Raw genomic sequence first — 70548 nt, 5'->3', positions numbered from 1 at the left:
GTTGTGAGTGAAATTTTTCAAAGCAACTGAACAGTTGCTTGGAGTCCAGATGACCAAGTCCCAGGTTTCATGCAGCCCAAATCACACAGGACTCCTTACAATTGTGACTCCCTGAGTAGCTGGTGTTTAAGGAAGCGTGACGGCGTGTCTGTTACTTTACCTTAGAGCTGTTGTGAAATTTGCTTTTCCAACCATACAGATATTACAAGGGAGAATGTAGGTTTCAAGCTTCAAAATATGAGTAAGAAAATCTGATTTTCAGCCTTTGAGACGATTTCTCAGTGTTTCCACTCAGCTGCAGAGTGGAGGCATGTGAATTACAACAGAAATTACAGCCTGCCTACTTTGCAAACACTGTCTGTCTGTACACAGATATATCTGATTTCCATTCTGCATCTTTGTTAGCCTTCCTTTTTTACACATAGCTATTAGCCTGACCTTATCTCTGCAGTTAACAGTATGATACATTAAATGTGTCCTTACGAAGACTCTGAAGAAGCTGCTCAGCCTAACCAGCACACAGGTTAGAGGGTATTAACTGTAACTCTCTCTTGTAAGCCTTTTTGTTTTAATTATCTTTCTTGCCTTCCCATTTTGGTTTTATGTAGAGCAACAGTGACATCCATTGGCATATTAAGTTTATCAGAAGCACTGTACAAACACCATGTATTTACTCAAGTTGGAGTGCGGGATTGGAGGCCTCCAGCACAACAGTTTCTGACGTAAATAGCAGCTGCTTGCTTTCCAAAACAGCCCCTCTCCTTCTGCAGCAATATGTTTACATTCTCCTTTCAGGTGCTGACTCTTCATCCCTGTTAGGGTGCTTTTTAAGATGTTGTTTAACACTGGTATGGTCATTTCACAAGAGAGAGGAAGAAGAGTGGAAGTTAAACTGCAGCTATCTTGGAAGCAGAAGTGTGGCAACTCAGCTGGTGCGGTCACCTTTCTGGGTGCATTTTGCATGTCAGGGATTAGAAAACTCTAAACTCTGTGGAGAACAACAACCCAGTCAGGAAAGAGTTAATGCTGCTTTCCTTCAGCTTATTCAGTAATTACAGTATGTTACATTTTAATTCCAAAAGTAAAAAACCTGGTTGCTTTTAACTGCTACATCCTTTCTTGAAGACAGGAGGTTAGAAGTCCCAAAGAAAAGAGGAATGGCAGTCATCAGGACAGGTGGGGTGTTTAAAATAAGTGAATGGAGGTATTAAAGTAAGAAATAATTAGAATTCAATGCATAAACAGAAATATTCAGCTGATGGAGATCTGGAGGATTCTGATCTAATTCCAAATAAAAGCAAAACCAATTCAATTTATTTTTAACCTTTCAAGTAAATCGGTAGATGTTTCCTGTAGGTGTTTCATTGACAAAACAAACAAACAAACCCAACACAGTATCTGCTGTACATTTTTCACCAGCTGCAGATGCAGAGCCACATCAAGGTCAAACAACCTGTGTCTGAGAAGCAGGAATAGATTTACAAGCCTGTAGGTCCATCATTTGCTGCCCTGCAGCACAGTGCCACTGTTACGGTTTTATGTCTGTGATCTGCCATAAGCCTCTGCCTTGTGCAACTCTAGTCAGCAGTGTTGGCACAGGGTTTTTCTCTTCCAGCATCATCAGAGAGAGAAGAAAAATAAAGATATCCTGATGCATGCAGGACGATTTTGAGTGTAGTTCACATCTTTTAATTAGAAGGGAAGCTCTTAAGTGCTGTAGACACTGGGAGGAGATCCATGGGAGATCCCACTGAAAGATCCCATGCTGTGGGTCTTTCTTAGGTCGTAACTGAGGGGATTTGTATGTACTGAGCATAACAACTTCCATTCATTTCAGCGGCTTTGGGTCAGTTCTTCTGTCCACTGCCCCTGAGGGATCTTGACTTTTCCAAAAGGACAGACAGTCTAGGAAATGTGTCCTGGTGATTCTGAATGCATTGGAAAACTTCAGACTTCACTTTTTGGTTGTCTGTACAGTGAGCAAGGGGAAATCTAATGAAGAAGCTTAATCTTCTGTCCCTCCAAACTGCAACCTGCTGGAAATTTGGTCATCCAGCCAGCTTATGTGACATCAGCCCTTAGAGTATCTTTCCTTCACTAGCATGTCTCCCACGTTGCCACTTTGCATATTTGCACAGCTTGCAAATCTTTCTGCTGGATGTTTGAGATGCTGTCATCTCACATAGCTCATTCCAGGCAGCTGTCTTGTCATTTATTTATTTATTTCAGCTCTGTTACTTGTTTCTCTGGCTCACTCCCTTGCTCCGCAGGTCAGCAGTGTACAGCATTTGGATTTGCAGGAGCTGATCTTCCTCAGCCATTTCCAAATGGTGGAATTTCCCTGGCTGTTGACTTCTTGATGCCTGTGGAGTTCTTTTTCTCATTCCTGCAGTATGTAGTTTCATGGGGAGTGGCAGGCTGTTGGCTCAAGTTTCTTCAGCTATACTTTGTATACATTTTCTGTGGTTAGGAACCAAGGCTGAGCTCCAGATAAAATCCTACTGTTTGCGGGTAACAATGGATAACATTGTTGTGCTAACAGACATTTGCATGAGAGATATGAAAACCACCCCATTCATACCCTCCTGGACAGGGCTGGGTGGTTACAACAGCTTTGAAATTTGAGGTGGGTTGTTGCCCGATTGCATAATGCATTTCCACAGCCCTCTGCAGGCTACAGGTGCACCAGCCTTATCTGCAGGATAAGGATACAAGAGGTTAAGGATTCCTGCCATTGCTGCAAAGCTCTGGCAATCCCAAGGAAACTGTAGGTTGCTTAGGGCTATCCCTTCTGCAGATATTAAAAGCTGGATTGGAAAATAACTGTCTTTGCACTCAGAGCAGGATTACTTACATTATCACCTGTCAAGTAGAGATGACTTAGGAAGAAAAAAAATATCCAAATGGCTTTTGGAAACAAATGAGCCAAAAGATGGTTTTCTGTCTAGAAAGTATGGTTTCATTTCACTGAAAAACAGAATAGCTCGAAAGAGCAATTGTATGTATAACACCATACACAAGTTTTTATGCCTATGAGACCTGCACTTACGCAGCCTTTCCGGTGAAGACAAATGAGGTTATCGCTCTCGAGGGTGCTTGTAGCCTGGAATGAAAGGAAACCTTTCTTTCCCAGTGCTAAGAGGAACCAAGGGTTGATGCTATCCTATCCCATTCCATCAGGACATTGTTCTATTCATTCCTAATTAATTAATCAGCCTGTGCTGCCCGCAGTGGTCATAGGTTCACTGTCAGTACTGCACATTCAGATACTTTATTTTGCTTTGCTGCTGCACCAAACAGGCAAAATGACACAGACTTGAGGCAGCAGGGAGACTTCAATGTAGAAAATGATCTCCCATGTGGGATTCACCTAGGAGATGCTGCAAGATTTGCACAGGTGTGTGGTGTGGCCCATTTCTCTGCCTGCTTGGGTACACTGTTGATTACAGTGGAGACTTTCATGGGCTTTCACGGATGTGCTGTAGCAAAAGGGAACTAGATGTTCCCATTTGCTGAGCTCGCAGTGCTTCTGGTTCCCCCCCACACTAGGGCTGTTTGCATGTTTTCAGCAAACAATGCTTTATTACTGTCTTGCTGAAAGGAGGAAGGCAAAATTAAAAGAGAGCGAGAGAACATCTTGTGAACCTACCGTTCTCAGATCTCTCTGATAAGGACAGTTCCAAGTGTGTGAGAAGTTTCCTAGTCTGAGATTTATTTACTTCTGAAAGAAAAGCCATCTTCATCCCATTATTTTATTTTCAATACAGGTTTTAATTTGGTGAGAAAATATCTTCCCTATAAAGAACCTATTCTGCCTCATTAACTCCTGCAAAAAGCACCCTCCCCAAACTTGAAATGTTAAAAGAAGCATAAATTAAGGCTAAGTTTGTTGTTTGCTGCTTTGATCAATAAACAACCTTAATAGGGACCTACAAAAGGTTCTGTAAACTAAATTTATTAGTGAGCAGGAAAACAGGCTTCAGCTGCCTCCCCTTCCCAGCCCCATGCATTTGGAGGGGGTGGGCTCTTGGAGGGATGCCTTTTCTTTGCAAGGCCTTCCTCTCTTAGACAGGTTGTTGAGGTCCCATGGATCTCTGTCAGACTTTTGTGTTGCAGCTAAGCTGAAGCAACTTAGGACAGAGTCTGTTAATTAGGTCTTTAAAAGCAGTCTCCTTTTTATTCTTTGGCTTACAAACGTCCTTTTTTCCCCTCTTCTTTTCCCTGAATCTGCTTGTCAGTAGCTCCAAAGGAGGGAAGAACTTTTTCACATCAAGAGAAAGCTACCATCCTGGCATTCCTTTCACATCTCCAGGAAGCTGGAGAAAAAGTTTGCTATACATCTGTTTCTCCGCTTTTCCTGATACGTTTAGGAAGCTTTTCTTTATTTCCTCTTACCATGTTAGTCATCATTTGTGTCTTAGTAGTATCTCCCCTCACACAGAGCAGTACTCATAATCACTGCTGTACCGTGATCCTAGTTAAAGGTTGAGGATATAATCTAGAAAGTTCTGGTGCTGAGGGGAGGATGGTTGGATCAGAACGTTAAGAATTGTCTTCCCTGAGCCAGCACACTTGAAAATACAATTTCTTCCTAAATTCCTCTTCAGATAACAGTAAGCTTCCTTACAAACCCCTTGCAGTCAATTAATTTCAATCTTAAACTGATTTTTCACTGTATTTTTTTGAGAGCAGTGCTTGTAAGAAAATTCAATGATAGATTTTGTTTCAGTGCTGTGGAGTTTGGACCTCCTCACTTCCTCAGTTACTTTCTCAGCTATCTTAAATGCGTGCTGAGATATGCAGTGCTAGGATAGATCCAAGAAAAATTGCTTTTGTACACGGGAGAAAATTGCAACAACCCAGCAAAGAACAATTTCTGAGTTTTATCTAAACCTCTCCTCACCTTGCAGGAGTTCATTTGAATTGGATATGAGCCAAGCTGGAGCGTTTCTCTAAAATTCCCCATGCTTTATGGGCTTGGCTTGAAACGGTCCTGGCACCAGACGACTTCTGGTTCAGGTTTGCAGAATCCAAAGGTGACTCTTCTGTGAAACCTGAAACTCTCCGGCAGTTTTGCTCTTTTCTGATCCCTGCTGCTGGCTCCAGCCTCTGTTGTCTCTTCCTCTTCATGGTCTGTGGATAGGTCAGTACTACACACAGCTCCTTAAAGGAAATTGTCCTTTTAAAATGCAATTTATGCCTTATTTCAAACACTAATTTCCTCTACCCATCCCACGCCCTTCCTTCCCCCAGCAGCAAATGTGACACAGGTCTTGTGTTTTGCACTAGCTGCCTGAGCAAATGCGTGGCCTGGTACTCATTTACTGTAGCCTGGCATCTTCATTGCCTAGAAAGTCAGTGACATAAATTGCAAGCACGAGATGGTTTCCTTTTGGGGAAATTGTCTTTTTGTCCTGCAAATGCAATCTTTTTTTTTTCCATTTCTGTGAAGCAGCTGGAGCCCAGTCTTTATCCAGCAGCTTGTGTTGTTTCTGACATGAGGACAGGCAGACAGGGAACATGGGAGGGGGGGGGGGAAGCACAGGGCTCCAGAGCTTACTGCCATTGCAATGCTACTGCAATCCCGGTGTTATTACCTCCCTCACAGAAGACATCTCTGCTTTATTGCAATGGGAACAAGGAATTTTTCTCAGCTCCCTTGGAGCACATGACAGGACCTGGGCAGCCCTGCTTCCTGTTGCTGGATCTTGCTGAGTTGCAGGGCTCAGGAACAGGATGAATACAGCATCCTAAGAATGCACTAGGTTTCACGTTCTCTGTGACACCTGGGTTTTCTTAAGGTAGCATATATTTTCCTTCAATTTGTTATTAAACCTCTTAACCCTCTTAATACTAATTTATCTCCTTTGGTTTCAATTTATTTATTGCTGACCTGGGGATTTGAAGGGCTTTTTTTTTAATTTGTGGTAACAAGAAGAATGCAAGAGGGGAAAAAAAAAACTCCCAGACAAATGTCTTAGTCTTTTGTCTCCCCACAGCAGTTATTTCTGTCATCTCCAGTGAAATTTATAGGGAAGGGGGGGCAGTATTTGGAGTTATTCATGGCATTAAATTGAAAAATGTACTTGAGTGCTTTGTAGATGTAGAGCAACTGTACCCACTACCCCATACATTCATTGATCCTGCTACTACGCTGTGGCGTGAGCTTGAGGATACTTGCTGTGTTTATTCTTCCATCTCTGTTACCAAGATCCATCAGAAATATGAACTGAAGCAGCTAGTGGCTTGAAAGCTTCCATGACCCTCAGAAAAGCTCCATGTCTACATTTGATATGGTACACAGCTAATGTTGTGTGGTTGGCTGACCAAAATGCTAGATTTTATTTCCAAACAGCTGGTGACAGTGAACAAATAGATGGGATGGGAAGTGGCCTTCTGCAACCTGACCCTTAAATCATCACGGTCCCGGTTTGACTCTCTTCTTACCACCTAGAGCTCTGGTTGTGATTCCTCTTGCAACCGGTTCCCAACAGTTATTTGCAGGAATGGTGCTAATGCAGCCTCTGTGTGTCTTCATCTACTGCCAAAGACAAACAGAGCAAATGCATGTCAAGGTGGTGCGTACACAGATTGTTTTCTTAGGCTATCCACTCCAGCTCCAGGGCTGATGACAGCAGTGTACGCTTTGGCTGTTGGCTGTGATGTGAGATCTGAAGTGAAATTGCCTGCCAGCTTCTGATCTGATTTCCATTGTTATTGGGTGAGAAGAGGCACAGAGGCAGGTGAGGTCTTCCTGGTGAAAGTCGTTACTCTCATGTGTCTGCTGTATTTTTCTCAGCTTCTAATTCACCTTGAAACAGCTGGGAGAAGCACATAGGAAAACCGTAAGAGTGCTGGAGAATCCAGCTGTAATTTCTTTTTTTTTTCCTTTAAATCAAAGCACATCAAATTATCAAAGGTAGTGAAAACTTAAACGGGACAGAGGAAAATCCTCTATACCATTAATTGCAGTTCATTGAGAGGGAGCTTTTAAATAGGATTAAAGTGCCTTTGGAAGCAGACACCAAGCAGGAAACCAAAACTCTGAAAAAATGTTTAAAACAGCCCTTTGAGTTCTCCCCTGACTCTTTCTCTTTGCAAAATGAGTCATTTATTACTAGTGGTACTAGAATTGTCATGCTTTGCTATACTCCATTTTCTCATTTGTATGGAAAGCCATTTCTTTCCAGGATGAGCACTGAGGGGCTTGCATTCATCCTGGTGCCTGCTAGATGAAGGTACAGAAGTAGTTGAGTTTGAGCGTAGCATTATCAGAGATATGGCCCCGCTTGGTGCGCGAGGCAGCTGACACACTGCCCCGTACACAGACTGCTCTACAATGCAGAGTTAACCTCTGCACGTACAGGACAGCATCCCACCTAGGGCTGCTCCAAATGAATGGTGAAAAGACACTTTTCTGTTGAATTACCCAAAAGAAAAAGTACTGCTTTCCAAGCTGATGCTCAGAAGAAAGAGCAGGTATCATCCAGAAAGGCGGGAACATGGCTTTATATAAGCAGAATGACTTCTGCTTTGTAAGGCCAATGAGAAATCCTAGTTAGGACACCACCACCACTCTGCAGTGCATTGGTCCAGTGATAATGCAGGATTATGTACAGGTTGGCAAGAGTATGGTCCATGCATTTTAGAGCTAACTGTCGTGTAACACAAAATTGAAATTCTGTCCCTGATACTGGAGAGACACAAGGTGAGCTCTGAACACTGGGCACCTCCTGGCTGGGGCTGTCATCACCTAGAGCTCTGCTCCCCAGCGTGGATATTGCTTTGACCCACGCCTGTTTTATCTGGAAGGAAAGCTGTGGTCATCTCTCCAGGGTGACGTGGCTGGAAGTTGTGTTGAAGGTTTCCTTTTGTCAGCACTATGAGGTTGCTGTGATCACCTGTAGTCAATTCCCACTTGTCCTGGCTTCCTGTCATCTGCCTCAGAGTGAGTACCTGGCTCAAATAAATAACTCCTAGGTTAAGGGAGGCCTCGGGTTTATGCTATGGGTGTTCGTTTGTTCTATTATTGTTATTATTTTAATCACAGAGAGACAAACGTACATGAGCTTTTATGATTACATCCCTGAAAAGGACTTTGCTTCATTGCCTGGTAACTTCTGGGAAGCTGTTTACCACTTGGTATCTCTCAGAGTTGCTGGCCAGGATGCAAAGTACACTTAAACTCTTTCAAATCTCAATAAAACTGCTTGGAATCATTTTATGGAGGAAATTATTGTGAGCCCATCTGGCGCCTGATGAAGTGTACCTGACTAGGTGACATACACTGCATATGCTGGTGTAGAAAACATTCTGTGCCACATAGCTTTCCGGAAAGAGAAACATTGTGCTGGAGAGGTGGTAGCAAGTAGTCATGCCTGCTTCTGGATAAAAGTGGTTTTTGATGTCAGGTGCTGCAAGTCATTGCAGATGGAGGCCATGCCCAGGTACGCAACAGCATGCCAGGTTTGTCAGGGGAAATTATTTTTCACAAATGGAGAGATTATGTGCTGTGGAGGTACCACTTCAGACAGTGGGTTTCGTCATTAGGACTTACTTTGTAATGTCACCTGCTTTCTTTCTTTCACATCCCCAGTTCCGATTCACCACAGGATCTTTGATTAGTGTATCATGTTAAATGTTAAGCATTGTGTTTATATTGGGAGTTAGCAGGTAGAAGGAGAGATGGCAATGAAAGAGCTAGCACCGCTGAATAGATTGTCTCCTGGTATGTACAGATGCACTGGAGCAAAAGGCATTGTACCACTTCTATTTATACCTTTACAGCAGAATGTATTTGCTCAAGTAAGACCAACAGGAATCATTTTAAGCTAAACCAAAATAAGTTACTTATGAAATGAAATAAGGCTATGCATGTGGCATTTTATGATCACTTAATGGGAGATGAGGTGAAGCCAGTACCTCTCTCTTACGAAAAATGCTTAGAAAATGGAATCCCTTCCCTGTACTCGCAGGCTCAACTGAAGGGCACATCTCATGTCTTCCCTCTGTAAAATACAGATTTCTGCCTTTAAAAAATCTGGGGTACTTGTGGAGGGCTCTTGAGCATTCCTGGAAAAATGATTTATAGGTGCCAGATACACTGCAATGCGATGACAGCCACCTGCTTGGGATTGACCAGGGCGTTTCTCCCTATCCAGCTTAGTGTGGCTTGTGAGGGAGCTGAGTCCAGCTCTGGGCTGTGTAACTGCCCTGAAGCCAGCAGAGCTGGTGGTGGTCAAGGGCAGGGTGAGTGCAGGGCTGGGCAGCTGGGGGACTGGGAGGTCTGGGACTGACAAAGGGTGGCCTGCCTGCTTCACCCTTTCATGTGAGCTGCTCCTGTGGGGTTTGTGGAGCCTTTTTGTGCAAGGGAGGGGGTGTAGGGTCAGAGTGTCCCTTGCTGGGCTTTGCTCTTTACCTGCATTTTTCTCCAGTTATGTGCACACTGCTAGAACCATGGCACTTGGCTGGCTCTGCAGGGCTGCAGCATCCATTACAGCACTTTGTCCGGAGAAGATAGTGATGCATCCTAGCAGCAGGTTTCCTGCTTGCATGCTCTGTGTGGCTGTTGCATGTTTCTGTAAGCAGTGCTCTTGGAATTAGCTTGCCCGGTGGATGCCTTGCAATGAGAGATATTTAATCACTTGCTTGGAGAGATCTTTAAAATAGCTAACATTACCAGCTAGCATCTTTCTTTGAATGCTTGGGAGAAATGTGACCCACAGACCTCCTCTGACCATTTGCCTTCACTCCAATTTTCTCCTCTGTTTCTCCTGCCCAGGGATCAAAAGGTCCCTCTTTCTCATTCTTTGCTGTAATAATTCCTTTTTAAGACTGCTGTCTGCATGTTCCCCTGCCTACACCCAGCCTCCTGTTTCCTGTTCACTCAGCTCACTCTGCCCACTCAGTGACACCAGCAGCACCCGCTCAGGTGTATTTTTTCTCCAGTCCTCAGTCATGTTTTGCCTTCTGCTCAGCAAGTGGTGGAGTGAGTTGTGACACTCCTGCTATCAGTGCTCAAACACTGGGAAGAAAACCTGTTAGCAACATGGAAATGGAATGAGGGCAATTGCTGCTTGCTGCAGACCTTGCCCCAGATCTGTGACAGGTCAGGCATTTGAAATTAAGTGCTAATTGCCCGTTAAAATGCTTATTCATGAAAGTATCTAAGTGGAAGCTTATTTATGCTCCAGATTCTTGTAAGGGTGCAGTGAGGGGTCTTGAGCTTCCCCACACAAAGCCTACCTTTTTATGACCAGGAGTACAAGTACACTGCACAGCAGGGTTAAAGCATATTGATGCAAATGAATAATAACCTGCAGCTCCTGTAAACCAGGGCAGACACAACGACAGTGTATCCCTAGTTCTTGTACCAGCCCTTAGGGCAGGCCTCACTCTGCTCCAAAAGCAGGATATCACAGACTTCCACTATCTCAGCTTTCCTATTTGACAGCCTCCAGGGTGACACCAGCCCTCCTTCTGACAGTGGCAATTGCCACTGGTCTGCCCCTTACCCCATTATCTAATATTCCCTTATGGCCCCCATCTCCCCTCTCCTGTGGACGTGATAGGGATGTGAAGGAGACCCAGAGGGATGCAAATGGAGGATTTGCATGCCTGTCTTTGCAGTCATTTCCTTTCTCTTGGCAAGTGCTGTGCTGAAAATAGAATTCTGTCCAAATAACCCAAAGTGTCAAGAGAATATAAATATCTAAAGCCGGGTGATACCCAAGCAGAAAGAAGAGACGCATGAGAAGACATTGTGCGTGTTTAAAAGCCATGATTTAGGAGGATTGTTACCAAGTTTAACTCAAGTGAAAAGCTTGGCTAACCCGTGATGTGATGCATGCTTGCCTGTATTCAGATGAGAGCCACTTCTCTCATCCTTTGTATTCTTGCTGCACCAGTGCTTGAATTAGCAACACTGTCCTTTGGGTAGAGAGAAACACAAAGAATTTCAATCATCAGTTGTTCTTGATGAGAAGAGGGTTGTGAGGTTTTTGATGTGGCGGGAGCTGCTGCATTAGCTCTGTTCTAGTGGTAAGGAGGAAGATCAGAAGGGCAAATTTATGCCTTTGAAAGAGGAATCTGATGCAAATGAAACCAGCCTACTTCACCCTGATTAGATTTCATCATGTTGTGGCAACAGGGGCAGAGATTTGAGAAATGTCCAGAAGTTAAAAGGACACAGTTCCTATGGATTATCAGTGTATCCATTAAAAAAAAAAATCTCATCTTTACTGTTCTTTCAGCAACTCGAAGCAGGCGTCAAAGAAAAGTATTCCGGCAGACAATAAAAATAGCTGGGCCAAGTGCTCTCCAGCAGTGACCTGATCCTGTCTCGTGTGCTATGGAGGGCACAGATTCCTTTGCAGTTACAAACAGGCTCCAGACTGGAGACAGACTCCATTTCAGGCTAATTCAAGTAAAGTACGTGTTGATAACTGATGGCCAGTGCACAGCAGAGTTGTAATGGGGAGAGGGGCCACTGTGCAACATTGCTGCATCCCAGTTGTGCTGTGACAGCTTACATTTCCCTGGATAGATGGAATCAAATCTGTGCTGTAAGGCATCACTCTAAAAGCTATGCTACAGCCCTTACGGAGTGTGTAGTGTATCTGTCTTCATAGTGTTGGCCCAGCAAGACAGGGAGAAAAAAACCATACAGCTCACATCTACTTCATAAGTGGATTTCCCAATGTTTTGTGCTTAAGTATGTTAAGGTTATGTTGTTCCTGGCTGTTACAGGCAGGTTATCAAATACCACATGCAGAGGATGAGGGGTACGGTAGCAATCATTAAAGAACAGCAAGAAAACACATGAGTGAAAGTAGAACAGCACATCTACAAAATCAGAGTCTTGCCTGTATCTTATATTTCTCAAGCGAAGGGCAAGAATGAATTTGGATTGCTTCATTGAACTACAGCACTGAAAAGGTCTGTCATTGCTTTGTGTTTTGCACAATGTGAGCTCCTTTTTGTGAGAGTGAAGCAGAGGAAGGCTGGGTCTGCTTTTAGGCTCTGATACAGGCATCTTCAGGCATCACTTAGAGATGTAGTTCCCTTCTCTGGTTTGTTGCTGCACATTTGGTGCTGCTAACATATTTGACACAATGGGGCTGGAGTAATCCATGGGGAGAAGAAACCACAATATTTGCAGTGGTATTTGCAGGTGAGAAGTTTGTCTTCTAGTTTGCCTTCTTTTATTTCTGTGTCTTCCCTTGAGTTTGCTTGATGCACTGGAGCCCAGACCTTGCAAAGAGAGAGTAGTAATGCCAGCAATGCATCTTTGGATCAGAGGAGTGTGTGTTGAAGAGGTAGTTTGGAAAACAAACATTTTATGGGGCCTGGTAGCTTTGTTGTGAAGGATGGCAAACCTTCAGGCTGGGACCTGAGGGCTATCACTGCACAAAATACAAAAGGAGCTTAGTTTCTAAGTGGCTAATGAGTTTACTACCTTGTTTCTGTCAAGGGTTTTGCAGGGGTGATGCTGATTAATGTGTCATGCCCTTTCCCCAAGCCTATCCCCTTCCTCTTCCATCTCACCAGGCTCTGTCTGACACCATTTATTAGGCTTCTTGTCCCTGACTTGTAAGGAATAAATATTGACACTGATGGCTGCTTAATAGGATTTGGTTTTCCTTTTCACTCTGTGAAGGAGTTTGGCACTTCTAACTCAAATGACGCTGTTTGGGACTGACTCCACCCAGACTTAATTTTGAAAGGTGTTTTGTTTTGTTTTTGTTTTTTTTTTTCTTAAATGAGGATGGTCACAGCATGTCCTGAGTATGAGGAGAGGCTCAGATTGGATATATACATTGCTCTCCTTTTTCCTATTGACATGCAGAGCAGAGATGTCCAGACTGAGACTACAGCTCGCCTCATGCCTCTAGCAAAGATGTGGCTCCCTTTAGGAGAATGATGTCCACACTGGAAATAACAATTTGAATATGTTGTGGAATAGGGTTTGTAAATGGCCTTCTTCTATTTAGCTGTAGAGTGGTGCATCTGATGACGGTTGGTGGCCTGAAGACCTCAGACCAGCCTACCAGTTGGCACTGAGTGGGTGGTCACCCTCTTCAGTGCTTTGTTAGTGCATTTGGAGCTGCTTTAAGGAAAAGCATTTCAAACTGTTTCAAACACAGTGGTTGTGAGTGGGGTTTTTTAATGCATCTTAAGGGACTTGTGAAGAAAGTCCCATTAACATCCCACAGCTGTCCAGAGTAAGTGGGGTTCTGGGGGCTGTGGAAAATTATCTACCTAGTAGTGGCTTTAACCAGGGACTTGGTTTCCTCAGAAAAGCCTGGCAGGGTTTGATATCTGCCTGGAAATCACAGCCTTATGGTGATTTTTAATACCATTTTTCCAAGTGGTCCTGGAGGCCGTTTGCTCCATTGGTACTTGAGGACAGGATCTCTGAGGAAGACCCTGAGCTCATCTAGGTGAGGTTCTCGTTCCACTCTATTCAGTGGTGTCAACTTGGAACCTACTGGCCTTTCCCACTGTTAGAGCATTTCCCCAGCCCCCTGAAACTGGAGTAATTGCTTCAATGTTGCTTACAGTCCCTTCTATTCTTTACATCCCTGTCACTCTCCTTTATAAAAGCAGCTGCTTTGTGCGCATCTGGGCAGCAAGCCCCTCACTGCCAGAGCAAGAATGTGCAGTATGGCAGCTTTCCCTGCACCGCAAGCTCCAGGCTGGTTTTAAGGGGCAGGGCAGGTGGCCACCTCTCACCTTTGTTTCAGGAGCCGTAGGTGCTGGTTCCTCTTTTGGGCTGGTTTGTGTAAGCCAGGGAGGGGTGTGTTGGGGTGCAGCGGTGTGTGAGAGAGGCCAGAGATTGCTCTCATCCAGCATGTCTTGTCCTGGCTGCAGTCCTTGTCCATCTCCATGCCGTCGAAGGAACCAGCACAGCTGGGTTCTGTACTATCTGTATTTATTTATTTATTTTGCTCTTCTGCACTGCAGTCCTTGAGAGCTACAGCTCTCTGAATTCTGTGCACAGTAAAGCTGCAAGTCCTGCAGAGATTCTGCATTCTCTAAAGCAGCTGGCTGAATCCTCATCTCCTTGCTCAATCCCTGCTCATTTATCACTCACACAAATCTGCTAAAGCCCTGCGGAACTGAATGCGTGTCACATTGAGTAAGAGATTCAGAAATTTGTCTGGGAAGACCTGAGCGAGTGGGATGGTGAAGCAGTTCATAAGAGGTAGTTCTTAATATGGGGATTAGGTATTGCTACACCCATGAAGGTGATCTAGCTCTGTAAAATGCACTCCACCCCTCAACGTTACTGCAATTAAAATCTGGCATACCAGAAAACACTGCAAAGCATTAAGGTTAGAGAGCAGAAAGGAAAACTCAGCAGCAGACTAGAGTTGGTGCTTGACACTGGATGCACACCACACCTGCGACTAATGTGAATAGGGGGCTTTCTTCTGCCTCATCAGAATAGATGCCCAGATTGCCACCAAAAGTTTTTTCAAAGAGCATCTCAGCTCCTAGTCTAGCATCTTGGTAATTCACCTATAATTTCAAAGAAGAGGTGCCAGGGTAAAATTTATGCCAGATTCCTTGAAGTGCAGTGCGTATGCAAGCCAGGAAGAGTGAGATCCAGCTGTGCAGATGGAAGATTAATGCCCTCTCTTACTCATCAGAGCCAGAGATCTCATCCATCTGCCACTGGAACTGTTTATATAAAGCACTTCCTTAATCTTTAGCTTTAAACCATTTAAATTGCTGGTCTGAACTGACCTAGTTTGCTTTGCCTTCAGCATATTAGGAAACCCTCTTGCGAATCATGGGACCAGCAGTTTGAATGCAAAAAAGTAATTCTTGAAGAGATTTTCCTGGTTAGTGAATTTCTGAATATGAACAGACTTTCTTCAACATGGAGTGCTTGTTTTGTTTTTCCCAGAGAATGTGTTGCCTGCAATAATTCTAAAATAGAAATGAGTTCTTACAGTATGTGAGTACAACACTTGCTTCCTTCTCATGACTGCTTTTCTTTATAGGCAATGCAATTTATTTCTTTATAGTTGTCCTTTACAGTCAGCTTGTGCTTTACTTCATGTTGTGTTATAAAAGTTACAAGTTGTGATTTAAATTAAATGATTGGAGATCAGCATGATTCAGCACTGGGATGTCCTAGGTCACGTGCAGATAATGTTATTGTGTTACGTGTGCACTTATCCTTAAAGGGATGACTGTGAGTGATCCTTCTCCCCAGGTGAGCTCTGCAGCACATCATTCTCATTTGAGGCACCTCTGTGCACTTTTGCTCCCCACTCTTTTATGGCCAGGTCTGAGAATACTGTTCCTAATCACCTCCTGGTCCTCAACAGTCTGTGAAGAGGGGGTAAAGCTTTGCTTCCCCAGGCAAATCAGCCACTTTCCCCAAAGACCAGTATGACTTGCTGTCTACAAAAAACTCTTGTGATGTTTGTGAGAGTCCTAGGGATAGAACTGAAGAAAAAGGTCAGAAAAGTGCTGCCTAGGGCAGTGCTAGTTTACAGCAGTGAAGACCAGAGTCCTCTTCTTCCATTGAATTACATCCTGAAACACTACAGAAATAAGCCTCAATCCTAGAAAGATTTGGGTCAGATCTGCGCAGAGATCACACTTTCTCCATGATGGAACACCAGCAGTATGTAAAGGCAGAGTGCTCTCAAGTGGAGTGAAATCATGGCCAGAGACGAACCTGTGTTGGGCACAGCAGAGTAGTGTAAACGCCCACCTCTGCACAAGGCATGTGCTGGTGCCAGGTAGTAGCTTGGGGCCATCCTTTGTCATCCTTTTGCTGCTGCTGTGACAGAGGTCAGTCATATGGACATGATTGCATGCCTCAGTTTACCTTTGAGTGCCACAATGCTCTCCTGGCACTAATTAGGTTAAGATGGATAGAGAGGTGAGAGCTGTTAAGAGTCAAAGTGCATGGAAATCAGAACATGGAAACGTGAACCTGAGCACTGAAAGGTTTGGGCTGGTCTGTCTGCAAGGAGGAGTTAACTTTTGTTGTTCATGTATATGTACAACCTAGGCATGGTGAGCTCCAGTACCTTCACAAGCTCTCTGGGTGGCAAGCTACAATTCAGTATAACCATAAGCTTCTATTATAAAAAAGCCAGGAACTGAGTAGGGATAACAACTCATTTTTTCAGCTCTCCAGGTTATTTGCAGCTAGGGCTCAGGTTGGCAGGACCACGAAGGGAACTGTGCACTGCAATTGCCTGTTCACAGCATAGGCAGTGTGCCCAGCTCCCTGCCTGAATTCACACCACTGTCTGAAGGAGAGCTGATCATGCAAAGCAAGGGAAAGCTTGTGTTTCAGAAAGCCTTGGTTTAGGGTGTCTTTAAAAGGGTGGCAGTCGCTGGGGTTGAGGTCTGGATGCAGAGGAATGCTATTAGCAAACCTAAAGACCAGAGTGAAAATGCTGTATATTGTGGACTCAAATGCAGCTGGCACAAACCAAAAATGTGCATGTGAGTGCCTTTCTAAGTACCCAGTAATCCTCCAGGGCAAAACGAGGATTAGGTCTCCCTTGAAGACAAAGAGAGAGTTCATTTTCTCAAAGATGCCTTGGCCAATACCAAATCAAGTGTGGAACCCAAATCAATGCGAATACTTCTTTCAGATCTCTGCTTGCAAACAGGTACAGTGCAGAAACAGCTTATTTATGTGTGTTTGCGTGGGACTGTGCAAACACGATGTGGCCAGATTGTGGGATTGAGGTCAGGTCAAATAAAACCCATCCAATCACAGAGGAAAGAGAAAAAGCCAGAAAAGCATTGGGCAGGTAGCATTAGATGGTATTGCACAGTCAAAATCCAGTCTCTATTCTGCAGATTTTTCCTCTGTGCCCACTCTCTGCCCTTAACTCACTTTATTTTTATTTTTATTTTTAAAGTTGGAGTTAATTGTTGAGCCCTCCTAGAAGGAAAGGTAGAAAGCTGATTTCATTACAAGTGACTTCTTTACCACATACTCAGCAGGACTGCATAAAAGCTATTAGACTGAAATTGTAGATTTCAAAATGTGAGGTGTATTCATCTAAAGCTTCCTGTCCCAAGGCAGCTCCATGTTATCTTAGCCCTACTGTTTGTCTTGAGGAGTGGTCTGTGCATTTGGAGAAATGCAAGCTGCCTCTACTTTGCACTGTTCCTGGAAAATTTCTTCTTTTTATTTTTGTTGACTGGCTTGTGGCGTGCAGATCACCTCTGCTAATCCCATCTTAATGGATATCAGCACAGATGTGTTTGTGATATGTATGAAAAATATTTGTGTTTGTATTACTTTGTATCTCAGAAGTAGCAGCAGCAGCACTCTGGTTTGAGGTAGCAATTTTTTTTTCCCTGGAGCTTTACAGACCCACCTAAATTCAAGAGTTGGACATCATTGTTTCTGGTTGAGATGTGGATACTACTGCAGAACTCTATGGGAAAAATACCTCCTTCAGTCTCAAGATTAATGTGGGATTTTGTGTGAGGTTTCAAATGTGCCTTGCTTTGCATTAAGATGAAACAAAGTCCTTCCATCGTTTTCCACGGGCAGAACCTGTTGCATTTTGAGGTGCCCAGGAAACAGCCTTGAATTCCTTGTCTGCCTCGTTAGGCTCCAGATTTGCAGCTGGGTTTGTGGAGCCCTCCGTCTCAGGTGAGCACTGTAAATTGCATATTAGAGATTTCACCTGGGACGTGAAAAACGTTTCCTTGTAGAAGCTTTAGGATTTTTTTGATGGAAAAAATGCCTTGAAGACCTATTTCCAGCTAGTTCTAGTCTATGTTGGGCTCATGGGCCCGCTGAGCATAGACTCACTAACCTGTTGCCACTGCCAGCTGAGCGCCACAAGTGCCCAGGGGAGGACCTGGGTCTTCGTGCTCTGACAGACAGGGCTGCTTCCACTTCAGCTAAAGGAGATTCTGTAAGCGTGACGGATATTTGGATTATGAGCTATTTCTGGAGCAGCCACAGGAGGTAACAAAATAAGAAATACGTAAGCAAGCTGGTCTTCCTGCTTCAGGCAGGGCAGGAGGATCTGCAAAGCAGCGTGCTCACTGGACAGGGAAAAGTCGGTGCCCGAGGTGAGCACAGTCTCTCTCCCTACCTGGGGGAACCCATTATTTATCAACAAGGAAGAGGCAGAAGGGCTTTCTGTTTGCTAAGAGATTAGGTCCTGTTGTGGAAACGGTATTTTCATTCCCAAGGAGATGTAATTCCAGCCCATCAGGTGCTGAGAGCTCACTCGCACCCTGCAAGATGAGGATAGCCAGAAGTGAAGCCGCCAAACTGCCCTCACCTCACTGGGCTGAGCTGGGGAACTCAGGGCACCCTGTGACATAACATAGCGCTATTGGGACGACTTGGCAGTCTTAACCCCTTCATCTCCCTCTTTGTGGGTTTGACCATGCTGAGTGCTGCTTTGTTGCTGCTTCTCTTCATTTCTGTGCTTGTGCTGTGCTGTTGGCGGCTTCTGTAGTGGAGCAGGGTTGTCTTTTGCATTCTGGTTTTAGCCAAAGGGAAAATCTATTAAGTAATGACTGAAAATCACTGTATGAACTTGGCATAGGAGTTTATTGCTTTAACCTCATTTTTAGGATCATCGCCATATGAATTGCTTTTCTAGGAAAGCTTTTAATTCTATTATTGGTTGTAAACACTCCTGAGAGATTCAAATGATTTATAAAATAGAATTTAAGTTCTATCCTCTCTTCGAGAAGTAACACTTGACTTAGAAGTAATGAGACATTACAAATTACTAAAATCTGTTAATATTTGTAGATTGGAATCTGTAGGACTTAGATCTTCTATTGTCATGGCAGAAAACCCGGCATTAGTTCAAAATAAACAACTATTATTACAAGAGGTGGAACTATTTGAGAGCTAGTTATTATGAAAAGATTTTTAAAAGCATAAATAATGTATAAGTTACTCCTGGTGCTGTTTATGGATGGTCTCAGCCCTGCCCTAGACTTATAACAGGAACCACTGGGAGCTAAGCAGAAAAGCAGCATCCAGGATACTAGTGCAGATGGAAGTGTGCTGGAAAACATGACATCAACAGTAAAACTTCAGAAGCCTAGTTTTCTATGACTTCCTTGTGTAACATCTCTCCCCCTTGTGAACTATAACCAGAGAGCTAAGCTCTCATTGTAGTATTTTCTCAGCGAGTGACAGAATTTGTACTACTCCCATTACTCTTTTTATGAATGCTTAGTTCTCTGAGGCTGATACCTCTGCAAAGCCTGATTGAAACTGGTCAACAGGTTCAGACACTGTCACTGGGTGATCTGCTGGGCAGAGGCATGCATCTACACCTGGTGACCGAACATCAATTTGGAAATGATAAGGAAGAGCAAAAAAGGTGAGAGAGAAGAGCCAAGAGCCTGGAAGGTTAAGATAAATAGTATGAAATATTTCAACTATGCATGTAATGGGAGGTCAGTGCAGGAGGCAGATAAGGCGGCCAGAGGAGGTCACAGAGGGTTATGGTCAAAAGCAAGAGATCTCCCTAAAGCATCGAATGAGCTCTTCAAGGATTGTGACAGGCCATTTTTTTAGACGAGGGAGAAGTTAAGCAGAGTGCCTTTGTACAGCTAGTCATTGACATGTGTGGTTTTAAATACCAAAGGCACTCTGGAAGAGTGTAAATAACAATTCATAACTAAACCAGAACTTCTCAGAACAGTAAAGATTTGAGAGGCAGCTGCCAGCCTCAGGTGGGAGATGAAGGACATTTAAATAGACTGTGCTAGGTTTCCTGTCTCCTATGTACGAGCTTCACTACAACATGATAACATAAAGAACAACTGTGGGCCACTCCTTGCTGGGGACGCTTTTCCGCTACGCACTTGTGAGGCACTTTGCAACATCCCAAAATAAAATGCAGCCCCAGCCTTAAGGACCATCCCAGTGGTCCAGGTGCTCTTGCAGGGGCTGGCACGCTATGCCATCCTGCCGCTAACTCGAGCTTTTGGAGAAGGGTTGCTTGAAGGGCAATGGCCAAGACACAAGGTAGACTCTGGGCATCTTTGCAGGGAAGTGGCTGTTTGCGTGTTGCATTTTAAGAGATTAATGCCCTCCTTATGGTGTAGGAATGCCTCAGAAAATCTGGGCTAAGCAGCCAGGTTGTGTGGTTCAGTATGGAGCAGAAGGCGGAGAGCAGAGGGAAAAGGCTAGGTTTGTGGACCCTGTTTCAGGGAGACCTCCATCCCTGCACGTGTGCTTGTCTGGTGGAAGGATCCTCATCTCTCAGGTTCCCCACTGAGCTTGATTAACAGTGTTATTTTTAGACTGCCTGATTAGTTTTCAGTGTCTTAGTGAGCCTGTTGTTCCACATGGAGCTCAGTAATTAGAGTTTTTTAAGAGGCTTGGGAAAAACTCCCCTGCATTTCCTCCTTACCCCCAGCCAACAGCCCCAGAGCCCATGCAGGCACTAATTAACAACTCTTTGTCTCTCGAAGGTCAATCTTTTGGTTCTGCATGCTGCCAGGCAGGGTTTTTCTCCCTTTGAGGAGGAACACCCAGGCTGCTTACCCTCCCTGCTGCTCAAGGTTCAGATCTGAGTGGATCCATAGGGAAGTGTGTGGAAGGGGAGCACAGAGAAAGTTCTGCCCACGGTGAAGCCTGTAGTGCTGCCTCTTGTTTCTTCATGTGTTGAAAGAAGATGAAACAGGTCCTAAGTGCTGAAAGATGACTAAGCTGTGGTGCTTGGGAAGCCATGGGCATTTGCTTCTCTGCATCAGTTTATCTGTCTGCTGCGTATTATTTATTATATTTTTTGCAGATGTAGAACAATTTCCCAGTCCTGTATATTTTTACCGGTCACTTCTTTGCTAGTGGAGTGGAGAGTAGACAGGACAAGCTTCATCCTGCAGCAGCACAGCTCCAGTGCTGGATCTGGAGGGGAAGATGTGTGAAGAGTAGCTGGAGTCCCTGGGTTTGCTCAGCCCAGAGCAGAGAAGCTGAGGGGAGACGAGGGAGCGCAGAGCAGTGCTGAGCTCTATTCTCTGGTGACAATGATAGGACCTGAAGGAACTGCGTAGAGCTGCGTCAAGGGAGGGGGGGTCCCTTGGGGGGAGTTAGGGAAAAGTTCTGCACCAGAGGTTGGTGGGCATGGAACAGGATGCCCAGGACAGCAGGCACGGCCCCAGGCTGCCAGAGTTCAAGAAGCATTTGGACAGTGCTCTCAGACACAGGGTCTGATTTTTGGGTGGTGCTGAGTGGAGCCAGGAGGTGGACTCAATGGTCCTTCCAACTTGGGATATTCTGTGATTCCATGATTCTGGGAGGTCCAGGGGACCGTTCAGAAGCAGAACATGGGGAGTATGACTTGGTAACCAGTTACCTGTGTTGTTATGAGCGCTATAGGCAACACTGTGGGACATGCACAGGCCTTTTCCCAAAGGGCTTGGCACCCAACAGTGCTTCTCAGAGACAGCAGGAGTTACAGGCACCAGCACTTCCACACATAGGACTGCAGGGCCAGCTCATGCAAGGGTTACTCAAGATCAGAGAGGTACCATGGTTACCTCAGACAAAGGTTATGTCACCCCAGCATGATCCTGGCTGTGCATAGTCCTCAGGTAACCTTGCATCTTCTCTTCGTGACCTCCATCAGCAAACCAGAAAAATGATCATTCCCTGCAGATGAAATGAGGGTGGGATTTGCCCTACAAGTGTCTCTGCTGAGATCTTGTTCCCTCTGATGCGACTCTGCTGCATGAGTGCCGTTCTTTGTGGCCATCTCTGCTGTGTTTTCATACAAAGCACGAAATGGGGCTTTGTTATTTAAACACTACAGCACTAAATTTGTTTTACTGTACGAGGGCTGCTCTGAAAGTAACACCTCCTATTCTACTACGCTGGCCAGCAATGTTAGAGGAGGGTGTTGGTACAGCAGTAAAGGTTGAAACTCTACTGAGAATCAGCTCTGTCAAATAGTGTTATTGTGCTCTTTGTTATAGTTTCCATGGAAATGGATAGGAAACATTGCTTTCGGAGTGATCTACTATCTATGTGTACCTACTGGATATATATGTGCAATCTTTTAAATCCTCCTTTTACCTGTAGCAGCTCTCCTGTCCTTTTGGCTGCAGCTAATCTTTAAAAATGAGTTTGTTTATTTCACAAGGGAGAAGTTAGTAGTCCTGGCACTGCGCAGGGGAGCAGTGAGGGAGGCTGTGCACCTGCTGTACAGATGGGAGTCTGACATGATTTTGTCCATGCAGGTGATAAGTGTGTGTGGGGTCACTCCCCAAACCCCAACTTGTTGCATTTTTGTTATAAACACAGCAGGTCCAGGCCTGTGCAGAAGGCAGAAAGCAGGTGGCAGAAGACAAAGCCAAAGGAGATTTTGCTCATGGAGGGGAACAGGCATCTAAGGCAGGATTTGTGGTAAAATTTGGACAAAAAGAAACAGGGTGAGCAAAAAGGCTGCTGCGGACCAGTCGCTTTCCCTAATCTAGGTGAAAGTGCCGCTGTGTGCTCCCCGCACTATCTCATCCACAGCGTGAGGCTTAACATTCCTGCCTGGCACGTGGGGGCTAGAGAGGGAGCGGGGCGGGGGGGAGGACCAAGCTGGACACAAAGACGGCCGGCCTCTCAGCGGAATGGCATCCAAGCCATCTCAGCCATCCAAAGCCCCAGCTGCCGGCCTGCGTGCTCAGCCCGCAGCCTGCTAACAGTGCACCTTGCGCTGCAGGCCTAGGGAGGGGTCTCTCCAGCCCTGCTTTTATTTGGCTGCTTTGAGCTGGAGGAAATTTCAAGGCTTTCCCACATCTTGGAGCTAGAAATGGGAGCCAGCGGAACACTGTGCCTGCAGGAAGGAAGGAACTGAAGTGATGGGTGCACAGTGTTTGTGTGGCTTCTGCGTGCATGTGGCAAAGAGGGGTAAATATTTGTTTGCTGACTTTGTGCAATACCATTAGAGGGGGAGAATAGACTACTCTTCCTTTTCTTGCCTTGTTGAGCTTTCTTTCAGTTTTTCTGTGTTTAAAAGCCTTTGTCAGGTGGTTACATCCTGCAACGGAGTCCCTGAGCTCTGCAGACTGGAACTGTAGTCTCAAGGTACAGATTCAGGGTGGTGAGTCTTGTACTGTGGATGCTGCAGCTGATCTCCCTTCTGTGTGCTGAGTAACGTGGGGGCACTTGCAGGGGCTGAGGACTGCCTGGGCGGGAAGGAGAGCAAAACCTCTCTCTTGCAGCCTGACTAGGCAGTGACAGAGAGAAGGAAAGGGCTACAAGTGGCTTGCTGGGACATTTTCTTTGTACTCGCTAAAAGCTAGACGTATGCCTCTACCTTTCTCCTTGCATCTGTGTGTTGCCTTCTTTCTTAAAACAATTATTAAATGTCAAGTACAAGTTTTTGTGTGCTGCTGTTTACATGGCCTTGGTTTCCTTTGGCAGGGGCAAACATGCTGCAAAGGAATGCACTGACCCATGTCCCTGACCGATTGATCCAGACTCCGTGACCACTGACATTCAGCCCAGCAAACCTACGTGGCTGGGAAGAATTAAGTTAAGACTGAAGACCAGGTGAGTGTGCACATCTGCATCCCTGTCTGCTGGCTGTGTTTGATCTCTGCTGTCCTTGGAGAGTGGCTGGTGAACTCTTCTTCCCTCCAGTGGAAATGCTGGACTAGAATATCATGAATTCCCAGCATCTGTGGAACTAGATGGTGGAAGAGGGCCAGCACATTTTCTTAACCTCATGCTCACCTATTCCGGAGGTTTCCTTGCCTGTAGCATATTGCCAGGGAAGTGAAAGGAATTCACCTTTTGCACCTTGAATAAAGCATCAACTTTTCTTGGTTTCAGTAACATTTATGTAGGGCTGGGTATAAAAATGCTGCTCCTTTGTAAACATGTAAAAATGTTACTGCTTTGGCTGCTGATGTGCCTGAGGATGACTCACTGGGAAAGGGTCTTGGAAGAGTGTCCTTTCTTGTCAAAAACTTTGTCACTTATGGTAAAGTTCATTGGAGGTGGGGGATTAAAATATCTCTCCATAGCACTGACAATAAGCCTGCAGCATCTCCCCAGATTTAGTTGCCCGGCTTTCCTAAGCCACAAGGCTTCTTCCAGATCTGAGAGTTTTAATGGAAGTTTGGCATTCATGACAAGCCTGCTGAGAGTCTATCTGCATTTCTAAGTAAGTAAATATCTTCAGAAGTCAGCCTCCTGTCTTGCTCTAGATCCAACAGAGTTGTGGCAGAGCCTCATTTCCTTCCTATGTGTGTGCAGGTTAGGGCCAAATTCTACAATGATTGCTCAGGCAAAGGTTTTCTTGGTAGCAAAAAAAGCCTTTTGCATCAGTTAGTTGGTATTCTGGATCTCATAGATTTTCGTGTCTCAGTCTTCTGAGATTTATACCATGAAGTCTTAAGTAGTGACTTTTGTTGGCAGCTTTGAATTCAGAGCAGACCTTGTTCTGTTTGAAGTCAAGAAGCTTCACTGATTTCCCATAGCTGGAGGAGATGTCATTACTGAGCAGCTGAGGAAGGAACGTGATGTGTCAAGTCACACTGCTCTTAGAAGCAAGGATGTACATCTGGAGCAAACTCACTGACCTTGTTGGAATTGTTCTAGCTTTTAGGCACTGCAGTCGGTTATGGATCCTGACCCTGTGCAGCCTCAGTGGCTGCAAAAAGGAGAAGGGCTCAGTGTGCATGTTTTGTTTTCCTCCAGCTGGGAGTTTGCACCATGAATGATATCTCTCTCAGATGGAGCAGATTTTAGAGGCTGAAATTTCTCCTTGAGAAAGTTTTATCAGGGACAAATTTATCTGTGATTTGGGTGTGGGGCTCCGACACTCCTGAGGTGTGAGACCCATAGCAAATTTTGGAAAGAAGTTGCCATGCATACACCACCTTTCTATAGCAGTGAGTTATTCAGGCTGTGCTTACTGTGAATCCTGCTTGCCTGTTGATTTAATAGCAGATATCTACAGAAGCTCCAGAGTTTAGCGTTTCTCTTGGATTAATTTGTCTTTGGATGCAGAGCCAATGTTTTCCTTCATTTTTCCGGCAGTGTCAGAGGCTGTCTGCATATCTCAGTGGCTTAACTCGCATTGAAGCTTTGGTTACAAGCAGGAAGTTGCTTTAATGTACAAGAATTTGAATGTGGGAGGACATTTCAAACCTGCCGACCTCTACTTTGTCTGTGCCAGTGATTATTACTGAAGCGATTAAAAGTTTCTGAAGGAGAAGTTTGTTAGTGGTTCTATGATCTGTGTGGTTCTGCTTGGTTGTTTGTGTAAAAATCCCCTCCTGTCCATGCAAATCAGTTTGTGTGTGCACATCTGTACATTCAGCATGTAGCATATGCTCTCCTGTTGATCATTTCTACACCAGCATTTTGATGCTGATGTTATTGGAGCTGCTTGTTGTGGTTTGTAGCTCAGACTCAGAGGAGAGCCTTGTTCCATCTGAGGCGCTCACTGTATGAATCCCACTGGTTACCTGCCGTGGCTGACTGTCCTCTGTAGGCTCGGGTAGTCAGTGTTCCTACTGCCAGCCACTCAGTTCCTCTGAATGAGAGTGGGAAAACACATTCCTGCCATTGTTTCTAAGTTTCTCCTCTTGCATGTTGCTGTGTGTTTGATATCAGGGTACAAAAGTATCTAAGCTATGCTTGTTTTTCTGTCTTTTTAACTAATTTACTGACTAGGAGAGAATGAGGAAAAAAAATAATTGAATAAAGCCCATTGGGCCAATTCATCAGGGAAATAAATCAGTGCAGCTCTGTGAGTTCTGCAAAGCCACAGACTGGTTAAATCACATTACTGTCTGGCTGCTGAGATTCACTACCTGTGCCCAGAGAGCAGATGTAAATGTCTGAAGAAAGCAGGACATAGCAGAGTCCTTCTCAAGGACAAAAGCCAAAGCGAAATCTCTAAGTATTGAAGCTATCTCTTTTCCAGATCTCTTCTTTCTTCCTCCTTTTTTTTTTCCTCTCTTTTTTCTTTTTTCCTCCAGTGAGAGAAAAAGTAAAATGTTGCTTGGTAATGCTTTCTTCAAAAAAAGAAAGCTGTCAGAAAATGTCAGTAGGACAAAGTCCTCGAATCCAATAATCAACAAGAATGAAGGTTGTATACATCACCTCTCACACTAATAACCAAAGCCCTGCTGTTCCTATTCAAGCCTGTTGTCTGGTTAGTGTCAGGAATGTCAGTGGGACCCTTTCATTGTGTAGGGCAAAGTCCCCAATCTAAATATTTCCTGTCAGACATATGCTTGGATGAAGGGAAAATGACGCAGCAGCACATGGTGCAGTTCCTAGCACTGCACTCTGCGGTAGACCTGTTGGGTGATTCTGTGTAAGTCACTTCACCTCTTGAGGCCTTTGTTTCCTTTTCTGGAAAATGGGATAAATGGGCCTTTTTTGGATAAGGCAGCTCAGGGGTTACCAAAGAAATGTGATAACACAGAGGTGTGATGTGCAGGACCAATAATCATTAATTACTATGTTTGACTGTTCATGAGTTCAACCAAGGAGCGACTGTTGTTCACAGCTGCCATCACCTCTGAGCGATCTCAGGACTTTTTTTATTGCAGCCCAAGGGCTGCAACCCATTGCTTTCCAGAAAAAAACATATTTTGTCTCCTGCAATTTCTGCTGCAGCACATGATGCTGTCATGTATGCGTATCCATCTGCGCCTTGTCCCTTACCAGAATCAGCATGGGGAGCACTGCTTGATTGTTCCCTTCCACCAAGAAATCATTCCATGTGGCTTTCCTCTGCCTGCTTTTGGTGGTAGGGAGAGAAGACAAGGAAGAGAGGCAGGCTACTTCCTTCAGAGGGCTTCAGTGCCCATCTGCCAGTTCAGACATGATACTCAAAGCCTGTTCTGATGCAAGTCAGGCATCCTGAGTGATGCTCATCAAAGGGGAAAAAAAACAAATAGAACCAGATATGGGCTGAAACAACAAGCAGATGTGACATCTGCCTGCAACACTGGAAGGGGTCTCTGAGAGAAATGAAACTAAACTGAGTTGGGGTAGAGCACTGAACTCAGCTGGCATATGTTACTTAAGTTGTTGTTCTTTGTGTGTGTTGAAGTCAGAAAGTGCTAAAAGTTGTGATATGCTGTGAAAGGTTTCGCTGGTTGTGGAGTTGTCCTCTAGAAGCTAGAGGGAGGGACATACTGCAGAAAAGGAGGTTGTTTCCAGGTTTGAAAGTATTCATGCATTTGACCTAAGTGTCCTGAAGTGAGATTTTTTTTCAGTGCCTGTTTTTTTCTTTGGGAAAGTTTTAATCAGAGCATGAAAGAGAGGTGTGGGTTGCAGCTCTCTCTGTGGGTGAGGAGATACTATGCCCAAGATCTATGACATGAAATATCATTTCATAGACCTCACATCTTTCTAATGAGTCTTCCGTATTTTTAGTGAAAATGAGGAAGGAACAGAGCACGTTCCAGATCTACTCTGCCCCTAAATTCACCAGGAAGGCTCTGAGTCCCAGAAGACAAATTCAGTGAAAGGCGCATCAAGTTGACGCCATTATGGTCCGACTTCTTTCTGATTGGCCTCATCTGTTATGCTTATTTTTAGAACCATGACTGAACCTTAATTAAGAGTGACACTGCTTTGAGAAGATTGTGGCCTCGCTCCGTTAAAATCCTAATAGGCTTCTGGTGCTTTAGTTTTTCCTTCATCTCCTGCTTAATAGCTGGGCATAGGTACTACAGTATGTTAGGGTATCTGGCAAAGGTATCCTTCTTACGCTGGCGTTCCTGGGTAGGACCATCTTGGAAGCATGACCTTAGGCAGTGAAAAATCAGACCCTTGTTTGTACTTCATGTGTATTGAGATACATAGTCACTCTGAGAGATTATACAGAAACTGCTACAATTGAGATCTCTCCGCATAGTCATCCATGTACAATTCTTGCTGGCGTGGCAGCAGCAGTTGGTATGCTGCATAGCTCCTCACTGCTCCTTTTGGAGGCTTAGGGAAGCATAGAAAACAGGAAAATGACAGTTTGAAGAAGCTAAATTGCTTACTTTAGTCAAGTTGGTCATTTCTACACAAAAGCAGAAGCTCTCAGAGGATGTGAGGCTGGTAGGTGGTTAAAGCAATGCACTCCAGTTGTGTGTGTACTGTGGCATCAGTAAGGAACAGTACATAAAGAACAGAAATTAGTACACTGTTTTGTACGGGTTCCGTTTGTAGCTATTGGAAAAAGATAGACCAGTCTTTCTGTGTCTCTGTGAAAAAAGCTTCTGATGGCCATTCTTTAGGTGCTGATTGATATGTAGTTAGTACCAAGGAATCTTTATAAGGTTTGCCATTTCATTATCATTTTGCATATGAAGCATAACAATAATTTTCTACAGAGATTTCAGGGAAGAACACAATCAGTTCTTCCTAATAAAAGAAAGCTACAAACCTGTTCATAGTAAAGGGCCTCAGAAATGTCACCATGAGCCTTGCAGCCCAGACTGCGTTGAGCAGACTGCATTCCAGAAGACTGCTTATGTCTGAAAATGCTGTGGTTAGTATAGCTAGAAGGAGCACCCAGATAACAGTAGCTGGGCACAATTAAGGACTTTATTTCCCCTTGGCTTCCCAGTTTACATTGTGAATTTGGCAGTGTCTGATATGTAATCAGTGTTAGAGCAGCAGCGTTGCGTTGGGTTCCGCTGACTTCTCTGGCTACCTTTACTCCTCCAACTCCTTTGTTAGGATGGCAGCCCAAGCTGGCTGACCACTTACCTGATCATGGGAGGTGTCCAGGAGGACCTTGTTGCATTATCTGAACGGGAGAACTTCATAGTAATACAGCTGTTCAGATGCTTCCACAAGTATGATACAGTTACAGACCTTGAGAAACCAAGAAAAAGGGTGAGGAGGTGGGATGGTTTATTATTATTGTTACATTTTGAAATCCTACAGGCTCCTGGATTTGTTTTAGGCCACTGAGCTATACGAAATTCGTACCAATTAAAGGTGTATTAATTTATCTTTACTCAAGTCAGGAATTAGCTGCTGCATTTGCGAGGTTTATCACTCAGCCTGTTTGTCTGGGTTGAATCAGGATCTGACACTTCTCAAAGGCAGTTCTGTCCCACTTACCATAAAGAGTTTAATCTTGCACTGCTTTTAATTGTTTCCTGACTGTTGTGCTCTGCAGTAGTGTGAGTGTAACCAGAATCTGTTTCAAAATCAGCAGATAAACCATGCCCAACTCTCTGCTGCTCTGTAATGGGAGATGGCTGTTTTGTAGACAGTGTTGTATTACTCCCCAGCTGCCGTCCTTTTACCTGCTTGGGCAGTAATACTTACAAACTTAAGCTTAACAGTGTACAGTGAAGCAGGGTGCTATTTTCAGGTGGTACATCAGGCTGCAGGCAGGGACTTCCTGATATTTCCTAACATCCACACGTGGGTGAGGCTGTGCCTTCCTTTCCATCTTCTGAGCTCTGCATCAGCAGTCTCTCAACTGATTTGGTGGGGCAGTCTCTGCCATTGTGTGCATGTGTGCATGCAGACCCTGTGCATCTCTGTCCTGCCTCCTGCTCAGGGTTCACCTGTGTGTCTGCAACACGAGATGGAGATCGTGTGAACTGTGGCGCTTCCCCTCTTGGCTTAAGCTTGGTTAGGATTTGGTTACCCTTAATCCACATTTCCAGGATCAGGTAGGTGTGGAAACAATGCAAGGTTGTCCGCGCTGAGCTGGTACGGCATGTCTTTGGACTTACATTCACAGCTTCATTCTCCACGTGTTGTATTGTTACAAGGATGTTGGCCCAAAGGGTTTAAAATATCTGTGGCTCAGGGGATTGGCTGTGCAGCTTCTTGCAGCTTTATACTGATCAAATCAAGGTCTAATGTGCTTTGCTTGCAATCATCCAGTGTGCTTTCCCAAGCAAGAGATTAATGGTGGGGACTCATACTGCTCCAAAGTACAAAGAGAGTCTTAAAATCCTTGCAATGAAGAAGGCAAGAACGAACAAATTTTACAATTATTTGTAATAAACAGTTTTGTCAACTTTCCATCCTGCAGTTTTCATCTTCATTGTTTCTGTGGGCAAGGAACAGAACAAGAGAGCTCTTGTTTTAAACACATCTACAAATGAAATGGTGTAAAATGGTGCTTGGTTCAGCTTGCCCCCTGTAAAATTGCACTGCAGCTCTCCTTAAGGTTGTCAAAGGAAAAAAATATCTCTTGTTTTGAGAGAGTGATTTGCCCTTCTGAAATCTGCATGGAAAACCTCTGGGTGAAATGGTTCTGCATCTCAGTTTCTGCTATAATTTTTCTGTCGAGCAGAGCATCAGCCATTGCATTTGAATTTCTGCCAGTTCAGTCTGACTCCAACGATCAGTTTTTACTTTGTCCATTTTCCTATATCTTTTCAGTGCTAGGAGTCCTTGTTTGGTGTCTGTTTTGTAGCTATGGAGGACATTTTAATCTGTTTACTAATTTATTCAGGACATGCTGCAGGTTTGAAGATGTGTTATATCCTCCTTGTGAGTACATGCTGTGTAGGTGTAGGCTGTCACATTGGGTCTCCAATGATGCGCAGCTCCAGTGCTGCCCCTGGGCCCAAAGTCTGGGGCAAAGGAGAGTGTGTGGCATATCTGAGGATTCTTGATTGTTGAAGAGACAGAAATGAGTGTGTTTCAGATATTTCTTTCAGTTTCTTCATGTTCATCTTCCTTGAAAGAACTGGTCTATGGTTGACATGCAAAATCCTTCTGCTTTTACCTAGGCAGAGTGGAACTCCGAACCAACCTCACTCCGTGCATTCAACCAAACTTGCAGAGAACCAACCCGATTCCAGCATGATGCAAATATCTCAGGGTATGCTTGGCACTCCATGGCTTCAGTCCTACCACTCCAGGTAAGCACTAGGCAGGTGTGGTTGTGTGCTGCATGGGCAGAGGCACAGAACCACCAGCTTTTTTATTTTAGCTTTCATGTTTTTATATCCCATCCGTAGGCACGGAAATGAGGATTCCAAACTAGCGTACTTCTAAACCCCAAATACTATGCCACCGTTTCCAGTGTCACACTGGCTTCAGAGAGGCTCTGCCTCATGCCCGAGGATCTGCCTTGATGGTGCTAACTAAATCTAGAGCACAGGAATGAAGGAAGGGAACAAAAATTTGGTGGAAAATATTACAAATTGCCTTCATACAGCTGGTAGGATAACAAACAGCCAGGGTTAGGATTGGAGTTAGGAGGGCTTTGTTTCCTCTTTGGTTACCCAGATGAAGTGGCCGTGTATTTCTCAATTAAGTGCTCTGTGAGGTGATTAACATCTGTGCAACTAATTGCTTAAAAAATTCCCCTTCTCAACAAGGAGAGAGCCCACCACCTATACGTTAAGGTGACCATCTCTGCATCCAGATACAGGAGCTGGAGTCCTGCTCTGCATCCCATGGCTTGCTCCCATGGAGAAAGGCAACACAGTTGTTTCCCCAGCAGAAGAAAAGAAATAAAAAAATAAAACTAACCAGTAAGGAAAAGGAACATTTTTCCCTAGCAAAGCAAAAGGGTTTCAGGAGCAGGAAATTCTCCTTACAGCTACTGGGATTTAAACATCATATCTTTTACAGATAGGACCAATTCTTGGCAGAGAGGTGCGAAGGGAAAACTTGTCATTAAAAAAAGTGAGGGCATTGTTACACAAAAAACCATATGTTCCTCCCTGGCCTGAAGCACAGATCATCCTGTAACATGTTCATTTCCCACCTGTGGGCTTTGCATCCCAGCTGCAGCTCCTGCAGAGCCTTTGGCAATTTGTCTGTGTCTTCTGGGAGCTTGGAGAGGAGTATGGGGAACATCTAGTGGCCAGCTGGCCATGGCTGCACAGGGCATTGCCAGTGAGATTTTTTTTTTTTTTTTGTCTTGACTAACTTAGTGGTAGATTTAAATGGGTAAAGCAGCTTTATCCTGAGTTTTGCAAGAGCTATTTCTGCTCGTCTCTGTGTTCCTCTGCATCTCTGCAGAGCTGCTGCATTTAACTTCAGCCAGGGGGATCTTCACACATAGTTGTGATATCCCCTTGTGTGGTATAGAGGAACTATGGCCAGCACAAGGAGCTCCTTTCCAGCTGATAAAAAGCTCTCTGAATATCTTCATTTGAACACATCTCTAGGGGCTGTGAGTCCTCTGCCAAAACATGTCTCAAAGCAGGTGCCAAGGTGCACTCAAACTTGTACAGCTACATGTGAGGAGGCTGGGAAGGCTGCCTGGGCTGTTCCCAAACTTGCACCCCCAACTTGCACAGACACATGCATCTCTTCTCTGTCTTGTCAGCTTAGTTTTTTTTTTCACAGCAAACAAACTATCCTTGGGACAGCTGAATTTCCAGGAAGCCTGCCAGGGCATAGCCTTCATCTCCATAAAAAGGAATGAAATGGGAAAAAAAGGAAGAGATTAGATTCTGCCCAGAACGCCTCATATGCTCCTCTCCTCCTCCTTGGTGGCGTCGGCACTCATTCAGCTTTTCAAGTGCTTTGGATAGGTTTGATGGGTGGAGTTGATCCTCCCTGGCTCCAGAGATGCTCTTTCTCTCTGTCTGTGTTTCTCTCCTCCCACCCCTTGGTGGTAAATAAGAGCCATGTGTTGCAATGTCAAGCAGTTCCTTTTAGTGAACTGAGATGACTGCAAACAGGGGATGGAGCAAGGCCCAAATATGGGTTTTCATCTGCATGTCTCGAAGCTAAACATCTCGCTTCTGAGCTCACTTAAAAGTTGTTGTGCCTCTTCTCTGCTAACAGTGGGTTCTTCTCTCGCTCTTCCCCAGCTCCTCAACCAGCAATCTCCATGGTTATGAGCACGGCTGTCTGAGGAGAAGCCCTGACCGGTACGGTTCCCAGGGCAGCATGGAAAGCTTGGACCACTCCTCCCCTGGCTACCATCCTTGTCACCTGTCCCCAGCCAAATCCAGCAACAGCATCAACCAGCTCTCTCACCTGCACAGCAAGAGAGATTCAGCCTACAGCTCGTTCTCCACTAACCCCAGCATTCCTGAGTGCGCTGCTTCCTCGTTCAGCAAGGAGCAGTCCTGCTCTACAGTGCACTCCCGTGGCAGCCAGCCAGAGGGCATGAAGCAAGCTGACATCAAGTATGTCAAGACAGTCTATGATGCCCAGCGAAGGATTTCCGAGGAGTACGAGGTGAAGTTATCTGCTTTGCTTCCAAGCAGTGAGGGCCAGGCCTCGCTGGATGGCTGCGGCGATGGCAGGCTCCACAACTCCAGCCGGAACAACACAGCTCCATCCCAGGTGCAGCCAGGCCGGGGCTGTTCAGACAGCATGAGAAAGCCCCACAAGGAACCTCCCTTGCCTCCCACTCGCAGCGACAGCTATGAAGCCATCAGGCATCACGAGAGACCCAGATCATGTTCTGGCCTTGATCTGAACAAGCCTAGCCGAAGCCTGCTGAAAGAGTCCTGCTCTCCTCTTGTCAGCCCCCTCTCCCAGGGCCCTCTGCTGAAGACCCACTTGGTGGAAGTGCAGCTGCACACAGTGGTGGAGAAGAGCCCAGAGAGCAGCCCTGCAGTGAAGCCTAAGCAGAGCTATTCCCAGCCAGGGAAGCCCCTGCTGCCTACCGGGATCTACCCAGTACCTTCTCCAGAGCCACACTATGCCCAGGTGCCCCAGCCTTCTGCAAGCAATAATGGGACTCTTTTTCCAGCTCTGGCCAAAGAAAGTGGCTACTCTCCATCTCTTTCAGTCTCATATGACGAAGGTGCAGCCAGCAGCACCCTGGGCTTTGATGAGAAGGGAAACCAAAGTACTACAAACAGATCAGCCATCTTCTGTGAGCCCCCAGATGCTGAGAAAAAGCACGATGGCACAGCAAAGCTTGTCCAGCAAAAAACTCCTAACACAGCAGGTCCAGAAGTCTACTTAAGCATGTCGAGGAAGGAAGAGTTACCCTCTTACAAGGTAGCACACAGCAACCAAGACGCTGTGAGTCCTGCACAGGCCTCTAAACACAGCTTTCTAGCCCTGCAGACCCAGCTGAAAGATGATGGTGAGAGAAAGAACCCCTACCAGCCCAGAGAGGACCAGGAGGCTGAATCCCAGGCATACAAAAATGTCAACTTGCAGGTAAATGAGAGAGATGGTGCCACTCACCTCCAGTGGGGTCCCAGCAAATCCAGGCAGAATAGCTTCTCTTCCTTGCAAAATATCCCTGAGAGCTCCGGGAGACAAAGCAGCTCTGAGCCATGTGAGGGTTATTCCAGTGCCAAGCTGCCCTACTTGAATGACAGCAGCAAAGAGGAGGGGGATCACAGAGGACAGTGGAGCCATGCAGACCCGCAGGTCTTTGTGAGGCAGGATGAGGACAAGAGCTTGGCTCCGTTCCATGCTATTGAGCCAAAATATGAGGAGACCCCTTTGCAGCACTTGAAGACCTCTGATCTTGGGGGAAGCCGGCTCAGCTCTAGCAGCACCCAAGGTGTTCTCTTTGGCAAACCAGACCCCAGCAAGTCCCGCTGCTCTGTGCTAGAGAAAGTCAGCAAGTTTGAGCAGCAAGAGCAAAGCACTCACCGGCTCCAGAGTGCTGGCATTCCCAGCTTTGGTCAGCACTATGGGCTCAGCAGTGTGAGCCAGCCCTCTGGCACTAAGAGCTCTCCAAGCAGCCTGGAGGACACACGGAGCAAACTCAGTTCCCAGCTGCCCAGTGAGATGAACAGGATCTCCAGCTCCTCTGTCAGGAATGGGAAGTTGGAAGAGGCTGACTGGCACTGCGTGGAGCTGCAGATGGCAGCTTCAACGAAGCAGACAAGATGTAATGAGTACTATGGCCCCTGTCCTGAAAGTGAGGTGCAAATAAAGGTGGCTCAGCTGCCAAGGAGCAAAAGCATATTCCAGCTGGGAGGGGAGCCTGAGAAGGAAGTCCTCTCGAAGGACAACATCCAGGATGCCCCTGGGTCACAGCTGGGCACACCGTTCAATAGGGCCTACAGGAACAGCATTAAAGATGCGCAGTCCCGAGTGCTGAGGGCCACCTCCTTCCGGTCCATCAGCCCTTCATTTGTGAATATGCCCAAGAAGACGGTCCAGAGGCCTGCCTCGGCCCATGTGGGCATGAGGAGCATGGGAGCATCTCCTCACACCCCAAAGGAGAGACGCAGCATCACGCCAACAGAAGACAGCCTCTCTGCCCTAGACTACTCCAGGATACCACACATCTTGCGCATCGGAGGCCGGAAGAGGCTGACTGCAGAACAGAAGAAGGTGTCTTACTCAGAGCCAGAGAAGATGAATGAGGTGGGCATCTCTGATGGGGAGCCATCACCTTTCTCCTTCCAGAAGAAAGGCCTCCATTTTGTCTTCCCAGAGAACACAGTGGCTGAAAGGCGTAAGATCTTTGAAAAGGATGGCAAAGCTTCCACAGTCAGCCTCTCTAAGCCAGAGCTCAAGCAGCTCCAGCAGAATGCCCTCGCTGACTACATTGAGCGCAAAATGGGCAAACGACCATCCTCACAGGACATTGGCTTGCTCAGGGAGCGATCCCACAGCTCCTGCCTGCAAGCAGGTGGCCAGGACAGCCAGAGCCTTTCCTCTGCCTCCAGCATGAATTCTCTCCAGGATCAGAACCTCTTCCGCCGGAGAGAGTCCATTGAGCGGATAGCCAGGACGGGGAGAGTGTCTTCCACCCTTCCTCCCGGGCTGACAGGCTGCTTCGATGGGAGTGAGGATGGGCAGAAGAAGGGACACCGGGACAGCTTGATCATGAGCAGGCTGAAAACAGACAGATGTCGGGATTACAGAGCCAAAATGGAGCTCGCCAAAGGCACACAGATAGACCCGCTGTTCCTGCAGGGCCAACTTTGCTATGGGAAGAAGCAGCGGAGCTTCGAAGCACCCAGAAAATCTGGGAAATCGGTGTCTGTGGAAGACTTGCTTGATAAATATGACGATCAGCAAAGGAATGCATGCATCCCTGTGCACACACGTTCCAGATCATCCCCCACAGCGGATAATAAACACAAGGTATGTGTATGTGGATTGTGCGTTCTGGAAAGCAGGGAAACAGGGGATGTCAGGCAACAACTGATGCTTAGTCCCCAGTAACTCCATTGGTTACTGAAAGGTTAAATGCATGCTTACGTTAAGATGCTGTTCTAATTGCTTGCTGCTGAGGTATTGCTTCTATTCTGCTTTCTTACTGCTGGGGCTCCTTCAGGGATTTCAGAGCATCTGCTGATAACATGCTTGTGTGCTTCCCATCCCTGGCAGACCAACAGAGGTGTCGTGCTTACCTACCAGCATCAGTGGGAAAGCACTGGGATGTTCTGGTGGGATGTACTCCATGCTGCTGCTGCTGTTTTGCCTTAGCTCACTTTTCTAGTGCAAAGCAGAGGATCTTAAAGGCTGCTTGAAATTGCCCCATCTCCTGCTGTGTCTGACAGTGCAGGGAAATGCTCAGCACAGCACTGCCAAATAACCGCTAAGTTTTGCCTTCAGCCCTGGAGGGAAACATTGTGGGGAAAATTTAATGGAGGCCCAGTCTGATCTCTCCATGGCTCCTGCTTGGGTGCTGGGAGCGTAGCACTGATGTCATGAACAGGGAATTTGACTGACTCCACTGACAGTAAATAGTGGAAATGGACTAACTTCTTAAAGAACAACTGCCCAGGCTGAAGTCTGTGCAGACCTATTTAGGTAACTACAGCTTCTCGAATCACTGTGATTTACAGAAGTGATGTGTCTGCTCCTCTGTCCCTGCCTTCACGCCAGGCTCTGTTCATCGCAGAGAGGAGGAGGAAACAACCTGAATGTGTGGGCAGGCTTCTTTTTGCAAATGCTCTGAGTGCTTGGGCAGGCCAGCATTTTTAAAGGGCATCTGAGACCCAGGACCCCTCCTGCTATTCAGACATTTACTGCTGGCCCAGAAAGATTACAGAGGTACCATGAAGGGGTACTGGGTCAAATGTAAAAATGGCTGGGGGAGGGTGCTCTGGGCAGGGGAAGGAATCACCATCCCAGACCCCTTGGTCTTAAACTCTGTATACCCTCTCTCCACAGACCTCAGATGCCAGTGGCCAATTAACAGTTCATGTTTAACCAGCCTGCCTTCACACGCAGGAGACACACAGGGAAGTTCTTGAAATCCTTAATGTTCCCCTTGCTGGCTCATTTTTAATCTTGCTGCATTCAGCAGCCAAATCAGAGTTCAGCCTGGTGGAAACACGATGAACAGTGGTACAGAGCTGCTCACAGCATCTTCCAGCATCTTCTTTCAAGCCCAGAAAGAGGGCAGAGCCCTCACTGCTGTTTCCCAGGATGCTTTGGCTGTATCCACTTCTTGAGTAAGGATTTAGTCTCAGAGGCAGTGAGGCTCTGATGAAAATCCTGTTCTTAATCCCTAATTCAGGAAAGCATGTTTGACTTCAAACATATATGGCAAACTTTAAGTGTCTTTTTGAAAGTATATTTAAGTGCACTCTTAACTCAGTTTGTTTCTGAACCATCTCCAGTGCAACAGTAAAAAAAAAAAAAAAAGTGAGGGACAAAGCCAAAGCAACAGGTTGGTTGGGGTTTTTTGGGATCTTTTCTGATTTTTATGTGGAAAGTGTTTATTTCCAGTTTAGCAGCAGACTTATCTGCCTCAGCTTATATTTTTCAGGGTCTTGTGTACAGAGTATAATATTCCTTTCAGGCTACATATAAATCACGTCGCAATGTCACTGTAGGAATTTGTTTAGAGGTATAAGGAAATAGATAGCCATGGGGAATTATTAGCACTCACTCTTCAGAGCAGATTCTCAGCCTTCTTTCCCTCCTGCTTTTTAAATCTGTCTCAGCCTGCATATCATGCAGCTCTCCAACTCCTAAATTAAGACCTGCTCTTACCCTTACCCTGCAGCAACACTGGCCAAAAAAACAAATAAGGAAGGGTGTGTGAAAGGGGGCAGTGCATTGCTCTGTGCTGAGGAGGTCATGTGGGAGAAAATACCAACCTCTTCAAAAGCGGGCATAGCATTTGCTTTCATGTCTCTTAATAGTCTGGTGTCTTATGGCTTAGAGAGTCAGATTCACAAGGCTATTTCAGCTCAGAAATTTTCCTGGTTTTAGATTATGTGCCTAAAGAGGAGTTGGGTTCAGCACTATAGTTTTCAAAAAAGTGAGTGCAAAACTTGGTGATGTTTTTCAGCACATCTGCTTGTGACTGGAGCTCCTGACCTTTGTGCTACTCAGCATCTCTCTGCATCATTTTCTTCCTGATTTGGCACTGGGTCTGGGCACAGTTTGTTCACTGTCCAGCTTTTCTGATTAAGGCTGTTTTAATGATACCTCAGCTTCTTGCTTGCGTGTTTAAGCATCAGTGAGCACCCAGCTTCCACTGATAAATTTGGGCATGTTTTTAGAGGAGGCAGTGCCTAGCTAGGAGTATTGTGTGGTACTTGCTGTGGTTTCCTAGAAGGGAGCATCAGTGTTTTGTTGCTTTCTTTCATTCCTTGCTGATAATGTTGTCTTTGCACTCCAGGACCTGCTGAGAAGAGAAGGCAGTGAACTTGGTGCCGTGATGAAAGATCCTTTCTATGTGATCAGTGCAGGAGACAGGTAGGTATATGTTATAGTCCCCTTTATCACTTCAGGATCAGCTCTTGTTACCCAGATGCTAGCAGCAGTTGTGATGTGCTGCCTGTGTCAGTGGGTGGCTAGAGGCAAGCTGGACAAAGTCAGTGTGGATGCAGTTATGAGCACACTCTGCTCAGTGGAAGGAGTAAGTTGTCATGAGCTTTTTTTCCTGCTGAAGACATTAACTCACTCTAAATTCTTTTTCCACGATCATATTGTCTTAGAGTGTTCCTGCAGCAGCAGACAAATCATGTGCCTTCCAAATGTCTTTGATCTACTGTTAGAAATTATCAGAACTGAAGGGCTCCAAAGGAAGAAATACCATGATGTCCCTCTCTGTCTGGATTTCTACAGTCCCTGGTGCTGCCTCTCCAGAAATGAGTGAACATCTGTGTGGACTAAAACAGGGAGATCTCATTTATCTGGGAGCTTTGCATTTAGCCTGCTTTATTTTGTGTAAGCAGCATATTTTGCTCAGCAACAGGAGAGACAAAAGCTTTTAAAAATAGGAAAGTGTAATCATGAAACTCATAATGTTAGGATTTATGCAGCTATCTATTTAGCAATAGCTTGTTTTAAAGCTAACTAGGACTGAAGTTGATCTTGCTGTATTTACATTTAAATAATAAATAGATGCCTGCTTCCCCTAAGCTGTGAGTGACCAAACTGCTAACTCATATGACAGTAAAAACCATGGAGGGAGACCAAAATAATTACTCACAAAGGAGCTCTGTTTCTCTTACAGACTTTCAGTAAATGTTGTCCTACTCTGTTTTCACACTGGAATTTAACAATGCTGTCTCCAAAGGTTTCACTCTGCAGCTCTTGATAAGGGAGTTACAGCTGGAAGTAGGGGGAAGGCTCCTTGTCTAGCTGGATCTTACTTTTGTCTGGCTGGCAAATTTTTTCTTCCTCAGAGAACATAAATATTGTCTTAAAGGAACTTGTTCTGCCTTCAGGCTTGACCTTTTATGACTGCTTAAAATGCACCCTTTCTCTTAAATTCAGAATAATTTTTTCCTTCTTTTTTTTCCTTGAGAGAACATCCCAGCTCTTTCAGTTCATTCTGCCTCCCTGCATGTTTTGGGGCTGGTGTTTCATTGTTCTTTCCAAAAACTGGTTTCTACTTTTTCTTTTTTTTTTACATCCAACCTGTTTTCTATATAATGAGATGGATCACACAGTCTGAAAATGTGTATTGTGGTACAAAATATAGGATTCTCATTTTCATGCTTCATTATACGAACATGATTGGTATTAACCCAACAGTTTTATAAAGTTTCTGCTCTGTTGGTATCTTGCATGTTCTGCAAGCACGTTTTTTCTTGGAGATGTGAGGTTACTTTCCCTTCTTGATCAGAATTGGATGACAGAAGACAGGAAAAAGCCCTTGGCTCTGAGGATGCGGGTTCCCACCACAGAGGCTGCAAAGCACTCTGCTTTAAGCCTTTGCTGTTGAGTGATTTTTGTGTTGGTTTTTTTTTTTTTTTATATTGCTGAGCTTGGAGTTAACTAAATAAGAGTGGGCAGGATTTTTGAAAGCAAGAGGGTTCTGATACTGTGTTCCTGTAGCTGGAAGAAGTTTTGCACTTAAGCTGCAGTGGGAACAAGACCTGATTCCTCTGTGAAGTTATAAGGACAAGTAAACTAGGTCCTTAGCCATATTCCAATGGTTCACTGAAGGACTTCCACTATTAGGATAATGTAGAACCTTCTATTCTGGTATATCACAGTGAGTAATATGGGATTACTGCAACATCTTTAATCCATCTCTTAAGAGATGCAAATCTTTGTCTGTCCTGTGATTGGCAGCCCCAAATGGCTATTTTCAAGTCGGTCAGCTCAGATATAACCATCACCACCCTGTGTCTGTTTGCAGCATTCTGACTGCACAAGCCCTTCTAGGGAGGCAGAACCAGGCAGTAGGAATTACACTTCTAGGTTCCCTTGGAACACAACCATTTAATGTGATGAAGAGGAGATGGGACCATCTGTACTGTCTCTGTTGATTGAGGAGGAAAATTATCAAATGGTCAACTTACACAAGCGAGCATTTGGTCTTGTCACACATGCTGTTTAACTTATGCTCTGTGCTCCTGAGCTGCTCTGCAGGTGTCATACTATAGCTGACTCATAAGCACTGCTGGGAATGATTGTTGCTCCACTAGTTTTAGAACCCACAGTTGCCTCCGCAGTAGGAGAGATCTTTAAATTAGAGAATTACCATCTGGTGTTTCTGACAAATACTGAGCATCTGAAAAAAATATACATTGCTACTGTCCAGGAACCACAGACAATACCAGGAGCATTCTGTCTCGGAAGTTTCCCCACCCCCAGGCAAAGGCTGCCAAATTCTATTCTCAGTTACACCAGAATAAAGCCAGAATGACCCCCGTCTTTGTCAGAGTTGTTCTTAATTTGTACCAGCATGCCTGGGAGCAAATTTTGGCCCCAAGTCTCAAACATCACGGGCTAGAAGCGTAAGATTGCTTGAGCAATGCATCTTGAGAACTGAAAATGTATTGGCAATACAGCTTTATTGTCTCTTACTGTTTTATGATATGGCCTCATCTTTAGACCATTTTCTCTTACAATCTTCTAGTGCTATTATTACAGCTTATTTTGTTTTCCAACTAAATAAGCATACAAGCAAGTAGGTTTGACTACATATTCTGAGCAGGATCCTTGATTCAGAGGCCAGATGTTGTTTCTTAGGCTTAAATGAGAACCTTTTAAAAGATAAGAATAACTCAGAAGACTGAGTTTGCAGCTCTAGCATGTGTCTGAAGTATGTTGTGGTGGGTGTTTTGTTTTTTTCTAACAACTGGGAGGATAAGTGGAACTCTTTTACCTAATGGGATCCCAAGGTTGTAAGAGCTTTATAAATTTTTCTATAAAGTCAAAATAGTGCTTTTTTACCTCACTTTTTTTCATAAAAACAGCTGAATCATTACAATGGCACTTCCCAAAGGAAGCAGATGATACGATGGATTTGTTCTGTCTCGTAAAGTGGAAATTGTTAACATCAATTGAGAATGGACTCTGATGGTAGACTATATCAAATAGTCTTCCTTACTGCAGTTGCTACCTGTGCCATCTGCAGTAAACAAAATCCAAATGAGGCTGAAGGGAAGCCGGGCAATCAGATTTTCTCAAGATTTTTTTTCTACTTAGATTTTGCTGTGATGCTTGCTGTGTGTGTGCACAGTTATATGTGGTCTAGCATGGTGTGGCTTTGTGTTCCTAGAATTAGCAGACTGCATTTACCTCTGCTTTCAGTATCACAACTGCACCTCACATGGATTAGTGGCCACTGACTCTGGCCTACGGAATGGTTGCCTAATTTGATCTCTAAGGAGGTGTACAGTAGCTTTTCCTGTTGCTTGATTGTTAATCTTCAAGTGGTCTGTCTCTTGTTTTTGTAGGTCTTTCAGCAAGAAAGAAAGAAGCCACTCAGAAAAAATGACATTTACAAATTATTATCCCCATCCACACTGTAACAGTGAGATTGGCACTGGGTCCTCCACGCTGACTGGGAACCACAAGGTCTCAGAACTTTCCAGACAAGATATCAGGACTTCTGCATTTGTTCCATCTCCAACAGAGGCAAGGAGTCACTATCTTGAGCAAAAGCAAGGCTTTAAATCCATGTTCCTTAGCTTTATTAATTCTGCATCTAGCCAGTCTTCCTCTAGTACACCTACCCAGGCTCCCTCAGACTTCCAGGCTGCAGGTAATGGCCAGGCTCTGAGACAGCACCATGCCAAGCATGATGCTTTTCCTCCAGGGGGCAGCAGTACTACCCAGGCACAGACTTCGGGTGCTGTTCAGGGTAGATCCCCCGAGGCTCCTGCAGAGGAGATTATGTGCAGAAGGAAAGCAGAGCTGCTGCAGAGATCCCTCCCACCCAGAGTGACGTGGGCTCACTCAGTCAAAGACAACAGCATGCCACATGGTGTGGTGCCTCCACCAGCAGATGGGCCAAAGTTCTCCCAGAGGTGGCAGTCCCTTCCAACACAGAGCAGCACTTCCTCTGACCCAGAGACTCCTTCTCCCCAGGTGACATCTCACTTCTGGATCTCAGAGTCATACCTGCAGCTCATGCCTCCACCATTGCTGCAGGATGATGAAGATGATGAGGTGTTCGTCATGCCTTCACAGCCTGCTGTTGCTGCACCGGCCTTCTCACCCCCACTGCTGCTCCATCCTTTTCCTGAGTTGAGCTCTTGCACTTCTGCAAATGGCACAGAGGAATTCCCACTTCCTCCCCCACCAACTGCACTTGAGGAACATGGGACAGCTGGAGGCAAATCCACCAGGCTCACAGAGGACAAAGTGAGGTAAGGGAGAGCTGTCACACAGCATCTTGGGCATTGTAGGGCCATATACAGTAAGATATGTGGGGCTCCAGCCAAATGTGACTGACCTCCACAGTTCCACATTCCACAACAACCCACCCACAGCTGCTAGCCGAGTGTGAAGCTTTGCAGGGGATTGCACAGATTATAAGGGGAGAGGGACTGACACACAGACTCACTGCCACTAGGCTTTGCTGGCTGCCAAGAGCATTGTTAAATGATAGAGATAGGACAGGACACAAAGCAAGAAAGCTAAAAGCTTTGCAGTCCACCGGCAGATACATTGACAGGTGTATGGTAGGCAAGGCAAAGAGGGTTGTAAGTGAGAAAATATCCTGGTCTCATTCTCCCTGTAGTTACCATATGGATTTCAGTGGGGTTTCTTCTCACACTCCAGCATGAAGAGTAAGATTAGTTACTTATTCTTTCCAGTTACTGTTTTCTGAGAAAAGTATGAAAATTCACGTTTTTCCAAACTGTTAGACTTCCCAGAATACATTTTATTATCTGGCACAAAACAATCTTGTTATGAAACAGCAACCATTTGCCAAGAAGCAACAGCACTAATATGTCACAGTAACACTGTGTAGTGATTATTTTCTGAAGGATAGGGCTTAGGGTAGATGCCCAGCTGACCTAACTCAGCACAGCTTCCCTTACTCCCAAGGAAGGAAAAGGGATTCTTCCTTCAGGGAAGAATCTGGCTAGGGCTTTCTTAACATGAAAAGGCCATATCAAGTGTGGACTGCTCAAGCTGGTATTCCCAATTGGTGAGACTCAGTGTCCCCAGCTCGTGGGCAGAAAACAAACTGATCATCACTCACTGGTGCTTTCTGTTGTGGAATGATAAAATGGCAGCATACAGATTGAGAGAATGGAATGTTTCCGGTGCCAGTAGCTTCACAGTGTGGGCAAAGTAAGAGACAGAAATGAGTGTATGAGAAGGAAAACTTACTTGTCTTAGGCTTTCATCATCTGTTCACAAAGATCCTGTGTGGAAAGTTTTATCTTCATCTCACAGAATTTTTCTGTCCATAGCAGCTTCAAAAGCTTTTCCAAAGCCCTGGCCAAGAGGGAGATAACAGAGTTGGGCACGAATATCAGTGAAAATAATTGGTCCTTCTCACCGTCTTTATCAAAGAGGATGAATTCTTCACCTGCTGTGGATAAGCAGCACCCTACTTCTTCTGAAGGGGCTCAAAGCTCTAACGAAGAGCCCCCAACTCAACCTGAAGGCAACCACAGAGTATCAGCAGTTATCACCAGAGAGTCAGAAAATGGCAGTTCAGTCTCTGGGACACTTGACACATCTCCTCCAGTGAAGACAAAGGAAAAAAGCCCAGAGGATATTAAGTCAGAGGCTTTAGCAAAAGAGATTGTCCGTAAAGACAAGTCTCTGGCTGATATCCTGGATCCTGACTCCAAAATGAAGACAGCCGTGGACTTAATGGAAGGGCTCTTCCCCAGTGGAACCAGCTTGCTGAAGGAGAACAACATGAAAAGGAAGATGACACAGAAGAAAGCTAGCAGGATAGTAGCAGAAGATAACATGTAAGCACTGTTCGTTGTGGTAGTGGGTTAACATTGCAGCAGTGCTCCCTTTCTTGTTGTCAGGGATGAGCTTGTGCAGAATTATTCCTGTTCACTGTAGATGGACAGTGGCAGAGGGTGAGTTTCTCTGGTCCCAGGAGCAAGGACTGGCAGGGCATTTCTGAATGGCCTTTCTCATCAGTTCTTCTTTAGCCGAGTTCCCTTCTCCAGGATGCATAGACAACAATGCTGAATTTGGTAATGGGGCAGGAAATGAACCATACCAAGTATGAGAGTAAAATCAGGACCAAAACAGTGGTGAGCAAAGAGAAAATGAAGGGCTTAGTTTGGAAAGGAGAGATGGGGATGCGTTATTGCATCCAGAAGCAAAGATCAGCCCAAGTCTTACAGTATGGCTGCTCAAAGAAACAGATTCTAAATTGCTAGCTGGAGAACAACACAAGTAAGTTGTAATGCATGATGCCAGTCTAGCCATCACTAGCTGAGCTGTGCTGATTTATCTACAGCAAAGATCTGGCCCTGTTCAGAGCTGTCAGTCAGTTCAGTGTTTAAACAAAGCAGCTGTGCTATTCCACACACGAGCGATGGAGGCAGCTGACATGCACCCTCTGACGGTGCAAATCAGCCAGTTCCTTTGTGTTAATAACGCAAAGAGGGTACCGAACAGGTTGTGCTGAAAGACATGGATCTAGGCATGGGAAAAGTCAGGCTGATACTGAACTCCTTTTTCTTCACTGTGGTGTAGGAAAGAAGGAAAGGAAGCTCCTGTAACCCTGGTCACCTGCCCTGCTTATTATAATATTTCAGCACCCAAAGCAGAACTACTGAATAAAATCAAAGACTTGCCGAAAGAAGTAGGAGAGGAGGAGGAGGACATGCTGGACATCAGTGAGAAGAAGGTAAATTCAAAGTGCACACCACCGCTTCCTGGTTACATTCATGAAATAATAATAAACCTTAAAGTGCATTTCTATTTGAATTCAGCATTTGGCTGCCCCAAGGTGCATGAAGGTGGATGCATTTAGGCTGCTTGTCAAGCTTCATTAAGGTGATCTAGAGAGCAAAGTGGGCTACTCTGACTGCACATTTGAGTACAAGTCACGCACAACTGTGAAGATGGCCTGTATTGTGCAAAGGCTGAGTGTATAGGTTGTAAGAGGCAGCCATGTCCCACAGCAAGACAGGAAAAGGAAAAAGTGGAGTGACTTGAGCAAGGACATTGTGGCTTAGAAGCAGGAGTGCAGTCCAGCTAGTTACTGCACTGTCTTGGTGGATGAGGTTTCACCCTATGGTTTTCCTCCTGACATTTTACCTGTTGTCTGCAAATGCCACCTCCAGAAAAACACTGGTTACTCTTTTCTAACACCATACTGTTTAATCAATGAAACTTTGCAATTCAGTCAGTGCAACCTTGATGTGATGACTTGGATAGGGAGGGGGAGAACAAGGCAGGGGAATAGGAAGGATTTTCTTCTTGTTCTGCAGGTACATTTCACTGTCCCTTGTGCTTCTTGCTGAAGGTTTGGATATTTTATCTTCTAGGGCTTTTGCAGGGCCTTCCAATTTACCCCTGTGGTTGTCTCCTGTTGGTTACCTGCTAATTATAGGTATGCTGTGAAGCTCACAAATTCCAAAGAGCCACAAGCGGGTACTTGCATGTCTGTGTCTCTCTTTACACACCTCCCACCTTCATGTCAAAAGCATCCAATCCTGCCTGTAAACTTAAAACATCAGATGTTGATGTGGACAAAGTAACACAGCTCATAATTCATGCTGTTTATACAAAGAGCAGAGATTAAACAAACTGAAGGATAAAAATACTTATGCAAATCTCATGCTGTAAACATAGTTCTTAATTTTTCCTGCACTGAAATCAGGCATGGATTTAAAGAAAGGGCCCCAAATCTAGTCCCTTGGAGTGTGGGGAATTCATGTGCCTCGAAGACAGCTTCACATTTTCTCTCTGTCTCCTCACTCCTATGCCAAGTGAAAAAAAGCAGAAGATGTGAGACTGGGTGTATTATGAGAGTATGTAGTTTATTCTGCAGATCTGACATGGAGACATTACCTCTCTTCTTGGTATCACTTTACCATTGCTTTTCTTACTTTTTTTCTGCTAAGCAAAAGTTGCTGTTTTCCAGGCTTGATATCCAGAATGAGAACTCCATCTAACACGAGCAACGAGTGAATACATCAACCCTAGTTTGTGGTGTGTTTGAGATGCAGTTAGGACCTTATTGAGGCTTTAGATAACTGTGGTCTAAGATACGCTTGCTGTGCCTGTCACCAGTACAAATACCTGTGATTCTACAGATATGTAGTGCATGATGATGCGTGTCACCAATCAAAAGCACCTGACTAAGGCCTTTGTCTGCTGCTTTGTTTATCTGGCCCAAGCCCTTGGTTGTAGAGCACACAGCTTCTAAAGGTAATCACAGCCTGCCGTGCTTCTAGTACACAGTCAACTCAGTTGACTTCAAACCCAGCTGCCTGCTCATACCAACCTGATAGGTAAGAGGTAGCGAAGCACAAGGAGAGCGCTGCTCCAAGGGGTTTCTGTAAGCATCTGTCAGGCTTAGAGGGAGATGTGTACCTGCCACTGGAAGACAAGTCCCAAAGATGGCGTTTGCATGGAAAAATAGAAATAGATGGGAGTGATTAGGCCCAGGCAGTGACATCCATCTGGCACGTGTTCTGTATGAAATATCACATATTAAATATCATTTGCATAAGCATTATCTGACAAGGCAGCTAGTCTGAGAAGTCATTTCAGTAAACTAAGCTCATTTCCATTGTAAATAAGCAAAGGAACTGTGTTGGTTGGTGTTTGGGATTCTAGGAGAGTCACTGATTAATGAACACAAATTAGTCCCCATCCAGCTCCCAGGCCTTCAGAACAAAGGTACATCACTCTTGACAGACCTGTGGCCTCCTGCTAGCAAGGACTGTAGAGCAGGCCTGCACCTTCTGCAAAGCTTCTGCAGCAGGGACGAGTGACTGCCAGCTCTGAGCAATTTGGGCCTCCTGAAAACCTGCTGAGGTTAATGCCAGACTTTGTGTCCAGCCCACAGAATCCTATGATAGGATTTCTCCCCTGCCACTGTAGTTGTTGAAATTGGCTCTATCCTTCTGCTTCTCAGGAGCTCTTCATCAAAGTCAGTTGATAAAGGATCTCAGGTCTTTCTTTTGGACATTGGCATCGTAGGCAAAGGGGAAGGCAAGTACTGGTTCTTCTCCCTGAATGCTACCTGTCATATTGAGGAGAGAACCTAGATAAAGGAATTTCAGCTATCCCCTATCCTAGCAGGTGGGATCTCTTCCACTGAATGCTCCACATGAGTTACCAGTCAACCCTGCAATCTGACGTTTGTTCTAAGAGAATATGCTCACATTATTAAGTTTTTTGTATATAGGGGAAGCTGCTAGTGGACTGTAGTGCAGCCAGAAAAGCACAAACTCCAGAAGACGTGCACAGTGTACCATCTAGTGGTGTCTGCCTCAACAGTACTGTTTGCTTCCCCACTGCAAAAGCAGCCCCCAGCCTGACCTGGATTTGAAAATACTCTTTCCTTTGAAATATAACACCTTTGTGTTTGAAATTACCAGCAGTTTTGATGGAAAGAAGGCTGTGTTAGTAAACTTTGAGAAAATACTTACAGCCAACCTTGTGATTTGCTTCTATTTCATCCTGCAATGTTAGTATGCTGAGTAGATTAGCATACATAGGTGCTTCATCAGTGCATAAATTGAAGAAACCAAGTGTAACCATCCCATCAAGAGCTTTTCCTACTGAATTGAAATGAAAATTGATGAATGAAAAAAACTGAATAGAAGCAAGTATTGCAAGCCCTGGGCCACAGACTTCTGCTTTTGCATACGTCTTTCTGCTAAATCCTAAAGAAGTTAGCCTCTCCAGCCCACCTGCAGCACTGCTGCTTCTGGAGCAGCTGAACCCTGGGGGCCTCCTTTTCTTCAGCAGTGAAACAGTTGCCTGAACTGTTAGAAAATGTGTGTGCACTTTGTGTTTCGGTGATCAGTCATTAAGTACATTTAGAGCATCTTGGTACAAATGTTCTTCTGGTGCATCTCAGTATAAGGCAGAGTCTGCACAGCCAGTGCAGAGTACTGATGATATCTCCTTGATCAGGGCTGAATTTGAGGCTTACACCTTAACAGTGAGGCTGCCAAGTTAGGAGTGGTCAGCACTTTCCAGTACAATGAGAGGGGGAAATATCCTTCTTTCTTGCTAAGCTATACAGCTGCAAGTGCCAGCTCAGTTTCCTGTCATGTCATTAATAATAATACTTAAATTTATTTATTCTGTCAGTAGTTTTGTACAATTCTGGGTCATACAACATGTTACATCACAAGAAACTTCAGGCCACGACAGGGAGCTAGAAGATGCAGGATATGTGGATGATGCTCCTTCCATCTTAAAAGAACATTTTGAAGGAAGGAACATACAATTTAAGATATATGTAGCTGGATATGAGAATATGGCACACCAAATTGGATGTCTCTTTTGAAGATGTTCACTGATGATAGAACAAATATATCTTCATGTAATCTTATAAGATTATCAGATTCAGATTATCACCTACTTGTGCAAATTTAGAGTGTTTTCTGTTCTCTTCTTAATGTCATCTTCGTCAGCTATTGCTGACTTGACTCTGCTCCTCATAAACTGTAACCATATCCTTTTGTTAGCATCATTCAAATGAGCAGTGTGATCACGATAATGACCAACGTGGCAATGTGTTTCCCTTCTGACAGGCTGAGCTCATCGGGAGATTGACCCACAAACTGGAAATCCTGAAGGAAGCTAAGGAAGACTTACTTGCAGACATCAAAATGAATAATGCTTTTGGAGAGGAGATGGAGCTGTTGATTAGCGAGCTATGCAAACCAAATGAGTTTGACAAATACCAGATGTTCATCGGCAATTTGGATAAGGTGGTGAAGCTCTTGCTTTCTCTCTCAGGACGCCTGGCCCGGGTAGAGAATGTTCTCAGTAGCCTAGGGGAAAATGCCAGCAGTGAAGAGCGGGTATGTATCTGCACATTTGTAGCCTCTTGGCCTCTGCTGTAACAGCCCAAAGATACTTCTTCTGTAAGCTAAGACCTCAAAGGCAGGTGCCTCACTGATTCCACACGAGCCATAGCAAACATGGCTCTATCCCTAGGAATCTTGTTCAGATTGTACAAGTGTCTCAGATCCTGCGGCTTTTATTGCCAGTGTCTGTGTTTGGCGCAGCGTGTCTGTGACCAGCATGTGGATAAAAGGCTGCAAGGTATTTTATATTGTGAAGCAACCCACTATCCTTTACTTCAGTTGAAGCCACATTTTAGCATTCTTTGGGTGGCTGTGAGGGGCAGAGCCACATTTTCTGGCAGTCATTGCTTTTGAGCAAGTTTTACTGACTTTCTACCCTGCATTGATCAGATTCCCCTTCACATTCCCATTTAGTGGGATTCACACTTGGCCCACAGTGAGGAGCTCATTCTCCTTCTGCAGGCTCTTAGCTGTGTGTCTGGGAACTTAGCAGCCATCCTGCCTCACCGAAAGGTGGCAAATTTGGTGTCAGGGGCAGAAGAGGAGGGGGGATCAGTGAGTTTGGTGCTGCTAATACTGAAGTGCTCTCTTTGATGTGTACAGAGCTCTCTGAATGAGAAGAAGAAACTGCTGGCTGGCCAGCACGAAGACGCCCGTGAATTGAAGGAAAACATTGACCATCGAGAACGAGTGGTTTTGAAGATCCTGGGCAATTACCTGTCTGAGGAACAGCTCCAGGACTACCAGCACTTTGTAAAGATGAAGTCCGCACTCCTCATAGAGCAACGGGAACTAGATGATAAAATCAAACTGGTTCAGGAGCAGCTCAAGTGCCTGATGGAAAGCCTCCCCACAGACTTCACACCCAGGGATGCAACAGCAGCCACAGCCCTAGGCGCAGCACTTGCTACCTCTGGAGTCAATGGTAAAACACTTCCAGCAGTCTCATTTTCACTGTAACCTTTACCATGTGGACCCGGGGCAAAGTCTTCCTGCTTGAATCTATTTAATCCAAGTGCTGCGCAGATGTTTCTCTACAGTGACAATGAACAGATACAGGCTTAAAACAAGATTTCAGTGAAGGAAATAAACAGCAATTATTATAATAATTATATGAACATTTTATTTTTCTTTCTTTCCACCACTGCTTCCTGGAAACTTAAATCACTCTGGAGGGAACTAAACTAAATTGTACCGCCTCCTGACAGATGAGGAAGAGTCTCGTGAGAATTAAACATGTTACTTTTAATAGAAAGAAATTACATCCTCTCTCTCCTGCTCTTCCTGCCTACCTGGCACCTCATTAAATACTTAGAAAATGAAGCCTTAAAAATAAGAGCAACTGTTCTACTGAACGTTATTGATATTTATATTTTTTAAAGAACAAGGCGATGTTTAAGTTTTTGTAGTACTCTAGTCAGTTACTTGATTTTATTTTGTTCTGTATGTTGAAAAGATGTTTAATGTTCTACTTTCTGAAAACTTTAACAAGAAGAGGGAACCCCAAAGATAGTGATGCATTAGCGTGGAACATCTCTTTGTGGTTTTGTTGTTGTTTGTTTGTTTGTTTTTTAATGTAATAAAACTGTTTCAGCACACACTGATTTGCATTATTATCTCTTTCCCAAAATGCAGTGCCTCATGTATATAAAAGCTGGGGTATTTATCCTTGCAGTTACAGCAGGGGCTGAGCACACTCAAGTAATCCAAAATACATCTTTCAACAAATAGCAGTTCTCAGTAGAAGGGTGTTTTTGCTAGAAATGAGCACTGTTTTTATTTGGAATACTGGAATGGAGTACTCTCTACTGTGGGTGCATGAGCTTGCCAGCCTGCCTTCTGTAGACGACAGTGGAAGAAACTTTTCCCATAGTCTGACCAGACACTTTCTCCAAATTAGTTTTTGGAGATGTCTCTTCAGATCACCAACTGAGCAAGTAGCCACCTACTCTGTTCAGCTGGCAGCTGGCAGTGCTTGCATAGGCCTCTAATTGGAGGCAAATCCTAGTAAAGACAAGGCAGTGACATTTTTTACATAAGTTGCTAGTTCACTGTAGAAGCTAGTTGTATAAAAACAACAGGGCATCTTGTAGCAAGTGGTGCTACACTTGCACATTACAGTTAGGAACGCAGCATTTTACCTAGTGCTGTCGTACTGGGAATATGGATCTCTATTTCTTCTGCTTATTTCTTTCCTGTGTCTTTCCAGCCAAGAGTGCATATCTCTGCCTCTCAGGGACGCTACTGTACGACCTGATGTATGATAAAAAAGAAAAAAGAAGGCAAGGACAGTGCCTTCTAATGGGATACAGGCACTCTTAGCAAGTAACAACAAAAAATCAGCTCACCCGTTCCAACAACCAGTGACAGATCAGAAGAAGCACAATATGAGAAGATACTGCTTCCTCAGCTGCTAAACCTTAAATGAGGGTGAGGAGGGATGGATCCAAGCTTTACCCTTTCCAGTCAGTCAGGTGCATTGCTTGCACCTGAGCTCCCTGGGCTAGCTATGCCTTCTTACCTGGTGCTTAACCATTGCTTCAGGCTGTGACCTGGCAGTTCCACTGCATCTGCCTTACCCATATTCTTCATCCTCACTCTCTGTCAGCATCTCACGTATGAGGGAAAATTCCAGTTTACTTATTGCTAACTGGCTTTCACTTTTGAGGCCAGAAAAGTCACGGGGAAGAAAGTGGGGCATTATTCTTTCTGAGTTAGTGTTCCTGAAAGTGCTATCTTCGATTTCCAGCCAATTTATGAGGAACCTGTTATAAATAAATAAATAAATAAATAAATAAATAAATAAATAAATAAATAAATAAAAGCAGGTATAAATCAGTGTTGCCTCACAGCATTTTTCCTGACCTTTGAGAGTAATCAAACTGCAATGCTGTCATTGCATCCAGGCCTAGCATGGGGAAAAGGAAAAAGATGGGAGACATGCACTTGCACTGTGATGTTGTCTGTGCAGTGAGGGATGCCTAAAGCAGCTCTTAGTATGCCCTCACATGCCTTCAGCAACATGATGCCCCTGCAGTCTGCTTGGCTGTGCAGTTCCATGTGATGTAATACCCTGTGAAGATCTAATCATCCGAAATACAATTTGCTTTTTTTCCCTTTTAACAGAGCCCTTGGGCCATTGATGGTCATAAGGAATTTATGTCATATGCTTTCCTCGGGACTAAATGTAGGGAGCAGTGTTTATGCACTAGGGTCTGTTGGTTGTAAGTTTACACACAAGATCTTTTGTGATAGTTACCTATTATAGTCCATCACAGAGTGCCAGAACAGTCCACGTGTCAGGCTTGATCCATCATACAGCTCATCCTCTGGCATGCTTGTTTAGAGTGGTGAAGAAGAGAAGTGAGCAAACCCAACCCAGATAGCACTTCATAGCAACTGCATACAATTATTGAAGATTAGTACAGTGACTTGTTTGCAAAATGGAAAATTAGAGAGCTTTTACATTGGAGAATCTATGCTTCAGATCAGTAAGAGCAGACTAGGGGCATACCTGGGGACTTCATCCCCGAGTTTGACCAGGTTCACTTCACATATGAGCTACTTCTTCCTTTATGCTCATTCATCTTGAATGTGGGCGGCATCGTGATTTGGCTGCATTCCTACAGGACTGTAGCTCAACTCTGCAGCCTGCAGGTCATGTAAATGCAGTGTTACAAACTGCAAGGCTTTTCTTCCAATACATTACTGAACAAACATGTTATGTGACTGAAGAAGATTTACGTGGTCAGAGTGGTCTCCAAGTAGGAGATGGTCCTTTCTACCCCATTCGGCCAGGCTCTGCTGTCACTGTAGTACAAACTAGAGAAAATCTGCCATGTGCAGAGCTGCCACTCACCAGACCAGGCTGCCCAAAGCCCCATGCAACCTGGCCTTAAGTGCCTTCAGGGATGGGGCACCCACAGCCTCTCCGGGCAGTGTGTACCAGGGCCTCACTGCCCTCTGAGTCAATTTCCTCCTAACATCAGACCTTTATCCGCCTCCTTTTCAATTAAAACCACTCCCCCATCCTGTCACTGTGAAAAATGTTGGTCTCCATTTGTGGAGAATGGCTGATTGCTCTCAGCATATCTGCCTGAGTTTCTCTAGGCATTAGGTAGAAGAACTGATTTTTCTACATGCTGCAAAGAGACACCAGTAAGCTGGAGCCCACCAGCTTTTCTCTCTCCGTTTTGCAACTGGAGACCATGTCTTTCTCTCAGGGTTGCCCAAGAAGTCTAATGCAATGCACAGGCATTAAGTCGAGCTGAAATAAGACCATTATTAAAAAAATAATAAAATTAAAAGCATGATATTTTTAACAGAAAAAAATACAGTGGGAGATTTTGCAAGAGGCGATGGTTTTCTGCAAGCATCCATTCCTAGCCCAGGCCGGGTCAGTGTGGTGAGGCACTGACTGGATGCAGAAGGCGGGAAGGTGCCGTTTTACCTCACAGTGCCCAACGGCCCCTCCATCAATGCCTTATGGCGCAGAAGGGAGGGGTACAGCACCCACCCGTGCCAAAATCTCAAAAAAAGATAGAGGGGCTTGCCGCCAACCCCTCTGGGGTGTTTTTACCTGTGAGGTAATGGAGGACAATGAGGCTTGGGGCGGCTGGCCAGGAGCCTGCAGGCAGTGCACTGCTGTGGGATGTTCACATCGCTCCGGAGCCTGCTGCAAAAACATGAGTGTGTACACGTTTTTATTTCTCACCACAGAGGATGGCTTTGCAGCCTGGACCTGCCTGCTTGCGGCTCCTGTGGAACAACTAGGCAGGAGCTGAAGAGAGGGAAAGACACTTCAGCTTGGCAGAGAACAGGGGTTTGGTTCCCACAAGGGAGGAAGGTTCCCCCATGTGTGGGGAACACGGCTGTGCCCATGTCCAGGGCTGTGACAACACAGTGTGCTGGTACAGTGATGGCAGCCACGTGTTTGCCATATCCTTTAAGAAGTGCTTAGACCACCATCATGTTATAAAAAGGGGGAATTGTGCAGCAAAGTTCCAGTGCTCAGCCCCAGAAAGGGGAACAGTTATCAGGCAATGCAGCTTACAGTTTGAGACTGAACTTCTAAGAGAAAATGAGTGGTAGAATTCCTCACTGCCTTGTAAAGAGCAAGAGCAAGGCCGCGGAAGCAGGAGGTGGGCAGATAAAGAACCAACATAGCTGTCAGTACACCCAGTGCTCTTCCTAAAACTGACTGGAGATAACCTTCTCATTTTGCACAGCACACGCCAGTTGCATTCTTATAAGTCTGTTGCTGGAAATAAACAAATTCCACCTATTTTCCCTGTAAAGACATAAGCAAAATGGGAAGTGATCCAGCTGCCTCCCCATACCCTACCACAACCTGAATTGCCCGTTGGCTTCCTCAGCTTTCACCTTGCAGACACTGCACATACACAATCACCCATTTCTAGGTGCACAGTGTCCTACAACTATCCTTTGAGGCTATGTTGAAGAGGGTTACATGCATGCTTGTGTAGTTACAAAGTCAGCTGGATGGCCTATTTCTGTCAAGCAACATTAGTGTGAACTGCTCAGGGAGAAGTTATTTTTGAGAAAACAAAGCTGGCTTGTGGTCCTTCAGGCCCTATGCAGAATATTGGGCATTTGTTCTTTTTTTTTTTCTCCTTTTTTTAAAGTGTGAGGTGATAATATTACATTACTTATTCTGTGCTCATTATAGCAGTGTCACAGCTGTTTTCCAGGATCTTCAAGGTCTCTTTATCCCTCTCCATGATGCTGTAAGGCAAGAAAGTGCTACAGCTTTGATCAGTTTTGACCTCTGGTGAATAGACAGGAGTGGAGGCTGACTTGAGCATAGCAAACTTAAAGAATCCAGTAGAATCAGGGATTAGGGTTTTCCTCCACCTCCTGATCTCAGTGCTTAGACAACCTGTAAACTCTTGGTTCCTCAGGGAAGTGTTGTTGGACTGAAGGACTGGACTGGCAACAGACTTGACAGGATTTAAACAGAAAAGACGCACCCTTAAACCATGCCGACTGTGTTTTTCTGCTCCTTACCAGAACAAGCAGGGCTCAGGTTCCCAAGAATACTGAAAAAGCTAAGTGCAACGTGCATTTCAAGAAAGGCATACTTAGCAGGAACAAAGCATTTTACATTCACTGGGATCTTCTGCCTGCAGCAGTGCACAGCATACTTGCTTTCCTGGTCTCTGTCAGAGGTGAAATCTAACTCCAGGAGCCAGCTAGGACACTTCATGTTTATTCTGCCTATTTACTAATGACATTTGTAGAAACAGGAGTATTTATAGCTCTGGGATGTGGGAGAACAAAAGAGGCAGGAAGCACTGGCAAAAGCTTCCTCCCTCCCTTTTCCCCCATGTCTCCTTAGTTGGAAAGTAGGATGAGCCTAATTAACAGTTGAGGAAAGTATAGGAGGGGACAGCCCTCATTTGTTCTTTGAGCATAGTGGTCAGGAGCACTTGTCGCTGAGCCTACCTAGACACAAGAACTTAACAGGCAAAAGAGTGAGACCAGCCTTACTCTTGTCCGTGCTGCCCGTCACATACCTCCCCTAACTGGAGTAGCCAGCAGGCAAGGAGACCAGCTGTAAGGTCCACATCCCTCTACAAAGTAAGGGCTGTGAACTTCTGATAGTTTGAGTACCTTATAATATACCTTACAGTGTACCTTCAGACATTAAATGACAGGAGAGAAGGGAAAACAGAACAAAAGCCATTTTCTCCCTGCTCTCCCACCTTAAAACAAACAAAAAACCCACCAAACCTCAAGACTTACTTAGCAGAGCAAAGCATGAGCCTTTCTGTGGTTCTGTGTAATGTAGTATACATGGGACCAAAATTAAAATATCATTATCTGTGTCTCTGTCCAGTCCAGAATAGGTAGTCTCACAGCATAGCCAGGCTTCTGCAATGCAGAGATGCATGTGCTGTCTGTGCCCTGTTCCCACAGAGGACAGCAGTTACAACAGCCCCTTCTACACCTTCCCATCAAATGCAGAGTGGAAACTTTTGCTGAGCAGAGCATTCTGGTGGGTGTCCTCCAGAGATGCATATGCCCTGGAAGAGACAAGTGCCTAGAAAGCATCCTGCTCATTTGCACACTGCCAGTCCCTCACTGTCATTAATTACATCAGTTCTGGAGGCTAAACAAGAGAAGCTGCATCACCATGTCTACGCCCACAAGGTAACAGGCAAGACATAGCCACGACCCATGCCCTTGTGGGAGAGCTTCCAGGAAACAGAGAGAAAAGGGTATCAGTAAAGCCACCTCCAGAGCAAGTCACCTCACGGATTCCCCAGCTCTGGAGCAGCTGCCACAGTACAAGCCAGGACAGCCTCCCCATAAAAGGCATTCAGATGGGTGAAATGATCTACAGAGGGTTACTCCCTTTCCCCAGCAGCTGGCCTGGCTACTCAGCTGTTCTAAGTAACAGCAAACACAGCCTGGAACATAACACTGCCTGTTGTCAGAGTTTAGCCAACAGGAGTCAAATTTCACCTCTTCAGCAGTATTTGGTTAAGGCAGCACCTTACACCAGCACAACTGAGGGCCTGACTGTCACAGCTGTGACAGCCACAGGACCAGCCCCACACCTAGGCTCCTCACACTCAGTGGGCAGGGACACATTCTCTCTCATTAGGTCTTCTAATGCTATGGTGATTCCAGCACAATCCCTGTCTGGACACAGCTAGCAGGCAGCTTGGGAACATCTGTAGCAGACACGCTCCAAGGCTTTGCATGAGCAGAGCAAAGAGATTTCAAGAAAGAGAGATAGCTCACTAAGCTTTCCCCCACCCCCCCACTGCAACTAGTTGTGCTTGGTGCACTCAGGATACAACACTTCTAGTATCCCTACCTGCCATATAACTAAGCCACAGTCTGTATTGCTGTGTTTCTGACAGCATTGAGAAAACAGTTTGTGAAGCAGCAGAGGCACTTCAGGTCTTGCCCTTCACTCCTGTCTCCTCCCCAGCAAGTGCAAGTTTACTGAATTTGCCTGCTCTTTAGTGCCAGCCTGCAATACATCAAACCATTTTCTTAGAGAGCAGGAGCACAAGCCATTCGCTGTACCTCTCCAGCAAGGAGGATGGAGCAGCACTGCCTGGACAGAGATGGCACAAGGTGTGCCTAACACACACACTTGTTAGGCAGCCCAGGACTAGCCCCAGAGTCTAGGAAGCAAATAACAAGAGACCACACACTGCAGCAAAAAGGGTTAAGGCAGCACCTACTGTTACAGGAGCTCACAGTAGGTTATACTTGGCCAGCAGTGGGGTCAACCTTAGTGGAAGTTGCAAGGCAGCAGTGTAGATGAGCATGTAGGTGGACACATACCCTTTCCCACTGCCCATCCCTGTAGCACACACAGGAGCAAGCAGATTAGAGCAGGAAACAGCAGAGAAAGCAGCCACAGCCAGTCTGGGTTTATTTCACTATGCAGGGGAAAGAAAACAAAAACAAGCTATAGCAGTTAGCTGAACTTAATAGCTTTCACTTTAAAGTCACCCTCCACAGCCAGGTATTGAATTTTCTCCATGCCCAGACGATTGGGAAACTCAAACTCCACTTCAGGCACCTTCACCTTGACCTCTGCTGCATCAAAGGAGATACAGATCTGTAAGGAACCACAAGAAGGAAGGCTAGCACATCATAGGTCACAAGACAGCCCCCCCCCCCCTCCCCACAGAGTGGGTGTAGGACAGCTGAGATGTTCACAGGTGGTCAAAGAAATGCCTGCTAGCTCAGTCCCCTCCCTGCAGGGGCTAAAAGGATGAAGCTGGTTTTCTTGGCCCAAGGTCAGTCCTAAGCTTCTGCAACTAAGGGATAAGATAGACCCAGTCTGAATCACAGGTCAGTGTTCTTATTGTTCTTCCTTGCACACCTTACAGACCAAGACCAGAGTGGGGCACTGAGCACAGCTGAGCTGTTGGGCATTGACTTAGAGCAGTCCAGGCAGATGGTCAGCTGCAGGACTCTTCCCTTGACTAGCTCCTTTTCCACATCTGCCCCTTCTCCACCTGACAGGGACAGAAAAATCACTCAGCCCACTAACGCACTGCACCAGGGCCTTGCACAGACCCCTGGCACCTCACCTCAACCTTGTCGCCATGCTGAAAGGGGAAGTCAGCTTTCCTGTCCTCCTCACCCCACATGCCATCCTCCTTCGAGTTGCACACAACAGTGTTGACATCCCCATGGCAGTCAAAGCGAGGGTTGAAATGAAGCATGAGGGTGCTGCTGTCCTTCCCTACATTCACAGAAAACCTGGGGAGACAGAGAGGCAGTGATGATGAGGAAATGCTCAGCTACCCAGTGCCCACAGACTGAACTGAGTAGGAGCTCAACCCCTGGGAAGGAGAAGCCTCCAGATCACAGGCCCCTCTTGCCATCTCTTCACTCACCCTTTGGCATCAGACGAGATCTTCCCTTTGACCTTGACACACTCTCCAGGCTGAACGTCCAGCTGGGTAACAACCAGTCCCTGTAGGACCAAACCACAGGAGTCAGCATCCCAAGGGCAGCCCGCCAGCCCTGCCTGTCGTGAGGCACGAACCGGGTCCCACAGACTCAAGTGCCTTTGCCAGGGTTGCGCCAGCCACGCTGCCTCAGCCACTTGCCAGAGAATCCCAGGTCACAGCCACCACTCCTGTGCTGTCACCCACTGAGCAGCACAAGCTGATGGAAAGACACCACAATAAGGACAGGGGTGGATTGAGGAGCTGATCTATCAGCTACTACAAACAACAGCCTTGCACTGGAGCTTGCACCTTCCACTCAACAGTAGCCATTAGCATAGGATTAATAGCACTTAGCTTTTGTAACACTACATCTGTCCCCTTTCTAGGGGTATTGCTGCCTTACCGGGGTCATGCAAAATATCTGATGGTTTAACCTAGCACTACGTGCACAGAGGATTTGGTAGAGCCTGCTTCTGGCTGCAGCCCAGCAAAGCAGAACAAACACAGGGAAGCTCCTGAGGTGAAGAGGGCTTGTTGCCACCCCTGGAGCCAGATTATCCACTTCTCCAGCCACACACCTCCAAAATAGCAGGTTAAATCCCCAGCTCTTTCAGCTAAGAGGAAGACGCTGTTGATGTGGTTAGGTTTCCATGCTTCAACGCCTGTGCTTCCAAGCCCAGCTGCAATAGTGCCAAGCTCAATCACATGGAAGATAAGGTATGGAGATGAATTTCCAGTTGGTTATGTTGCTCACTTGGGCTGGTTCTTCCTGCCTGACCAGCAGCCAGCAGCTGTGGGCTGCTCCACAGCTCAGAACCCTTTGAGACAGCCACCTAACCAAAACGGTGTGAATCTTCATGCCTGCTCCCTGCTGTACCCATGGATGAGGCTGATGGGATCGGGTCCCTACAGCCACTAAACTGCTTACCACTATAGTACTGCCTTGAGGCTCTGCCTGTGGTGCCCTGCTGGAGTGCAGCCAAAGGAACAGGCGGGGTGTCAGGGCCGGGTCAGCACACGCAGCCCTCCTTCTGCTGTTGTACAAACTTAGCATGGCTCTGGGCCCAAAATGCATTTTTCAAGAAGGTAAATTTAAAGAAAGGACATTTAAACTGTAAGCTGCAGATGGTCCCAAAACTTTAAAATTAAACATGCATTAAAGCAGCTTCTCTACTTAGATAATGTGCTGGAAAAGAAACACAGCCAGTCGGCCCTAGCTGTTCCTCCCACATCCTCGTATCAGCCCAGCATTTCCTCTCGCCTAATCCTCGTCTCCTCCTCCCCCTGGCACCAACCCAGAACCCACAGGCAGCCACCCCCAAGTCCTGCCTGGGGCACTCACTTGTTCCATGCTGTAGACGCCCCAAACCCTGCTCCACGGCCAGCGTGACTCAGCGCTCGGCTCCAGCAGCTTAAATCACTTGGGCAGGACCATCACATGATAGGGGGGAGTGTTGGGGGGGGGGGGGGAGGGCAAGAAGGGGATCGGTTGCAGCTGTCTGGGAGCTGGAGCTTTCCCAGCCATTTAAAGTAGGCAGTAGGAGATTATGATTGATATTGTTCTTTGTGGGCAGGATGTGTGTGATTTTTGAAGCTAGTGATTGTTTGCTTCTGCATGATCCTAGAAATCCTTCCTGTAAGCCCTTTTAGCTGCTACACAGCAGTGTATGTTGGCTCTCATCCCGTGGCTCTGTGCCTGCAGTGAGGTGGCTGCTTTTTGTTAGGTGATCCCTGCCTGAAATCTGGGTTGGAGTCCTCACGTTACTGCTCCCAGCTTCTGAGAGTATGTGTGCTCACACTGATGCCTAGTCTTATATTTGTAGAGAGCTGTTGGGAGCAACCGAACTGTTTGTGGCAATGCCAGTGCTTACAAAGTATCTGTAAGTTGTGCTGTATGTGTGGGGCACTGCTTGGTGCGAGAACTCGGGCTGCAGTGTTGGAGAAGCAGCATGATCACAATAGTTCAATTTCAGTCTCTAGAGGGAAAAAGAGAAACACTTTGTTGGCAGATGGAGAGGCAGGGCTGGGTGCAGAACCGAAGCTATTCTGGCGGGTTTCCATTGCCTGCTTAGCAGGGTCCTCAGGTCTCTGTGCCTCTGTTTCTCTCCTGCAGGAAGTGATGTTAGTGGCAGCTCTGCTTGCAAAACTGCAGTCAGAGCTTTGTATAGAGGCAGCATGTTACTTGGCTGAGACTTGGCTGACCTGTGAGATACGTACCTGTGGACAGTGGCAGGAAGGGCTGCGTGGGGCATTTGATGACACCGAGCACAGGAATTTATGGCCAGGTAGCAAAGGAGACACGCTACCCCGCAGGAGGCTGTGGAAGCTTCAGCAGACTGTGCTTGCTGTTATGCTGACAGCACCCCAACTCCTGACACCACCCTGCCCCAAATATCCGCGCACCCATTCCTGAACATTCACGTGGTATTTCTGCAGCCTGGATGACTCTGGGCCAATCAAAGCTGAGCTGCATTTCAGCTAGAATGTCATAAGCCTGAATTGGAGCCCTGTGACTGGAATGTATAAAAGAGGGCAAAATGCTGACTAAAGTTACCAGAGGAAAAATCCTACATGTCCTCTGGCCTCCTGATAACATTCTGGCTATTCCATATGTATGCAAGGGCTATGCGGAGGCCAGGAGGTAACTGCTAGCACAGAGCCAGGGCTTGTAGCAGACAGCACCAGGAGCAGGCTCCAGTACACATAGCACAGAGGAAACCAAAGAAATTCCACCTTAAGCTTACCCCAGTCCCTAGCACAATGTTAATGGGATCAATCACGTGTTACAGAGAGGTTTTAGTCGCCTCCTTTCTATGCCTGCATACAGCTGTTGCCCTGCTGGCTGCCACGTGTGAGGGGCTGAGCAAATTCTATTTGGTTGGTTGGGTTTTGGTGTTTGTTTTCCATTCAGTTTTGCAAAATCCCTGGAGTCTTCTCCTCCTTTCAGTGCTGCAACGTTATTTCTGGAGACTGAGCTGCTGGCGAGCGGGGTTTTAGTGTTGTCTATTCCAATTCCCCTTCCTAAATGCACATTTTGTGAGCTGCTTTTCTGGCCTGGTGTCTCCTGCTCTGGTCCTTTTGTTCAGAAAGTGATGTATCTGTCTAATCACACAGAAGTTGCATTGTTTGCTTTCCTTCAGTGCTCTGCACTGACAGCCAGGCTGCGTTAGCGGCAAACTCTGGGGCCTTGCCTCATGCAGTACTTGCAGGCTGGGGGCAGAATGGCTGGAAAGCTGTGCAGAGGAAAAAGATCTGGGGGTGTTAGTTGACAGCCTGCTGATCGTGAGCCAGCAGTGTGCCCAGGTGGCCAAGGCCAATGGCATCTTGGCTTATATCAGAAACTGCATTCAGGAAGAACAGGGAGGTGATCAGCCCTCTATACTCAGCACTGGTGAGCTGCACCTTGAGTACTGCGTTCAGTTTTCAGTCCCTCACTACAAAGCAAGGCAAGAAAGCTGTAAAGGATCTGGAGCACAAGTCTTACGGGGAGTGGCTGATTGAACTTGGATTGTTCAGTCCGGAGAAGAAGAGGCTCAGGGGAGACCTCATGGCTCTATACAACTCCCAGAAAGGATGCTATGGTGAGATGGGAATCAGTCTCTTCTCTCTGGTAGCAGTGATAGAACAAGAGATAATGGCCTTAAGTTGTGCCAGGGAGGCTCAGGTTGGATATCAGGAAAAATTTATTCTCTGAAAGAGTGGTGATGCGTTTGCACAGGCTGTCCAGGGAGGTGGTACAGTCACTGTCCCTGAAAGTGTTCAAGAAATGTAGAGATGTGGCACTGAGGGGTGTGGTTCAGTGAGCATGGTGGGATGGGTTGGGAGTTGGAGTGGGTGATCTTAGATATCAGTTCCAGCATTAATTATTCTATTAACTAGAGAATTGACGATGTTACACTTTGCAAAATCAGTCAAACATTAGCCTCAGACACCTGTGCTGGGATGCCCAACTGCCTTCATTTATTCTGAGGGAATAAGGGCAATAGTGGAGAGGCATTCTTGTACCCTGGGCTTTAGCAATGGGTCACCATGCATGCCAGCATTTAGAGTTCCTGCTATCTGCTAGCTTTTGCGGAAGTGGTGCACCCACCAAGCAGCTGCACCAGAGGCAGGGAGAGGCAGCCATCTTCTGCTCTTCTAGAGGGGATGCCTGGAGGAATTTTCTCAGGGCAGTTAATTAAGGGTGCCCTCCCAGCACCCAGCCCTGGAGGCTTACTCTTGAGAGCAGGATGCCCTGCCAGCACCCAGTCCCTCCCCAGCCCCAACTTTTAACTTCTCACTTCATTTATTCAGGCTGATGGCAGAAAACTGGCCTGTCTCATTTTCTCCCATCAGTCCCCAGAAATGTCCCAGATTTGCTTTAAAAAATGTAAATGTCAAACAGATGCAGCATGCTGATTATTGCTCTTTTTGATCTTCTGCTAGAGAAAATACACCCTAGCCCTTGGCGAGTCCTCTCTCTGGCTAATGACTCATGTCATTCAAAATTATGTGCGACAGGAAAACTGATTTTGGTGCAACTGAGCAACCAACTTCACCCAGCTCTGGGAAAGGCAAAGCACAAAGGCACAAAGCCTTCCTGGGCATTGCTTCTGAGGATAGGCTATGCTGGAAGAGGGGCTAAAGGCCCAGGCCACTGGGGATGCTCGCTGAGGCTGCATGGCTACATGCCACTACAGCAATTTATCCCAGGTCACTTCCGGATTTCAGCTTCCCATCTATTAAAAGGGAAGCACCTCTATTCTAGGTTAATTAGAAAGTTAATTATAAAGAATGTCTTGCACTTTCTCACTGAGTGATGAAAGGATTTTGCTGATCTCTTCAGTGGGATTTTAAGTACCTCATTACCACTGACTCCAGCGGACAATCCCTGTGTTTATCTCTTGGTGGAGCAGATCCAATGGGAGGAAGTTACTAGCCACCTAGAGCTGTGGGTTTGTCATTTGAGGTTCATTTCACTTCAGCATACCCCATACCTTGTAAACCTGCAAGTGGCAAACACCTCCTCAGTGTTTATTCCTGCATCTCTAAGGAGCTGCTTACATTTGCTTATTTGTGGTCCCTGCTACTCTGAACTCATGAACATAGTGCTGTTGTGCTGCACCTCCCCCTGCTGGGCCACCCCTTGTCCCATTTCTTACTGCTTTAGAGTCTGAGATGCACACTACTTGGGACAAACCCAGTCAACACCTCTAAGCAGGAGTTTTGTAGAGGTCTGTCAACTGTCAGTTTGTGGTAGTTATTTACAACAGTGTTATCTTTACATTCGTGTCAACTATGTCCACACTGCAAACCTTTGCAATAGGGAGTACACCCTGGAACACTTCTTCCCTGGTATACCTCAGCAGGACAGCTGCACTTCCCAGGCATTACACATTGCTCAGATTGTCTTGAGAACTGCAGGGAAACTTGAGCAAGTGTAACTTGGATCACTGATAAAATAAAAGAAGTAATAAAGTCATCTTTCCCACTTTTTCCATACAGCAGAAGGTACAGGCTACGTCTCTGTTTTCCCTCAGTAGCTGAGGAAAGCAGTGTCTGGTGGCTTTTTGTGATTTCTCCTTTCTACTGCTTTTTAAGACTTGGCTTTTTATGTGACTATTTATGCAAGACCTGCAAGGCAGTGGTCTCCGTTGTACTGAATGACCCTAAAGTAGTTTTGTTTGCAACTTTGCTCAAATTGGTAGGAGAAAAATACCTCATACTGACTTAGAACAAGATGGCACCCAGCCTTGTGCACCAGCCCTCTGTCCACTAAAGCATCTCAGCAACCTGAAGCTGGGCTGATATAAATTAAGAGCTCTCCTCTAGCCTGTCATACAGCACATACAGCATGCCAGGACAGTTTAGAAACTGAAACCATCTGGAGTTCCTTCCCCACAAAGGCATTAGTGTGCCAGAACTGGTCTCCTTTGAGCCACCCACACAGTGAAAAGGAATTGTATTATAGCTGGCTAAAATATTTCAAATTCAGGTTGTAGGCAGGAGAAAATTGTCACTTGGTGTTTGAAGAATGCCTTGCAAAGAGCAAGCTGATCAAGAAAACTAGCAACAGACTTTGAAGAACTACTAACACTGCTGGTTCAAAGTCCCAAGATACTGAAATGCAATCAAAATAATGCTTCTTGGGTTGAAATTTCTTCCCTTTCCTGCCCTCTTCTCCATCACTGCATTTTCTCAAGTGGACTTAGGCTTTATGTGAGCTGAGTCTTGTGTCAACAGGGCTCCCTTGCTTCAGAGACGAGATCTAATCTTCTGTGTGTTGAAGTGCAGTAAACAAGATCCACTCAGGTTTAAGACCAACATGATTGGATCCCCTTAGTACAATGCTTTCATCACTGTTAAATTAATGCAGGGAAGCTTTACAAAAGCTATAAAGACCTATCATTGTCATTATAAAATGCAACAGCTAATCCCCATACATAATGCCTTACAGTTTGAGAACATGAATCCTCTGCAGCCGCATTACATCATCTGCTTAAGAACAGAGGGCTGCTGGGGGCTGTTGCACAGGGTGCTGCCGCAAGAAACAAGAGGTACAAAAAGATGCCAGGAATATTTGGGAATTCTGACAGGAAGACATCACGTTTGGGAACTGTCTGTGGGTTGCTGTTCTCTGTGCACCTCCTCTTGGCAGAGGGAGCATCAGCACCTGGTGAGATGCAGTGTGTTCCAGGAGCCAGTTGGGAAAAGGAGCAGAGGAAAAGTAAGAAAGATAGCACATAGACCTTCTCCGTACAGGGCTAACAAGAAGGTCTGCTGATATTCCTTACAGGTTGGATATTAGGAAAAATATCTTCTCTGAAAGAGTGGTCAAGTATTGAAACAGGCTGCCCTGGAAAGTGGTGGAATCACCGCCTCTGGAAGTGTGGCACTGGGGGGACGTGGTTAGTGGGCATGCTGGGGATGTGTCAATAGTTGGATTGGATGATCTTAGAGGCCTTCTCCAACCTTAATGGTTCTGTGATTCGATGGTTCAGTGAGCATCATCACCAGAGACTGCAGCTACTTCTTTGGGAAATGTCTTTGGTGCCCAGCCTTACGGAACACAGCAGGGTGGGGAGCTGAAGGCATTGCTCCTATTGGTGTGCAGCAGTCTCAAAGATTTATGTCTTCTCTGCAGTTTTCTCCCACTGATGGCAACATTACCAGCAGCTATGTTACCAGCCCCTCCTCACAAGAGTGCCAAGCTGGATGGTCATTAGCATGCAGCATACATCTTCAGTCAGCTCGTGCTGCTGCCATCCGCTCAGCACACAGAGCACACGGGATTGTGTGCCATGACATCACAGGTCTGGGCTTCACATGCTGATGAAACAAATTTTATCTACATTGAAAATTTTAAACAGTTGCCCCTACTACTTTGGCTCCAGCAGCACTAAGCACAAATGTGGTTGTGGCAGATTCTGTCACTGAGAATTGTCCCAATGCAGGCTTGATTTACAGGCCACCGTAACAAGGCAGAAACTGGACACGGTTGGGGTATTGTTGGATGTGTTCCAGGAAGCTGCTGGACCTTCTTATGCAAAGGCACAGAGCAGGCTTGGGCTTTAAATCAGTACCAAAGGCATACAGATTGGTTGGTTGCCTTCTGTGATTGATGACAAACCACTTTTCAGATGGCTGGAAGGGTACATCTCAGGTGACAGCTGAAGAGGAAAGCCAGCTGGGAATATCTACACCTGCACACCTTCAGAAGTATACCTGTTGGTGGTAGGTCAGCAAATTCTGTTTGGAAGCAAGAGCATCATTACTGAGCACTGTGGGCAGATCAGAAACCCTGCTCCCAAACCTCCTGAAAGCTGTGGTATTCTTGCTTGCAGCTCCTGGGTGGGTCCACAAAGAAGTTCTGGCCACAGCATGATGAACTGAAACAGCAGAGAGCCCTGAGCACTGTAGGATGCAAGGAAAAAGGAACGCAGACAGGAAGCAGGAACTGGGAGGGTGATTCATGGCATGGGTTGAGCCGTGCCCCTGAGTCCCATGCGAGGCCAAAAGTCAACAGAATGCTGCTGCCACCACATTAGTCAGCAAAAGGTGACAGACTCCACCAAGGCACTAGGGCATTGCCCTGCTGAGGTATGTGAGTGTACAGCACTGTGCTCACCTCTAGAGGAAATAGCTGTCTGTCTGAGAGAAGCTGGCAGAATCTCACAGCAGCTTTGGAAGCCTCAGTCCAAGGATGAACAAGCATCACACCTACAGAAATCTGCATGACACCAGAATCCAGGGGGAGCACTGCTATATGCACCCTTCCTCTTGGCCACAGTCAGGAGGAATAGGATTTGTATGGATGCTACATCTGTATGCATGGGCATTTATTGACTCCCTCACATCAGAAAGGGCCCAGCCAAGCCTGCCAGTGTGAGGAGCAGATGCCACATGAACGTGGCATTTCTACCAAGGCATGGCTACTCCATATCACGGGGAACCCAAAGGTGTTTTCTTTCTTCAAAAAGAAACAGCTTCTCCAGAATGCCACAGGGAGAGAGCAGCACTGGAGGTGAAGCAGATCAGCACTTCAGACCCAGAGTCCTTGCTTTCAGAGGTCCCTGCTGCTGCTGACTGTCAGTCCTTCCAGCAGCTAAAAACATCCATTCTGAAGTCAACAGATGACACTATCAGGAGGAGAGGGCTTGGTGTAAAGAAGCAACTAGAAAGCAAGGAGAGGGGAGAGTTGTGAGCTGTTTCCTTAAATCATCCATTCAGTATTTATAAAGCAAGAAGAAAAAAAATCAAAGTCAGATGCAAATAACTCCTGAAAAGAAAGATGAACATTTTCCTTGAGCATGCCATTCAGCTGATGACTAAGCCAACTCTATTGTTTATGCTAAGAAAAATGCTTAAGTTCCCTTGATGATGCCATCTATGTCTTTACCTTGGAGGCAACACTGCCAGGCTTACTGACCTCCTCAGGATGGGCTTTATTACAGCCACTTGCCCAGGAGCTGCCCTGCCTTGGGAAGAACATTTATTTGCTTGTTTTTAAAAATCACTTTAGTCACATCTACTCAATAAGATGAAGAGATGGATAGCTTTGTACAGTGCCATGTAGCCTTGTCTTTTTCTGGAAACAGATGTGTTTTGACATATGTTTGACTATATGTTATGAAACAATGTTGCTTATCCCTCCTTCCTGGAAGAGGCTTTATATTTAGGGATTTCTGATGCTTTTGTCAGCCTCTTGCTGTGAACTAGTGTCTCCTGCCTGACACATTTCTTGTCTTTGCCCTTGTGCTGTAATGAGCAGAACTGAGCTGGGGAGAGCAAATACGTGACAACGTGCTTCAGGCATATGAGCTGTCAGCCAGAAAAAAAAATGATAATTCAAGACTCAAGCTTCACCTTCAATGTCACTAACATTGTGACACTGGCTGAAGCTGCAAGAAGAAAGGCAGTGGTGGGGTGGGTATGTAGCGGGATAACATGGCTGCCCCAGCCTCTCCATGGGCTCTGCTGGAGCCCTACAGGCTGCACATGAGCAACACCATTTACCCTCAGGCTCACTGAGGTACGTTTTTCTCTGAGCCCCACACCTTGGCTGCAAACAAGGCACCTGGCTCTCAGGAAAATCCCTGCCCTCATGCTTATCTGCTCCCCATTGTGTCTGTGGGCAGGGAGAAGGCAAACCAAACGATCCAGTGCTGGCTGCTGCTGGTCAAGGACGGGGTGCCAGAACAGCTAGACTGCTGTCAGCCCTCTCAGCAATGGTTGCAGCCCCATGCAGACATTTACCCCTGATAAATGAATAGCCCAAATCCTCGCACTACTGATAGGTTCACAATACAGCATGAGAAACACAAGGGAGATAAGAAGGGCAAAGTGCTGGTTGGTGGAGGGAGCTGAGCTCTGTGTCCCTGTAGCAACAGTGCACTCCCGGTTAATGCCTGGGACTTTCTTGCCTGCTGTTTATCTTGCACCGCAGCTTCTGCTCTGAATAGTCTTTCTTGTATTCCCCACACTTGCCCTTTCCGTAAGTGAGGCACAGGACCTTCCCCTTCACACTAAGCAATCCTTTCTGTTTACTTGCTGGCATGCAACTCCCAGGCGGACTTTGGACAACCTATGATAACAAACACTGCACTTGGCTGCACAAAGCTATTTGGTCCCTGATGAGTGAGAGGAGTCCAGGCATGAGACACACTGCTGCAGAGATTCTTGTGTTTCTATTCCCACTGTAATACTCAGAGCTACAGCAAACCCTATAAAACAACTTTGCTGTTATCAGTATGCATCCCCAGGTTTGCTCTATCAGGTCAGACTGTCTGCTCCTGTGAAGGCAGCACAAGGTTTGCAGAATATTCTGTTCCTACAGACAGTCTATGTGTCAGCAGCTGCTGTGTTGGGTCAGGCAGTTAAAACCACGGTGCCTCAGCACCATACCTCCTGCCCATAGCACCTGGTGCCCCTGAATGCTCAGCAACATAGGACTGCCTCATCCATCAGATCTGGTGAAACCAGCATTTAGGTAATGCAAAGAACCAAATTATTTTTCCTACCCAGTACCTCTTAAAAAACCTTTTTTTTTTTTTTTCCAGTTCTTTTCCATGTATTTTCATTTTCCCTCCTTTTTCTTTCCTTTATACAACTTTTTTTTCATGTAGTCAGCAGTAACATGCTCTGTTGCAGCTGCTTCCTACCCCTAAACCCTAAACCCCCTAAAACCCCTAAAACCCCTTTTAAGCCTTCCCTAAAAATGATAAAATTCTTTTAAATTAATATAACTAAGACATAACTGTATTAACTAAGCTGCAAAACTGTATAGGTGAAATTACAACTTTTCTTTCTTGCTATTTCCTCATCCCACTTCTGCTCAGTATGTAAGTTACCAGACACTGACCTCAGAAAGAAACCGTGGCAAGGGGTAGGAAGGAAGCCTTCACAGCTTCCTTCTAAGCAGGCTACATCCAGTACTGAGGCTCTGTAGGTACCATGATTTTGTTAGAAGTGAAGTTATATCCCTTATTGCAGTTGTGTAGACCAGGGAAGAACACTGCACATTTAATTGTAAAGCCCCCTCTGCTAACCTGCCCTCTGGTTCTACTTGGAGTGCACGGCATCAGAAATTCTAGCTTTAAGAAAACCTAGCAGCAATGGAGCTTGTCTTCTTGTCTAGAGTCGCTCCGGAGTTCTATATAAATAATTTAAACCAAATGGCATTTGTCATAGTAGAACAAAGTAGATTTTGTGATGGATTCTTGGATGGGTGTATTTTTAATCTTGCATATTCTCTTCCTTGCTGCTAAGAATCATTAAGGTGAGAAGAGTCACTTAAGATCAGCTAGTTCAACTATTATCGCATCTTCACCATGCCCACTGACCACGTCCCCCAGTGCCACATCTCCAAGTTTCTAGAACACCTACAGGATGGTAACACCACCCCCCAGGCAGCCTGTGCCAATACTTGACCACTCTTTCAGATAATGAATTTTTCCTCATATTCAACCTGAACCTCTCCTGATGGAACGTACAGCTATTCCCTCTCATCCCATCTTAGCTCCACAAAGGTGTGGTACAAAGGATATCCTTAGCTTAAGCTAACAATGCTCTGCTGTGCTGCTTGTCAGCTTTGCCAAAGAACACTTACTAA

At 45.7% G+C, this 70548-nt stretch overlaps 2 protein-coding genes and 1 long non-coding RNA gene across 3 annotated transcripts; 1 reads left to right on the top strand and 2 right to left on the bottom strand.

The window, feature by feature from the left end:
• The first annotated feature begins 23438 nt into the window (after nucleotides 1-23438).
• Nucleotides 23439-50614, top strand: SHROOM3 (shroom family member 3). Its single transcript, XM_065736726.1, has 9 exons — nucleotides 23439-23530; nucleotides 30709-30840; nucleotides 32752-35956; nucleotides 38454-38530; nucleotides 41974-42888; nucleotides 43945-44457; nucleotides 45203-45356; nucleotides 49231-49503; nucleotides 50113-50614. The coding sequence occupies exons 2-9, from the start codon at nucleotides 30782-30784 to the stop codon at nucleotides 50467-50469; spliced, it is 5553 nt and encodes a 1850-aa protein (XP_065592798.1). The 5' UTR covers nucleotides 23439-23530; nucleotides 30709-30781; the 3' UTR covers nucleotides 50470-50614.
• A 1587-nt stretch (nucleotides 50615-52201) lies between these two features.
• LOC136048857 (uncharacterized) lies at nucleotides 52202-57273 on the bottom strand. The gene is made up of 3 exons (XR_010622233.1): nucleotides 56275-57273; nucleotides 54721-54799; nucleotides 52202-52274 (listed from the first exon to the last, which is right to left on the bottom strand). It is a non-coding gene; the product is annotated as an uncharacterized LOC136048857 (long non-coding RNA).
• A 635-nt stretch (nucleotides 57274-57908) lies between these two features.
• LOC136048853 (16 kDa beta-galactoside-binding lectin) lies at nucleotides 57909-60382 on the bottom strand. The gene is made up of 4 exons (XM_065736722.1): nucleotides 60301-60382; nucleotides 58902-58981; nucleotides 58593-58764; nucleotides 57909-58114 (listed from the first exon to the last, which is right to left on the bottom strand). The coding sequence occupies exons 1-4, from the start codon at nucleotides 60307-60309 to the stop codon at nucleotides 57971-57973; spliced, it is 405 nt and encodes a 134-aa protein (XP_065592794.1). The 5' UTR covers nucleotides 60310-60382; the 3' UTR covers nucleotides 57909-57970.
• Nucleotides 60383-70548: the final 10166 nt, after the last annotated feature.

The sequence above is a fragment of the Cyrtonyx montezumae genome, unplaced genomic scaffold (genome assembly GCF_038088225.1).
Source record: "Cyrtonyx montezumae isolate F1298 unplaced genomic scaffold, pur_monq_1.0 scaffold_2, whole genome shotgun sequence".
Lineage (NCBI taxonomy): Eukaryota > Metazoa > Chordata > Aves > Galliformes > Odontophoridae > Cyrtonyx > Cyrtonyx montezumae.
The sequence above is the reverse complement of the archived record's forward strand: the minus strand, read 5'-3'. Positions and strand labels throughout refer to the sequence as shown.

Coding starts and splice junctions, on each gene's coding strand:
- SHROOM3 (XM_065736726.1), top strand. CDS start 30,782: ATGATGCAAATATCTCAGGGTATGCTTGGCACTCCATGGCTTCAGTCC. Junction 30,841..32,751: donor CTTCAGTCCTACCACTCCAG/GTAAGCACTAGG, acceptor GCTCTTCCCCAG/CTCCTCAACCAGCAATCTCC. Junction 42,889..43,944: donor CTCACAGAGGACAAAGTGAG/GTAAGGGAGAGC, acceptor TTCTGTCCATAG/CAGCTTCAAAAGCTTTTCCA.
- LOC136048853 (XM_065736722.1), bottom strand. Junction 58,765..58,901: donor ATCTCGTCTGATGCCAAAGG/GTGAGTGAAGAG, acceptor CTGTCTCCCCAG/GTTTTCTGTGAATGTAGGGA. Junction 58,115..58,592: donor AGCATGGCGACAAGGTTGAG/GTGAGGTGCCAG, acceptor GGTTCCTTACAG/ATCTGTATCTCCTTTGATGC.